This window comes from Chaetura pelagica, unplaced genomic scaffold, assembly GCF_000747805.2.
Source record: "Chaetura pelagica isolate M959 unplaced genomic scaffold, ChaPel_1.0 scaffold17, whole genome shotgun sequence".
NCBI classification, from domain to species: domain Eukaryota; kingdom Metazoa; phylum Chordata; class Aves; order Apodiformes; family Apodidae; genus Chaetura; species Chaetura pelagica.
Window position 1 is genome coordinate 983,095 of NW_009970726.1, and position 72,089 is coordinate 1,055,183.

A 72,089-nucleotide genomic window follows, 5' to 3' on the forward strand; every position below is an offset into this window, starting at 1 on the left:
TTGTGCCTGCATTAAAAAACAAAGTGAAACTGCAGTATCTCCTGTTACATATAAAACCACTTATCTGTATTACTTTCCAGCATTGTCCAATGAAAGATTTTTTGCTATTTATAAACCTACCTTCCAGTTTTGCCAAATAAAAAGATACTTGGGAAGCCTTTTCTTCCTCTCGCTTCCCACAATGGAATTGTATTACTGGCATTTAAAATTTCTGGAAAGCCTTTAGATTTTGATAAAAATATTTTATTCAACTATTCAACCTTTGTTCTTCTTAAACACTTAATTCCTTTATTTCAACCAAAGGAACATATTTTGCAGAGTGATGTTGTTTACCTGCTAAAAAAGGATTGGGAATGGGCTTTCCTACTGAAATAGAGAACATTTCTTTAATAGATGCTTTATGAAGGCTAGCACAGAATAACTGATACCTAATTATTACTGATTATTTATGCTTGGTATCTACTTTAAAGGGAAAACTGAAATATCTGTTACTCAAAACCAAATATTTTATGTACAGTTATGGGAAGTTCTCCCCTAGGAGATTGATTATAACTTCTGAGTTTCATCTTACACAGAAGGTCAGGTTTCTTCAGTGCTAGAGGCAATGGATATATAGCTCTGGATTTTAATAATGATGGATTTTAATATTACAGGCTGTCACGATCCTGTGTTCAGATACATGGCAAATTTTTATGATCTTGCCAGGACAAAACAAAGATAAAACAGTATCGGGTGCACAAGTAGACACTGGGACTGGTGTGAGGTCTTACAAGAGATGGGGCAGAACCCCCTTGCTTTCTAACCCTCCTCACCAATGGAAGCCTGGTGCAGTTGGAGTCTGCCTTCCCTCTCCTGGTGTGAGCCGCATGGCAGCTGCACCCTTTGCTCTCCTGCCGGACCTGTGAAAAGCTTTAAAGCTGATCCCAAATGGCGAAATTAAGATGCAAATGTGGTCAGATGTCACGTGCACAACAAACTTTACTGGACTAAGACAACAAGGTCCCTAGAGCGGATAGCACAGGGCGGAAAACAGAGAGAGAGAAGAAAGGAGAAAGCAGAGATATAGAGGACAGCAAGAGACAGAACAGTTACCACCACAGTCCAGCAACGTCATTGGTGGGGAAGTGCTTCACTGCACCCAGTGTGTCCCAGATTTTTATACAGCTCTTGCCCACTGCACCCCCACTTTTCTCCCTGTACAGGTGAGAAAATCCTTCTATCTTCTCTGTGCTCCTCCGAGATAAGAGGGTGGGTATGGTGCTGGGGCTTGTCTTTGTTTGGGTAATTAATGAGATCAGCCATTGAAAAACAGCAGGTTGAGACAACTGGCACCACAGGAATAGTTTATTGCAGTGGAGGTTTGGTCCTAGGAGGTGGCTTGAGACTGGCACTCTTTACTTCTTCCTGCTAAATTGGTGGTTTTCATGAAATCTCAAGGCCTGGTCATCACTGGATATTCTGCTCCCAGAGCCAACTGTAGAACTCCTTTGTCTCCAGTCTCAACATGTCCCACACTAAACTCCCCAGTTCTCAGGTACACATCGCAGGGGGTGGAGGAGGTAGCAAAACGGTTTGGCGGGTTGCTGAGACAATCTCTTTAGTCCATCAGCAAATCTTGTTTAACTCTTACATGTCTCAAGACAAACATCAGATATCCTGAATGCCTTAAGTACACCACTTATCTCTTGGATTGTTTGGGAGAAGCACTATACATTCTGAATGTCACATAGGCCTCCTGGATGTGACTGTTAGTTAAGGCCATTTATCTACAAAACACAAGACTGGGAAACTTGTAAGTTAAATGTCAACCATTGCACAAGGCCACTCAGAGTAAAACCTTAAAGCCATATTGTTCTGCCATATTCAAGTTGAAGGGGAGGCAACAAGCAATGTCAGCTCTTGAGCTGCCAAATCAGGCAGATGGCAGAGAACCCACACGCCCTAGCTTTCCAAAAGACCAAATCAAATAAACAAAGAAAGGTAGCCAAGCATACTGCTAGGGCACATTACTTAGGCATTTGAAAACTCACCTTCTAGTCTAAATTGTGGGCTGTGTTTTCTCCAACACATTTGAATTCCCTGTATTCATGAGAAATTTGAAGTGGATGAATAAAGAACTTAACAGTTTGACAGCAAGGGAATTGAAATGTTCCTCCCAGGCTTTTTGTGAGCAGCAAAGATCTCGAAAGTTTAAGAGGTCCTGGAAGCTACCTGCTTCAGTGAGATAAGTACTATACCTGTTGGCACAGTAGATGTAAACACATAAAAAGACTTAATACAAGTTTAATCCTTTTGTTTGTTTTTTTTTAAACTATTAAAAATTTAATTTTAGCATTTCATAATATGGCAAAACACAAAGGTGTCTTAAATTAATTCCCTTTGCCCATTAGTAGAGAAGGATTAGGGCATGTACCTACTAAGTTCCCATGTCAGATGATTTCAAAATGCACAAAAAACCTAATTTTGTGAGTAGATGACCAAACCCATGCCTGAAAGCAAAGGCTAGATACGAAAGGCATCATTTTTTGCTGTCTGAGAATGAAGGAAGTATTTCTTTCTATTAGCTGCCTAGGGCTGAGGCAAAGCTGGTGAGCAGGACTAGATGACCTTTAGAAGTGCCTTCCAACCCAAGACATTCTATGATTCTATTATTCTATTTTTTGTGCTTTTCAGACATAGAAAACAGAGTATTTAGGTTATCTGAGGAACAGAAAGCACTCTCTTTTTGGATATGTCCTAATGCTAATTCAGCTCTTTAGTAGAAGCACACAGTTTCTGTATTTTATTATCTCAATTCCTAAGTCCCCCAAGCCAGGTACCTAGCTTGCTATTCCAAGGCCAAGTTGCCAAAAATGTAAGATTTTCACTGAATCTTTTATAGACAATGAAATATTTTATTGTTCCCAGGAGTGTTATTTCCCTTAACAAAAACTGAAATAGTACATGGAGATTGACAAGCACTGCCAACAATATTTATTATATCCTTTGGTGGATCTCCTTCAGGAGCACAGATGCCTAAATTAATAGTGTCAAGAAAAAATTCATCACATGATATGGAAATATGTCTGTGCCCTTGGGTAGAATAGCAGCAACCTTGCTGTCTTAACTATGTGTAGCATTAGAATTATGGCAAATAATTGTAAAAAGTCTAGTTTCATATTACAATTCCTAATAATTTAGGAATTATTTCTGTAAATTTTCAGAAGCTTCCACACTAAATAAAACCTTGAGCTGCTCATCCCCAGTTAAAACATGAATTTTCCTTTCATTCATTGTGTTTGTATGACTATGATTTTATTAACCTAGATGTGTTTACTTTTGTTTTTTCCAAAGAGAAAAACATTCCTTTAGAAATAAAAGCACCGCTAAGCAAAATAATTTCGGCTGGGTCGATGCAAGCTTTGAATTATTTTATCTAACTGAAATTCTTCACAATTTTAGCTCCCTTAAGGCCATTTATTATCGGGATGTTTACACATCTGATAATCTTGATACTCTCAAGCAAAACCAGTGATAGGTGGAAATGCAGTCCTAACAGTTTACTAAAAGTACACCTTTAGTTTTCTTAGCACTACATTTAGCACTACATTAAGGCAGTGAATTAAAAAATGTAGTAATCCCATTAATCAAGCTAATTTAATTCCAAGCATTCCAAACACAGGGAATACTAAATAAATTTGAAAATTAAAAAAAAAAAAATGCGAGAAGTACCTAGGAAACCCGAACTACAACAAAGCTGTAAGAAAAGACCGGCAGTGCCTTCACAGGCATTTATATCTCCCTGGATGGTGGTGTAAGGTGTGAGGGCTGCAAGCCAAGCAGGTTCAACCACCTGTGAAGTGCAGTAATCTCTCTGAAAGCTCAGTCTTAAATTTCTTGCTATTACAGTAGAAATTAATTTCCTCTGTTTTTTCTGTTTCTTTTGGCTGAGGCACTGTAAGTGTCTGTAGAACAGAATTAGCCAAGAATCCAAAGATGGGGTGAAGTGATTAAGGTGAATCCTCCTCTGCCCCTCTTTTCCTCTTGGTACACTTACCCATCTCTTCTCACAAAAAAAAAAAAAAAAAAAAAAAAAAAAAAAAAAAAAAAGTATTCCTCCCTCTGCTTTTATCAATACTAAGGTTTGTTTATTTGGCTGTTGTTCAAAGTAGCTAAAACTATTTACAAAGCACTTAAACTGTTGTCAGTTAATGTATCTATTTTGCCCTCAACCTGGTGAATTGATTCTTCTCTGTTTCATTAGCTCCACGTGTTTCTCCTGTCCTTCTCCTGTCCATGAACATTTCACACATCTACGGTATGCCAAATTTCTACATTTTGTTTGGGCTTGTAGGCTGCCCAAGAAAATCAATGAGATTCAAGAAAGCATCAACACAGCAATTAAGTTGTTTTTCATGGTCTTCTGGGTAGGCTGTGTTTCAGCACATAGCCAAAAAAACCTCCTGCACAGAAGAGAACATATAAAGAACTATTACAGTAGCAGCAGATGTTTTTATTGTAGATCACTGCAAATAAATGAAACCTTTAAAATGCCACATAACTTCTGAAATTTCAGTATTTACCATACTTAATGCTAGAAGAAATATCTAAACCACCAGTTCATTTGAAGAGTTGTTTACAGACAACTGCATTTATCATTGCTACACTATATTTCTCAAATTAATTTACAAATTCCTACTGCAAATACCGGCTTTCCCATAATTGCTTACCTAGAAGGTGTGTCCATTCAGAGTTCATGTGGTCTGCTTTAGAAGAATGGGTGACTGGAACATTGTAACTGAGTTACAATGGGCAGTTGATAAATAATCACTGGTTTCTTTCTGTGTGCAGGTGTCACCAGGCAAAGACATCACAACAGGCATTAGTGGTCAACTGGCTGTCAGTCTTGGCAGAGGCTGTGGACTGGCAATTTTATTTACAGGCTCTCACTGATGGAGCAGGTCAAAATTGTTCATGACTGGGTCCATGATTGCTGGTGCATTGTCAGAATGCACCAAAAGCAGATCTGTTGCTCTGTTGGACAACTGAACTGCACAGGCACTGTTGAAGAGTACTGGTGAATATTTGACCCTACCCAAGCCCTGAAAGGAGCAGCTTTCTAGGAATTAGGGAGTGCATGAGATAGCAACTCTGTATCAGCAGAGGATAATCCCACACACACCAAGATAAAGTGGAAGCTGCCACTTTCCATCAGCACATTTTCTCCAAGAGAGAAAAAGGGTACAGAAAGTACCTATCAATGCTGAAAAAAAGATATTCCTAGGAGATCTGCTGTCCATGATGCACTTTTGATTCTAATTATTCATTTAATTGCATTGCTGGAGAGTAGTCCAAGTACATTTTGCGTCTTTCGTCTCTTGCACTATTGTTTTCAATTCCAATGTTAGAATCTTCTATATCTAAGGCAGATCCTGACATCAGCTACGTGGACGAAAGTAACAAAGACATTCACAAACATGATAACACAGTCCAAATTACATAGTTAATATAAATTAACATCACTAAAGTTTTTAAAGTAAAATACGTTATAAATCTGAATACAATGTAGTTGAGCTCATAAGACTCTGTAAAAGGTCCTACAAAAAAAAATAAATCAATTAATCAATTCATTATTTTACAAGTATAACAATACAAATTATGATAATAATAATCTGGAAGACAGGTGTTAGCTTACAGGAAACTAAAATTAGGTAACTTCTTTCTCATCAGTATGCAGTCCTATGTTGATAAAATAGCATGAGATTTCTCTCTGAGCTCTGAAAATTCACCGCAAACAGAAGTTTAATCTCAGCTAATACACTTAAAACAGATAGGCCAGTAGCAAGGCCAAATACACCAGATGGTGTTAGAAATGGGTTATCCAAAGCTTTTATTATCAAGCTATAGGGCAGACTCCCAGTAGAACACTTGTAGGACCATGACAATGTAAAGAAAACTCCCAGGTTTTCTTTGTTAAATTAAAGGTGAAGGCAGAAATTTCCACTTCTTTTTCTCTAGTTCTCCTCACTAAGTGAGCTTAATCTCATCCTCTGGGTTTGAGCAATGGTACCAAAAGATACCCTTGAGAATCTCCATTAACCTGATGTGTCTGTCAGGCTCTCTTTATCATCTATTCCCTTCTGTTTTTCTTTATTTCATGGCAAAGCTAAATTTAAATCTGAATCTGAACCATGGTTTAAAATCAGCTACTAAGGCATTGCTCTGCCCTCATCTTGCAGATAGCTCTGTGGATGAAACTCAGGAGCCATGTTGGGTCTGGCTGAGGAAGGAGCCCTGTTGACCTCCTCCCCTGAACTGGTCAATGAAAAGTCTATATGTCTTTGACATCCAGCTCACCATTCTAGGAGGCAAAGTTTACAAAGAGAATAAATAGAAAGCAAGCAATGATTCAAGGTAATTACATGATAAAAGTGAAGTTTTAAACTGCTCCTTCCTTGCTTTTGGCTGTCTGCTTCAGCAGGGTCTGTTGTCGAAAACCAGCTACTAAAGATCACTGGGGCAGCTGTAATAACTTGTGCTGTTTTGGCTTACACAGAAGCATAAACTGAGAGTGGCCTGGGGCATTGATACACCAGTGTCCTGAGCACCTGCATATGTTACTGAAAGGTTGGAAGAGACAGACTTTTATTACTTCCAAAAATTCATGTTCAGAAAAAGCCACCTATAAAACGTACACCAAGGAAGAAGAAAGGCTTTTCCAAACCTCTCCATTTCTGTTTACTGAGGAGAGATGTGGCATGTTCCTCAACCAAGGCAGTAGAGGATATTAGGAGGAACTCAGTTGTTTCTTTAAAATAAGTGGGTTTAAGCCAGCCTGAAGTCCTGCTGAGACAATTTAATGTCCTTAGTTAACTGTGAAAACAGTTATGTGCCCAGATTGTAGACCACTTCTATAATCAAGGACAAATGTGTAATTCTATCATATAACATCTTATTTGAGAAGACTACAAAAACACACTGTTGGAACATTCATTTAGACACAGAGGTTCACATACAAATAGCTTGAAACTTATCAATTGGACAGACAAATTGCATATTTTTAAACTCTAAAATGTTCTGTTCTTTCAATTACAATGTTCTATGTTGTGAGATAAACATAAAAACACCTAAATGCTACTCTAAGTTTGAGATCATATTTCAGATTTTCAATTTCTTTTATTCATGAAAACAGGAACATTGATGTATAAGGTTTCATTATAATGGAAAGGAAATGCAATTAATTAAAAAGAAATTTAACAAGAGAATTTTCTATTTCTCACTTTCAATTTGTGATAGTCACAATTTAAATATCATAGTAACTACCTTTTCATTTTTTTTGCTTAAAATTACCTCCTAGTTTCAGACTTGGATGTGGCAAAGAAGAAAATAACATCCTTACCCCATGAGTGGCCTCACTCTTTTGAAGGCTTTTTTGTAAAAGAAATGTATAACTGAGTAAGAGTGATGCTTTCAGAACCTGTGCTGCTCAGACAGTCTATTAACACTTATTTGGAGTCACTTTCAATCTGTAAATTGAAGTGATTATCATGGTTTAACTCAGGATCAGCAACTAAATGACTGAAAATGCTCTCTATCCCCTCCCCCTTCCACCCAATTAGGGAAAGGAGAGAGAGAATAAGGAGAGAGGCTTCGGGATTAAATACTGAACTAGATAGCTTTAATAAAATACTACTGGTAAAAGAAAATATATACATATATATACAAATATGTGCAGGAATATGTAAAACCCATATCACTTTCCCCCACCCCCAGCAACTCCCGTGGCACTCTCGTTAGCTGTGAGTAATTCCAGAAAGTCTTAAACCACTTCCAGATAACAGCAGAGCAAACAGGAGCTGAGGGTAGAGTTATGAGAGTCAGGAACACATGGGTCTATAGATAAAAGGAGATGGATAGACTGAATCTTCCCCAGATGACAGCCAGGGATGGAAAAGAAGGAAGAAGGGACTTGACTTCCATGATCCCTGAATTTATGTTGAGAGTATAGAACGGAATAATCTCTTTGGCCAATTTTGCCATCTGTCTAGTCTGCTCTTCCCTATGGGAGGGTTGTAGATATGATTCTTCTGCTCCTTTAGTGTCTGAAGCAGCAGATTCAACAAGCCAAGCCAATTGTCCTTGATCTCTCAGCAGTGACTATAAGCATTCAGGTGTTATCAGTCCACTAGCTGAAAAACTTTGTTAGTTTCAGCAAGTGTGTTTTGGTTAGTTCACTGAAGAAGGGAGAAAGGAGAGAAAAAGAACATTGGCTTCATCCTGGCTCAAACCAGGACAGTGATTCATTGCCTACCTATGAGGTGTTCATTTTTATTGCAGTCAACAGCTGAAACATCAGAAGCAAAAGAATTTATGTGAGCAGATTTATAAAATGATCCAAAAAGGAAAAGAGGGAAAGGTGAACATCACTTACTTGCATTTCTTTCATTAATTTCTCTTTCAGTTTTCTTGGAAAAAATATCAAATGTATAGAGCTTCTCTCCAAAGAGGATTAGCAGAGCAAAATATATAGCCACACGTGCACTGGATATCTTTAATTTCTAACACAACTCTGCCTATATCGTAATTGGATTACACTGATTAATGTTTAATATGTCTTGTGTGCCTAAATTTAAACAACCTGGACAAGTAACATTTACTTTATCAGAAGCATGTTATTCACTAAAAGAAACAACAAAGGGTAGAAAAACTGACATAACAGAAAACTAGTGTCCAAGAGAAAATATGACTGTGACTTATACTTGTATAGCCTGGACTGAATACATTCCAATCTGCCAAGTACTTTGTCATATTTGTATGTAGTTTCATAAGCATTAATATTCGCTTCACTGCTTTTATGGATTTTGAAACATCCTTTTTTACTGATGGGTCCTTACAATTTGTGAACAGATTCAGCGTGCCAAATCCATTTTGTAGTCTGTGAAATAATTCTTATTGCCGTCTTCTATATAAGCTTCTGTCTGGACTCTTAATCTTGACTTCAGTGGCACATGTGTCTAAACTTACTTTTTTCTGCCTACTTACTTCCTTTCATCAGTGTATGTTAACCATCTTCCTTCTTTATGGTAACTCAGTTACATTCATTTCTAGCTCTAGTTATCATAAGATCTGCATACTCAATTTCTGAAATGATAGGAATATATCTACAATTATAGGAACTGAATAAAAGTTTATACTACTTGCTCATTAAAATGCATAAGGACATAAACCTCAGGAAGTTATTAACTTATTTGGAAAGTTCAGATAAAAATCTAAAATTACAGTTTCCTGAGCTGCCTTAGTTTTCAGCACCTAGAGGAAATAAGCTCATATGATTAGTTTCTCCCATCCACACTCGCTGTGGTGAATCAGAAAGTATCTCGGTATTTGCTCATTTCTAAGTGTTAAATGAAGAAATGTGGTTGAAAAATACTTTGGATCACCACATTGAATTAATCAATGCAAGCCTAAAAATGAGCAGAGACTTTACATAAAAGTATACAGGAAGTTCATATGTTGCACAGAATACTTACTTATTTGGGATGAGTACCTTATCCCAAATTCCACTTATGTCTAATCACTGATCACTTTAAAAAAAATTTTCTTCCTACAATATATATTTCAAGTTATTTTTAAAAACATAGTTCAAAAACATAGTTCATGCCTTTGACATCCTATTTTGAATCAAGGACAAGTGAAAAATTTTACTGCATAGTGTTTTCTCCATTTAATCTCTTTTCAAATTGTCCAGCATTTTTATAATCTGTTATCACTGTAGTTAATTGTTTTAAGGCAAAGAGATTTAAAACTTTGTTTTAGTTAGGATTGAGACTGGTAAGCATTTTTTTAAAATACTGATTTGGTCATGTTCCTTTTTCATTGGTCAGTTATTAAAGGTGTGTTTAATTTGCAGGTATAGCTCATGCAGAGAAGGTGGTATTAATGTATCTTAACTTTGGACATCTAGAAACTCAGCACCTAATTTAATTAAGTTAAATTCACTATAGCTAGTAGCACAAGACATGCATTTCCAAAGGGTGATTCATCCTAATACAAAATAACCAGCTTATTAATTTTTGTGGTTTTCCATTTTGTTCAACAACAACACATGCTGCATTACTTATTGGCATGCCAAAGTGTTTTTCTTAATTGGGATTTCTACCACTCTGTGTTCTGGTGGAAACTAGAAGTATATTAAAAAATTACTAAAACAACATGTTTTTATTGATTTAGTAAAGACTTACAGAATTTTATTTTTTTTTTAAATAGCACATAAAAGTGTCTTATTAAGTAGAGACAGTATTACCTGTACCAAAAGAAAGGACAAAATGTAGTCATTATGAAACAGTTATTCAAAACTATTTAGATACTAAATATGTGCTTACTTACTTTCACAAAGTGAGTTACATGTCCACCATCTAGTGAAACTGCAAAGTATGTTGTGCCTAACTCATTTGATGCAGATAAACCACCCCGGTTGTCTCTTCACTCCAGTCTATGAAGTCTTCCATGTAATTAAACTTGTATTGTTAGTGCCCATCTTGCCAGTCCCAGGTATGACAGTTACACCTTGTGTGGGCGGAGCACCATGGCAGCCTTTTGTCTTCTTTGGGAAGCAGATAAGATGTGGCTGGCTAGCAGAAAGGACAGCCTCTGGTCAATAGGCTAGTCTTAATAGAGTTATATTTGGAAAAGTTCAGATTTATTTTTCAGATTTAAATAAGCATGATAACTACACAGCTTTTAGTCCCTGAACAATCTCCAAGTAACCTCATTGGCCTTTCAACCAATAGTTTGCATGTGATGACATAAAAACAAAGCAACTATTGAGACAAGAGACAAAACCCAGACAGATGTCTGGATTTTTTAAAAAATCATCATAGTTATTTAGTTCAGTTTTATAAACAATGATGCAAACTTTAGAGCCCACATCTCCAAAATCAGCACAGCTGATCAAATCATACTGTAAAAGTTCTCTAATATAATTAATGATAAATATTGGCAGAGGACAAAGATCTGGTCCACAGGTCTGACAGCCACTGGCAGCCAGTACTGGATTACCATCACTTTAAGAGCAGATGCAATCATGGGCATGTCACAGGCTCTGAGGGCAAAACCCAGGGAAGAATCTGTAACCACTTATTCATGCACAGATAAGATATAGACAAAAGACCACAACAACAGCCACACAGTGTATTCCTTGGCCTGGTAAAGTGTGTGTTTTGGAGAACCTTTTGTGAGGAATATTACTTCAAGAGCATGCTCAGGAAATCTGTGTGGAATAAGAGTTTTCGGGCAGGAGATGAAGAAGGAGGTCAGACAAAGGTTACAACCGGGGTCATAACATCAGTGGACAAGGAAAGAGCAACTGACATCATCTACCTGGACTTGTGCAAAGCATTTGACATTGTCCTGCATGACATCATGGTCTAAAAACTGGAATCGTAGAATCATGGAATCATAGAATCATTAAGGTTGGAAGGGACCTGAAAGATCACCAAGTTCCAACCCCCCTGCCATAAGCAGGGAACCCTACAACTAGATCAGGTTGCACAAAACCTCATCCAACTTGGCCTTAAAAACTTCAGGGGAAGGATATGGATTTGATGGATGGACTGCTCGGAGGATAAGGAATTGGCTGGATGGTCACACTCAGAGAGTGGTGATCAATGGCTCAATGTCCAGATGGAGGCCAGTGATGAGTGGCATTTCTCGAGGATTGGTATTGGGACTGCTGCTGTTTAAGATCTTTGTCAGCAACATGGACAGTGGGATCAAGTCCATCCTCAGCAAGTTTGCTGATGACACCAAGCTGTGTGCAGTGATTGACACACTGCAGGGAAGGGATGCCATCCAGAGGGACCTTGGCAGGCTTGACAAGTGGGTCCATGCCAACCTCACAAAGTTCAACAAGGCCAAGTGCAAGGTCCTGCACCTGGGTTGGGACAAACCTCAAGCACAAATACAGGTTAGGCCTAGAATGGATTGAGAACAGTCTTGAGGAGAAGCACCTGGGAGTGTGTGATGGTCAATGAAACACTCAGCACTGAGTCAGCAATGTACACTCACAGCACATAAATCCAACCACATCCTGGGCTGCATCAAAACAAGCATGGCCAGCATATCGAGGGAGGTGATCTTGCCTCTCTACTTCACATTCGTGTGACCCCACCTGGAGTACTGTGTTCAGTTCTGGAGCCCTCAACACAGGAAGGACATGGAGCTCCTGGAGAGAGTCCAGAGGAGGGCCACAAAGATGATCTGAAGTCCTGAAGCATCTCAGCTCTGGAGACAATCTGAGAAAGTTGTGTTGAGAAGAGAAGACTCTGAGAAGAACTTATAGTGGTCTTCCAATAGCTGAAGAGGGCCCAGAGGGAAACCAGGGACTTTTTACCATGGTGTGTAATGATAGGATGAGGGGTAATGGTTCTCAAATGGAAGAGGGTAGATTTAGGTTAGAAGTTAGGAAGAAATTATTTACTGTGAGGGTGGTGAGACACGGGAACAAGTTGCCTGGGGAGGCTGTGGATGCTCCCTCCCTGGACACGTTTAAGGCCAGGTTGGACAGGGCTTTGTGCACCCTGGCCTAGTGTGGGGTTTTCCCACCCTTGCAGGGGGGTTGGAAGTAGATGATCTAGGACCCTTCCAACATAAACCATTCTATGATTCTGTAATTCTAATTCTGAGGCCACAGAGGGAACTGTCATACTGAAATAAGAGACTAGAGATGAAGAAAGATATTAAAGCAACTGTTTGACTAGAATCCTGGTTTGTACATTGTTCAAACTTACCTTTAGTGAAGTTAACTGTGCTAAGGCAAATTAACTGGATTTTTGTTTTGGTCTTGGTCTTTCAAGGATCTCATCATAAGGCGCTCAATTTTGCAAAAACAAAGTACAAAGCTGGTTTGGACTTGTTTGTCCCTTCATACTACTACCAAAGCATGCCAAAATGGAACTTATTTGGCTAAGTGTTTGGTTCTTGTCTGTGCTCATAGTCATCAAAACAGAGCAACTGCAGATTTAAGAACAGTCATTATGCAAAATGCTTGTTGCAAAATTAGACTCTCCCTTCCATGTTACTTTTTATCTTATGTACCTAAATTTAATAGGAGAGAGTACACTGCTCAGAGAAAATTGTTTAACTCACTGCTGATGTTTTTCAGACCATTAACTGCACTGTCCCACAATATGTGCAACTCTTAATTCCTGCCTAACGGTCACAAAAGTTTCTGTTCAATGAAAAATCAAGCTTTGTGATTGATCAAAATGCAGTGTATTTGTAAGACCCCACATATATTGTCTGAATTCTAACACAGAAATATTATTCTTATTCTTGTAAATCCTGGTATAAACACAACTCTGATATACATATTGCAGTATAGCTATTTGACCTTTCCTCCTTTTCTCTTTATAGCCTTCCTAATGCAGGTTACAGTTTATGCATTCCAGAAAACCATTAATTATTAGTCTTAGAGATAGCTTATTTAACAAATTAATCTGAATTACACTTTCCAAATCAAGCAAGCAATAACATTTCAGTCGAATGTCCTAGATAACTAATTTAATTCCAAAATGCTCACCAATATAAAGACACTTTAAAACAAATATGGTTTTATAACACTGACCTGTCTTTAGCATAGGTGTGCATACTTTTTAATTATTTTAATTTTTTTTGCAGGATTTAGGTTAGAGTTTGCAGCAGCCTGACTGCACTGAGAAATGTTTCAGAATGTCCATGGTAATAATTACTACCAAAAAAAATGGATGATGACACCACCCTGCCACTCCCTTCATGGGAAGAACTATTATTGGACGCTGTTACCAGGAAGGGATCCAAGGCTGTGATTCTAAGTCCCTATCCAAAGCCACAACACTGAAAATGTCCAGGGAAAAAAGTCAGAGAACTCCCCATCCTTAGTATTCCCCATTGATTTGTACTAGATTGATCACTCCATTTGTCATTTTCGGTCCCATCCTAATTTCTTTAGTTTTCCTCTAAAACACAGGAGACACCTTCCCACCTAATCCATCCATGGTTCTGGAGAAGTCCCTAGGAAGTGAGTTAAGAAATACTCTCCGATATGGCAGCAAGTACAAGTTTTAAGAGAAGAGACTGGAGTAAAACATGGAGAGGAGCATGATTTTTGGTTGATGCTAAGTCTCACTGTTTCTAATTTAGTATCAACATTAAGACCAAGGAGACAAAGGATAGATTAGCATACATATTTTAGCAGCTAGCACAATAATACATGTTTAAATGACAAGGAACCAAACTGAAGAAAGGGATTATGAGAAAAGTACGTTGCTACAAATAAAAGATAAAAAATTGCTGGTTTCCACATATTCTGATGTTCCACCTGAAGGTGTCAAGATTTTGCCTAAGCCATCTGAAGAGATTTAAGAGGATATATAGTGGCATAAAAGTGTTTATTTAGAGTCTAAACTACTTACAGGTCAAATTCCCAAGCAAAGAGTAAATTGAAAGTTAAAAGGGGAAATGGCAACATTTCCATAGAAATGGGAAAAGCAAATGAAATCACCTTACCAGCATGATGAACACGTAAGTGTGTAGGACATAGCAAGAAAGGCTATTGCAGTGCTTTTTAGTCACTTCTGTGGAAACTTTCCTGGAACTTTAGAGACAGAAAAAGAATAATACATATTAATTTCATTTATGCTGAAAAAGATTTTAAGAATTTCTTTTTCTTTTGGCTGTAGTATGTGTGACCATACCACAGAAAGGAAAATTTTTATTAAAGAGAAAAGATTTTCTGAGTTGTGTTGGCAGAGTTTGCACATGGTATTATTAAAATAAAGTCAGTGCTCAAACAACATTTGATGAATAAAACACTGATTAAACTTGTGATGGATCTCATTTGAAAGTACTTCAGAGAGTAGTAGATCAGGGCATTGTTCACCAAGGAGTAATCCTGGTCTTCTTTTATAAACCTCACACCATTAACGTTTGCAAAATATGACAGAAATAACTTACCTGTTCAGACAATGAACCTTTGCTGTGGTTTCTTTCTCAGTTACAGCTGGTTTTGTAGAACTTAACCACCTTTCTTATTTGTCAGAAGTAAGTACTAATGTCTAAGGAAGAGAAGCTTGAAAAAGTTTGTAAAGGTGTCATCTAAAAAAGTCATCTCTCAAAATTCAGGTTAATATTTAGTCTCTGTTCCCCATATTCTTCTGGAAACTTTGAGAGAAACAGAAACAGACATGCCGTGTTCAAAATATTTTTATTTTTTTTTTGTCTTGTTATTTGCAGCTTAATTTAGAGACTGTTGCCTCTTGTTGCTTGTCAAAGCAGTTAGTGTTTTGTATTTTTTCCTTCTTCCCCACATTATTTGCACTAATGGTAGCAATGAAGCAGCCATATTTTTTTTTTTACATTTTTATTTTTAAGAGAATTTCTAGTCAAAGAATCCTTCTGTTCAAGCTTCATTTTTGGCATATTTCTATGTCAGCTGTATTTGAAATCAAGCAGAAAACTTGTTTATGGAAGAAGTATCAAGAGGGAGAGGTTTTGGCTTGGAGTTATGGAGTCCTTGGTACATAGACACTTGGCTAGAGCTGTGGAAAAGTAAAGGCATGACAAAGACATTCCTGGACCCCTTTCAAAAACAGTTGCTATTAGTCATCTGGGACAAGCAGCTGAGTAGATACAGGGCAGGGTTTTGGTCAGTTTGGGTTTGTTCAATAATTAACAAGCAGTCAGCAAATTCTGGGCCAGTTATTACATTACTAAGAGGTTTTGTGTTGAACTATGCACTCCTCATCACATCCTTTGGTGCTAAGCATCATGCATCTTATCCAGAATCCCAATTCCTTTCCTTGTCATCGGTGGTCTCATTTTGAGACACTGACATGGAAAGCCGAAGCATGATGTTGTCCAACACTGATTTTTCTATAGAGACTTTGCTGCAGAGGGAAGGAGCCTTGTTGAGGAAATGTAAAGGCCCAACAGATAGTAACTTTATCTAGGGCTTCTTGCCAGACTACTTTCTTCAATAAGCAAAGGCAGTCAGGCATACTAGCAGGTCATGTAGGATTTTTGTGTACTAACACAGTAGGATGGCAATCCATCCTTTCTTTTGGCAATTGTGAAGCTGGCAAAGGAACAAATCACTCCAACACTGACTGAAAAGCTCTCCTATACCATTACTTAAAGAAAGAAAACCTTGAATTTTGTGTGTGTCTGCTTTTAAACAGCACCAATAGAAAAGATTGCCTTTGATGTACATTTACAATGGCAGAAGGCACTTCCCATAAAAACGTGAATAAATCATTACTTGGTAATTGATTTGGGGAGTAATTACCATTCCCAATTAAAAATATATTTATTGCAGCCTAAATATGGGACAATCTTTCAGATTGTTACTAGCTTCACTTATAATGATGATGACTCTACCAAAAAAGCTGTTTGTAAATTGAGAGAGGAAATTGGGCAGAACATTGAAACAAAGATGAGACTAATACAACAGCTACTGAAGAAAAAGTATGCTTGATGCATTGACAGAAAGGAAACCAAGACTTCCACTAAGAAGTGGATATTAAAAACAAAGTGTGAATAATGTGGTGTGGTTAATCAAAATAAAATGAAGATCACAAATGAGGATTTTCAGAGAGAATTACTTAACTGGAAAGCAACTGCAAATAAAGTGAATCTAAAACCACTGGCTGAAGTTTTTCCAAACATGTATCTTCTACCTCAGAACATGTATGCAAAGATTCACGAATAGATGCATTTAACTGATTAGTGATAGGAAAAATTTATTAATGAAAAACATTGTTACAAAGTAAAATGTTTCAATTAAAATTTAAAGTCTAAGATTGGGGTGTAACTGAAGAGCATTAACTGTATTAATAGCAAAAATAAGCAAGTATATGGAAAGTAATGGTAGGATGTCCCAAGAATAAGAAAAGTGCCAAAGTTTCAAGTTGTAAAGATCCATCAGGTAGCAGACAAAGATAATATCGACAGGAAAGCTTTGCCAAACAAATAAGGAGAAGCCTGCAGTTTAATCAGGTAAATAACAATGTAGCACACAACAGTATCACACTGACAGAAATCTGCAATATGTTTGAATCTTTTGAGGGTATCTGTTGCTAGAATTTAAAAGAGGCTGCTTGCAAAATAGAATGGAGCAATACAAGAAGAGAAGTGTTTAAGAAAGGCCTCAATTGCTCTTGCTTATCTCCTTGGCTTGTTTTTTTAAGCTGTACATACTGAAATAGGTAAGAAATACTATTGGACAACTAAAGGAAAAGAAAAATTTCCAAACATTTTATAGGGATTGAAAATATGCAGGTTTACCTTGACATTAATTACCCAGCAAAAATTTTCTGAGCTTTGAGAGTTAGTATTTCATTTAACAGTGCCTTGTGATGCTGGAAGGAACTTCACAAGTGCAACAGGAAAGAGGAACACATTGTCCAACAGTGCAGATATAGACAGCTTTATACAGCAGTTCAAAAGAAGAGAATTATGATAAAGAAACAAAGAAAATAAAACGCATTTTTAAAGGAAATTGAGTAATTCTTAGGCTTACTTAAGGAGCTGCAATATACCACACAATTAGATCATAAGGCTAGGAGTGGTGACTTGATGAAAAGTGGATTTGAGAGAATCTGACAGGAGCAGCAGGAGAAAGTTAGCACTATATGAACTCTGACCTGAAGTGACTTTTTGTTGGCATGAAGTGCACAGAAGAAAAGATGAGATCAGTGAAGGATGTCGGGGAATACAATGACTAATGACAGGAAACTGTGAGAGATGGACTTACTGGATCAAAACCAAAACCGTCTGATAAATATACTACTTCTGACAATAAGTCATTAGGCAACAGGAAGATACCCAAGCGGAAAGAGATGAAAAAAATCCACATGGGGTATCTGTTATGAAATCTCATTTAATAAAATAGAAAATTACCAGTGACCTGACAAAGGAGGAAAGCATGCTCTGAAGTGCCCCATCTACACTTTTCTTCAATACTTCCAAGGACGGTGACTCAACCACCTCTCTGTGCAGGCTGTTCCAGTGCCTGACCACTTTTTCAGTATAGAAATCCTTCCTAATATTAACCTAAGCCTCCCTGCCACAACGTCTGGACATTTCCTATGGTCCTATCATTATTTACTTGGGAGAAGAGGCCAACATCAATCTCACCACAACCTCCTTTCAGGTAGTTGTAGAACGCTATGAGGTCTCCTCTCAGCCTCCTTTTTTTCAGACTAAACAATCCCAGTTCTCTCAGCTACTCCTTGTATGACTTGTTCTCTAGACCCTCCACCCGCTTGGTAGCTCTTCTCTAGACATGCTCCAGCACCTCAATGTCTTTCATATAGTGGGGGCCCAGAACTGGACACAGTACTTGAGGTGTGCCCTCACCAAGGGCGAGTACAGAGGCACGATCACTTCCCTGCTGCTGCTGGCCACACTATTCCTGATGCAGGCCAGGATGCTGTTGGCCTTCTTGGCCACCTGGGAACGTTGCTGGCTCATGTCAAGCTAGCTGTCAACCAACACCTCCAGGTCCATTTCTGCCAGGAAGCTCTCCAGCTATTCCTCCCCAAGCCTGTACCATTTCCTGGGGTTGTTGCAGCCATAATGCAGGACCTGGCACTTGTCTTTATTGAATCTCATACAACTGGCCTTGGCCCATTGATGGAGCCCATCGAGGTTCCACTGTAGAGCCTTCCTACCCTCAAGCAGATCAACATTCCCACCCAGTGCAGTGTTGTCTGCAAACTTACTGAAGGTGCACTCCACTCTCTTATTCAGATAAATGACAAAGATATTGAACAAAACTGGCCCCAAATCTGAGTCCAGAGGGACACCACTGATGACCAGTCACCAACTAGATTTCACTCAATTTACCACAGCTCTCTGGGAATGGCCATCCAGTCAATTTTTTACCCAGTGAAGAATACACTTGTCTATGCCATTATTTTCCAGCTTCTCCTGGAGAATGCTGTGGGAGACGGTGTCAAAGGCCTTACCAAAGTCTCTCCCTGGCTCTTTTTGTTAATTGTTGATGTATTTGTAAAAACTTTTTTTGTTGTCCCTTGTGTCAGTGGCCAAGTCGAGCTCTAGCTGGGTTTTTGCCATCCTACAGGTCATTTGCATAAGGCACTTTAACACAAGGAGAGAAGACAGATGATAAGGAAAATGTGAATTCAGTCTATAAAATGTGTGACTTGGCCTCATTAACTGTAAATCACCTTTCACTTTATGCATCTAACTGTCTGGAGACGAATATAAATTACCACATTAGAAAGCTGGCAGTTAAGTGCAGCAAGTAAGAAAGGAACGTTATCTTCATCAGACACAAAGATGTAGAAAATAAGAAATGAAAAAGCATTATCAAATTTTTCAAATGTTACTGATAATGGAATTGAAATACATTTGAGAAGACCAGATGTGGCAATAGCAATGAAAGGCAGAGATCCATATCACATTGAAAGTACAGAAAATACTGAGCAGCAACAATCAGCAATTATAAGAACTGAAGAAAACCTGTGGAATGGAAAGCAGAAATGGAACACCAGTCATTTGTAGTGTACTGAAGTTTTATCGTAAGGATAACACCTCCATACTATGTAAATTGGAAGTTGGCTCTATTGTAGAAAGATTTTTTGCAGTTGAGGTGCCTCACCCAATTGGCAACTGAAATGTTAGTATTAAGGGTACAATCTATCTTATGTCTGCTGGGTAAATGGCTGCTTTTTCCCGATGACAGGTTTTTGTTGTTGAATAGAAGAGAGCACACATGTGCGCACACACGCACACACATGCCCATATACTCCCTTGGGTTGTTTTTTTTTTATAAGAAAAAGCAAGGGGGGATCTCATTTTCTAAAAAACCCTTTTAAAATTCAGAATACATTTGGCAATACTGATAGAACTTATAAGAAACAGTGCCATTTTGCAGGCATTAACTCTCACCAACTGTGACATTACTTTTCTCTAGGGAAGGGGAAGGGAGTGATATGTTCAAGCACTTAATCTTCTGACAAAAGGTGGGCTACTTTTTAATGTATTTGGTACTCTATAAAACAGAAACTTATGACTGAGTGCAGACCCAGGTTTTCAGGGGCAAGAACTCAGGCAGTGGGCTCAAGTTTTAAGAATCCTAGAAACTGTTAGCTAGGGAGACCAAAGGAGCTGCAGGCTTTTTTTGGGAATCTGGTGGTAGACTCATGATTCCTCCCGAAGGCAACTCTGAAACACTACTGTAAGTTAATGAGGACAATGGTAATGTATTAAACATACTGATGTAAGGTATATTCATATTAGCAATTTTATTTATCCAAATATTTAAGACCCTCAGTCTTTCTGTATTAACATACATCAGGGATCAGGTTCTGTGTTTCATCTTTTAGAGCTGGCACTGTTCTAGCTGGATGAGTCAGAATAATGATGTAATAGTTCAGGGAGTCATAGATTTCTCCATTAAGCCAAGGACATTTAAGCTGTGACCTAATTTCCTTTATTGTACTGTAATAAGAAATCATATATGACATCAGAGCTCATGTAGGGCATTCCAGACTCTGACTCACTCTTTCTCCCAGTGGTTATAGCCAGGTACAGGTTAAGATGACAACACATTGCCCTTTTAAAGTTTTATTTATGGTTATTTATGGGGAAAAAAAATTCAAAATTGAAGGAAGATGAAAAGTGGGGAAGGAAACAAATCTTGGAAAGAGTATGCAGGCCAGGATGCTGTTGGCCTTCTTGGCCACCTGGGAACGTTGCTGGCTCATGTCAAGCTAGCTGTCAACCAACACCTCCAGGTCCATTTCTGCCAGGAAGCTCTCCAGCTATTCCTCCCCAAGCCTGTACCATTTCCTGGGGTTGTTGCAGCCATAATGCAGGACCTGGCACTTGTCTTTATTGAATCTCATACAACTGGCCTTGGCCCATTGATGGAGCCCATCGAGGTTCCACTGTAGAGCCTTCCTACCCTCAAGCAGATCAACATTCCCACCCAGTGCAGTGTTGTCTGCAAACTTACTGAAGGTGCACTCCACTCTCTTATTCAGATAAATGACAAAGATATTGAACAAAACTGGCCCCAAATCTGAGTCCAGAGGGACACCACTGATGACCAGTCACCAACTAGATTTCACTCAATTTACCACAGCTCTCTGGGAATGGCCATCCAGTCAATTTTTTACCCAGTGAAGAATACACTTGTCTATGCCATTATTTTCCAGCTTCTCCTGGAGAATGCTGTGGGAGACGGTGTCAAAGGCCTTACCAAAGTCTCTCCCTGGCTCTTTTTGTTAATTGTTGATGTATTTGTAAAAACTTTTTTTGTTGTCCCTTGTGTCAGTGGCCAAGTCGAGCTCTAGCTGGGTTTTTGCCATCCTACAGGTCATTTGCATAAGGCACTTTAACACAAGGAGAGAAGACAGATGATAAGGAAAATGTGAATTCAGTCTATAAAATGTGTGACTTGGCCTCATTAACTGTAAATCACCTTTCACTTTATGCATCTAACTGTCTGGAGACGAATATAAATTACCACATTAGAAAGCTGGCAGTTAAGTGCAGCAAGTAAGAAAGGAACGTTATCTTCATCAGACACAAAGATGTAGAAAATAAGAAATGAAAAAGCATTATCAAATTTTTCAAATGTTACTGATAATGGAATTGAAATACATTTGAGAAGACCAGATGTGGCAATAGCAATGAAAGGCAGAGATCCATATCACATTGAAAGTACAGAAAATACTGAGCAGCAACAATCAGCAATTATAAGAACTGAAGAAAACCTGTGGAATGGAAAGCAGAAATGGAACACCAGTCATTTGTAGTGTACTGAAGTTTTATCGTAAGGATAACACCTCCATACTATGTAAATTGGAAGTTGGCTCTATTGTAGAAAGATTTTTTGCAGTTGAGGTGCCTCACCCAATTGGCAACTGAAATGTTAGTATTAAGGGTACAATCTATCTTATGTCTGCTGGGTAAATGGCTGCTTTTTCCCGATGACAGGTTTTTGTTGTTGAATAGAAGAGAGCACACATGTGCGCACACACGCACACACATGCCCATATACTCCCTTGGGTTGTTTTTTTTTTATAAGAAAAAGCAAGGGGGGATCTCATTTTCTAAAAAACCCTTTTAAAATTCAGAATACATTTGGCAATACTGATAGAACTTATAAGAAACAGTGCCATTTTGCAGGCATTAACTCTCACCAACTGTGACATTACTTTTCTCTAGGGAAGGGGAAGGGAGTGATATGTTCAAGCACTTAATCTTCTGACAAAAGGTGGGCTACTTTTTAATGTATTTGGTACTCTATAAAACAGAAACTTATGACTGAGTGCAGACCCAGGTTTTCAGGGGCAAGAACTCAGGCAGTGGGCTCAAGTTTTAAGAATCCTAGAAACTGTTAGCTAGGGAGACCAAAGGAGCTGCAGGCTTTTTTTGGGAATCTGGTGGTAGACTCATGATTCCTCCCGAAGGCAACTCTGAAACACTACTGTAAGTTAATGAGGACAATGGTAATGTATTAAACATACTGATGTAAGGTATATTCATATTAGCAATTTTATTTATCCAAATATTTAAGACCCTCAGTCTTTCTGTATTAACATACATCAGGGATCAGGTTCTGTGTTTCATCTTTTAGAGCTGGCACTGTTCTAGCTGGATGAGTCAGAATAATGATGTAATAGTTCAGGGAGTCATAGATTTCTCCATTAAGCCAAGGACATTTAAGCTGTGACCTAATTTCCTTTATTGTACTGTAATAAGAAATCATATATGACATCAGAGCTCATGTAGGGCATTCCAGACTCTGACTCACTCTTTCTCCCAGTGGTTATAGCCAGGTACAGGTTAAGATGACAACACATTGCCCTTTTAAAGTTTTATTTATGGTTATTTATGGGGAAAAAAAATTCAAAATTGAAGGAAGATGAAAAGTGGGGAAGGAAACAAATAAAGAGTGAAATATACCCAAAGGGGTCAAATAAGAGAAAGACAGAAAGAGCACTAACTGAGTGAGTTGTAGGCAGGACTAAGGCTATTGGACTGAGCCCTGGTGAGGCTAAACATGAAAACCCACTGGATGAACTCTGTCACATTACTCATTCTTAGATCCCAGATGTAATTTTTGATACCAGTTACAGAGAAGAGAAGAGAAGAGAAGAGAAGAGAAGAGAAGAGAAGAGAAGAGAAGAGAAGAGAAGAGAAGAGAAGAGAAGAGAAGAGAAGAGAAGAGAAGAGAAGAGAAGAGAAGAGAAGAGAAGAGAAGAGGTCTGTATTTCACAGGTGGCTAAGGAAAAGTTATATGTGAAATGGCCAGACTTCACAGATAACTAGAGAGGAGCACTGGGAACATCCTGGGAAATCAAGTCTTGCGAGGTCAACCACGCCCAGATGACCAGATCAGTAATAACATACAAGGCTAATATTACTTAAATGGAAATACCAAATACGGGAATGAATGTCTCACAACTGGAACAAATGAGGAAAAAATAGTTAGGGATTGGTAGTTTATCTAGGAAAATATCGGAACAGAGAAATGTAGGTACAAGAGTAGAGAAAAGAAGGAAAAAAACAAGGAATTATTGCTCTGGCTGTGGTGATTAAGTAAAGGGCTGCTGGACAGGTATGTTTGGACAGCACTGGTTGTGATTGTTGCAATTTAAAATGGATAAACCTCAGCAAATCTCATGCTGCTTTATGTCAATCTAAGCATTCTTACTATTTTACATTTCCTTATATCTTCCCATTCTCCTTCTAATTTTCCAAGACCCAGGGCTTTACTACATTTCAGTAAGTTCTAAACTTCATCAAAGGCACCAGCCAGAAGGATTTTCCTCTCAAAATGGGGTTTTTGTTTTCTTGTTACTTTGTCTGCATTCCTCATTATTGTTTTTAAGGAAAATTTCTAGCAGTCATGGAAAAACAACAAACCAAAACTAGGACAGTGCTATCCTGACAGTGACTATTTCAACAAAGCAACTAAATTATCTCCTACACAACAGTCTTCTATCCCAAAAGATTTACACTTTTCTTCACTTTCTTTATGCTTAGAAGTTCCATCATTTCTCTTTGTTCATGCCCATTAAATATTGGATGACCCCTGTCATAGTTCCAGTTATCAATAATCGATTGTCCAAGCTAGCATATGTATGTGTGGCTCTTAATGTTGTCTAGGAACTCAGTCTCTTTTTCCGTCTCATCATTACAATTTATTTTCTCAGATCTCCCACCAATAATTAAGATAGAAACAAGGTGTTCAGAAATGAATGTAGTGTTACAGCACAACTGTTTTGAAAGGAAATGTTACCACTCCATTCTTTTGTGCAATGCTATGTCTTAAGCTCCTCAGATCCTGTTATTTATCCAGTGTAGACATCAATGAATGACCTTTAAGCAAACAAACTTCTAAAGATAATACACTTCAGCACATGTGGGCAGAATATTTTTTCAATTATTTCAAAAATAAATACAAAAAAAAAACCAACACTTTAGAAGATGTAGGACTGAATCAAGTAGCTTTCTTTATATTTTCAGTTTTATGTGACAAAACCATCATTATTTATACCGGCAAATAGGCCCATAATTGCAGAGATGACTTGCAATCACTTAACTTAGTTACACTGCCTTTTTCTTTCTCAATACCTATTGTTAAGTATTTTATTCAGATTTCCAAGCATGGCCAGAGACTTTGCTGAGCACCAGTGCAAGATTTTGAAAGAAGTGAAGCTCTGTACTTGCATATCTTGGTCAAAATTAGCCCCTAAACATTCACCTGGCATCTCTTAGATCTCCAGAGCTCTTAACTCTCCAGAATAACATGAAGAAGCAAAAAAACTGACGCTTGCTTGGTCATGCCATGGATTTGCCCTAATCTCTGTGGAAGATGAGAGTCTACCTACCAAACTGCAAAATTTAAACCATGCTTTTGTTGAGTAAATATGAGTTTGAAGATTCAAGCAGTAATCTGATGTGGAGCCAGAGTTTCCCTGCAGGAAGGGACAACAGCTGGGATATCTCTGCATCAGGACATCTCTCCGCTGGGAACATCTCTCCACCAGGAACATCTCTCTGCCTGGACAACTCTCTGCCAGAACATCTCTTTACTGGGACACAACGACAGCCCTGTGTAATCTGCCAATCCATGGAGATATGTCCCAGTGGCGAGTTAAGGGTGGAGAGTTGGCAGTGAAGAGTTGTCCTAGACCATCTCCCCATACTCTCTGTTGCATAGAGGTTGGTATTTAAAGTGGTTAATGTGACTGATACTCATTTTATATTTACAGCTACTCACTAATAGCTACCTCAGACTCATAGTGCCCAGGTCAGGATTTCTTATTGATTCTGCATAGAACTGGCAATAAAACACTACACAGACTGGAGCTAACAAGTTTCTCAGGTAGTAAAGAGAAGGTAACACCCAATCTGGATAGGAGTTTCTTTTATACTCTAAGTTTCTCCATCTGAGCATTTTGTTCCCCAGATATCACCAGCAGTTGCTGCTGGATGTCTTGGAAATGTTTGTGGATGGGAACCCTTTAGTATCCTCAGTGGGAAAAGATGGTACAATGATGTGGAGAACAGACTTACCTCCTCTCCTAGATTAAGTAGAATAAAGTAGATGAAGTTCATCACCCTGAACTTCAATGGTGACAATAATAAAATATTTGGCAAGATATCTCTAGAGTTCCATCACATCCCAGGAAGAATGAAAACACAGAAAGACGCAGAAGAAAAAAATAACTTTACTCAGTTAAGTTCTTTCCCTTAAGTTTCTAAAGATTTTTTTTTTTCTCTCCCAGTTTAGAAAATCAGTGTATTTAGAAGTTTCTGATACGACTGTTTTCTGGTACATCATCTCTGATGGTGTCAGGTTCATTCTAATGCAACAAACAATATTTTCTAACTACAGCCATAATAGAGATTTCCATTTAGAATATGAATCTTAATCAAATATAGCCTCTAAAAGTAGGAATTATAGTTTAATCTAGTAACCTACATCATCCCTGGGGAGACATATGCACCTTCAGACCAGTGATTCATCCCATCTGCTGGCAGGTATCTGAGACAGGAAACATTGAGTTTTTCTCTCTCTTAATTGAGAGAGATTCATTGGGAGATAATAAATGCCTACATTTTTAGAAGACTGTTACTGAGTGAGACGAATCCCACTTTTATTTACAAGTGTTAAATACTGAAGAGCTTTACCAGCCTCTTCACCACACTAAGGACAATGATGGGTATGTCCTTGTGTGTGTATGTACGTATGTGTATATATATACATACACATGCATTATAAGGTGCACTAGAAATCCCATTTTACACTGAAAGAACTAAGCCAGAGAGAGCTTACTGTATTTGTTAAAGAAATCTAAGAAATTACTGTACAGCTGAGACTAGCTTAAAGGTCTTCTAAAGTATCTTACTAAATTACCCAGCTTGTAGTTTGCTTCTGTGACTGACTGCTGCTCAGCTTGATATTTCAGATGTGGATCTATTCATGATAAGGTTTTGAAATCAGTAGGCGTATCCAGGGACTAAGAAAGATTCAGCTAAATTCTATGACTTTATCAACCCAGAAATCAGCAGCATGGTGGTTAAAAATCCCGAGAAAGCATTAAGAGGGCTGACAACTGTGCTGCCAAAGTTATATTTCTTTGCTAGCAGCTGTGCAGTATTAAAACTAGTCTTGGCCAAACGGTATTGAGCAGCAAAGATTCCTAGTCCAAGAGAAAGGGCATTAGAGAGCATACAAGAAAAAGATTTTAACACTCCTTAATTGTAAGGCATAATAATTTATAGGAGGGTCTTGTCCTGACCCTACAAGATAAAGAATTACTGTGATGTGGATGTGCTGTTTTCTTATGCAGTGCTTCTTAGGTCATATAAAGTAGAAGTTTTCAACCACAATAATTGCTATGACTTTTTTATACCTCCATGCATAGAATCAATATAGAGAGGAAGACACACAGAAGGAGGGAAAACAGGAGTATGGTAACATTATTTCCTTCTAAAGTATTGGTACATTAGAGAAGTCACACCTTGTAAAATTATTTCTATTTAATTATGTTTTTCACAATATAAGCTTTCAAAAGAGCTGACAAAGGTAGCATGACAATGCGAAGAAGAAAGAATGTAAAAAAATGGTAGGCAACAAATTGAATCCTAAAGTGGGAATTAAATATTTCTCACCAAGTCACTTCCAATATTAAAAAGTTTAGACAAAATTGATGAGGATAAGTACAAGGCTATCACCAAGACAGAGATAAAATAATGGTTAGTGTAATTGGATTCAGACAACACTTGCCCTTTATCTGCAAAAGAAAAGATGCTCTAGCTGGTTCCAAATTACAAAAGTGTAGCTTCAAAACACATTCCTCTCTCCAGTAAGCAGATTTAAAATTTAAATTAGTTTCTACGTGTTGCATGCTAGTCAATTATTTATTTTATTTTTTTCCACAGAAAGTACAGACTCTCATGCTTTCTATCAAAGCACAGGTCTCAGAAAACACAATTTACTTACAACGCGTTGTGACTGACCACTTAAAAGTAAAATAGGTTCTTCACTATCATGCAAACAGGGTGACACATCAAAAAGTGTAGAAACTCAGTGTTAAAAGAACACTCACCATTCTATCTCTGATTTACCAGAAATTAGTATATTTAGTATAACTTGTTTCCTGACATGTGATATACTATGTTGGCAATCCTGACCTAAACCACATGATCAGTCACTCACTACAGCAGGTTCTAAATTGTATTACCTAGCTCAAAAACAAAGTACGATGAAAATACCAATTTTTCCTAATTAAAAATAAATTAATGAGAAATTCTGATGTCCAGGAGAGGGGAAAACCAAACACTACATAATTTGTTCTTCAAATATTAAAACTTTTCTTCATACAGGTTGACAATGCTAACTCTTAGAAACCTCAACTTCCAGCTGACCCAGAAGTTGTGAATGGAAAGCCCTAGGAATTCTACCATATTTCTTTTCTATTTCATTCATAAGAATAGCAGGGGAGAGACAGAGAGAGAAATAGAATATACTGTAGAATTATGTCTTAATTACTCACTTCTAGTGTGAAATATAGTATTATATATGCGTTTATGCAATAAGCATTTCACCTAGGGTGGGGATGACAATTCCTGAGGAAACAGGTAAAGAATCATTAGAGATTCCTATAGTAGTACACTGTTACCTTAGACTACATAGCCATAATAAGAAGCAGATCTAAATAGGCATGATGCTGCACAGTTCACATTTTCAAACCTTCTCCATGTATGAAATCACACTGATTTATAGGCATGGTCCTGTTTCATATCCACAGTATACTAGTCCCACTGTGTCTACAGGAGCATTGTGATGCTCAGCAGCTTTACTTGCAGTGATGTGAAAAAGGGAAATTGAAAAGTAGATCAATACTAATGCAATCACAAGGAAAACAGATCTCAGTCTCATAACACTATGGAAGTTGGAGTTGAAGGAGAACTTATTGATACAGGCAAGAGAAGTAAAAGAATGCACACACAAACAACACCATTGCCAGTGAAGTGGAGAGGACCAGAGGAAATATTTCAAACTGTCAGGCAGAAAGATGAGAAGAATCCAGTGAAAAATGAACTAAGCATGACTGATTTCTGGAAAGAACAATGTGAATGGGAGGTATCATGTAACCTTTAGGCAAAGTAGACTGGAAAAAGAACACGGGAATGAAGTGATGTGATTAATCAAAGTGAAGTGCAGATCACAGAAGAAATTCAAGAAGACTGAGAAAATTACCTAATTAAAAAGCACCAGGAAAAAGGACAGAATCACTGATCATCATCTAGCAAGCTTTACGAATTAGTATCCTCAATTCAAAATATGAGAAGCTAGGAAAAGATGTGTTCAGCTTGATAATAGCAGAAAGGATTCAATTAATTAAAAAGATAGAAAATACATTACACTAGAACAGACTCACAGGCAGGTTTTATGCTCCTAAAGAATGTACAAAACACAAAGGTGTCAGAAGATATTGCCTATCCCTTTGGAATGGACCTGCATTAGCCCACGGAGTAAAAGGCTTTCTTAGCAACTAAAAGCAGGCCAGGCTATCCTAGTTATTGCAGAAACTTAATCATTTCTAGCCACCAGTGCTTGTATCAGAGAAATAGAGCCTGAGGAAGGATGGCAGGCCTGCCAGCAGGGCAAAATTGCCTTCTTCAACAAGACAAAACAAACAAAAAAAGAAATACATTTCAAGACCTCACCAGAGGGGATTCCTCCAAATGTTTTGTAGCAGTCTGTGGATGAAAATTCTCTGAGACTAGAGAAACAGAAATAGTATGATGGATCAATGGATCACTTTGAATAGGAGAAAACTGAAAGGCTATTTTTTCTACCTTATAAGACCAGCCAAAGCTGAGCTCATAACCCATCTGTGTCACAGTCGCCCATTATTGTTCTATTATTTCTTTCTTCTGTTCCCCTTTCTAGCTCAACTTTCTCTTCTTATGTGTATTTCAACTCATTCTCCTTTTCTGCTGCAAATAACTGTCACCATGTGGTCTAGTAATAATATTTCTCTGGTTCTGATTTAATAAACACCTATAAATGGAGATATTTGGATCAGATATATTTCTGATTTGAAAATACAGGGGTTTATGAAGCTCTGAGTGTACTGCCAGCAGAATTCAAATTCTGCAGGATCAAAACATTTCATTCAAATGTAGAAACCCAATACAAGTTTTCTAAATCTCATGTACTCTTAATTTTGTAAAATCTTTCAATTTTTCTCTTAAATGTGCCTGCTCAATTTGCTCCTCACATGTTATCAGAAAACACTGGGGGTGTTCCTGTTATTTACAGTCATGACATAAAATGCACATTTGTCAAATAATTTGTGGCTTTTGATTTAAACTTGAAAATTTTGGGTAGATTTTACTTTGTATTATTATGCTAGAAGCAAACTGAATAGACTTCTGGTATAATCTGAAAAAGGCAGTATGTCAAATGATTAATTGCAATGCTGAAAGTGCAGGGATAAAAACCAATGTGATTATTCATGTCGTCTTGAGCAAATCATTAATCATTCATTTGCAGCTGAGCAAACCAGAGATGACAGGTAGTTTGTGCTCTGTAGAGAGCAAGTGTTAGGAAGATCATAGAATCATAGAATCACTTAGGTTGCAAAAGACCTTTAAGATCATCGAGTCCAACCATTAACCCTACTCTATCAAGTCCAGCACTAAAAATCCAGGATATAAATGTTAAGTATCTTTTTTTTCACCATTGCTACCAGTTCACAGAGGTAATTTTGCAACAAGTGACAGTCTGCAGGGATGCTCAGTTCCACTGTAAAAAGTTCTGGGTGACCAACTATCTGAGAAATTGTTTGGTTTTCATAAAATGGCGGGAGAGGAAACAAACAAAGGCAACAGTTCAACCAACTCCAGTTAATAGGAATCCATTCAGGCTATCAGGTGGTCTTCAATTATATGAAAGTACCCAGCACCTGAGCTGATAGTATTCAAAGCATGTGCTCCTCAATACTTGCAAATGTGCAGAACAGATGTGAATAAATTTAAGCCTTTAAAATATTGCTGCTTTTTTCTGACTAGCAAAGGATTAACAAAAAGCAAGCAAAGGATAATGAAAATAGCTTGCAGTGCATTTTGTTAATAGACACTGGCAGTAGGCACAACTCAAATACCTCTTCACTTCTCCGCTCTGGAACCACTGATCACTGAAGTAGAGCAGTTTTGCTGCTTACACCTGGAGTTTGACAGCTTCATCTGTGCCTGCTCCACTCAGCAATAAGAAGTCACTGCCTGTCATAGATTGTCACGCACCAAAGGAAACGTGCATGAGCTTTGAAGATTCATTAAATCAGGATAATCCAATGCCTATTCTTCATTCAAAACTGCTCAGTATTAGAGAAGACCTTGTAGACCTAGTAGAAAGTCTGCAGCTTCACGCTGCCACTTCCCCATGAATTGGGCAACAGAGACATGAATTCACCTTTGAAGTTAGTTCAGACATCCACGTTCTGTTTTCATCCCAAAAGCACCACAAACTCTTCACAGAGATCTCTGTGCAGACTTGTTCTATATTAAACTAACATCTAACACATTCAGCATCTAACCCCTACTCCTTTACTGTCCCACTGGTGTTTTTCCAGCTGTGCTTCTCTTGCATTCAAATGCGAAGACACTCCAAATTGCTCCTCTGAACATATGTCTTGACATGCGCAAAGTCCCCGAAAACCCGTGTGTACAGACACTCACAAGGAAACCTCTGTCAATGGAGAAATAACCTAAGACATAATTTCTAAAACCTCAGGTACTGTCACCTTGGACCAGTGCCTGGAGAAACTCTGGACAGAGTTCTGGCCTTCCTGCCCCACTCTCGAGGCACAATGGCAAAACCTGTCACAATTCTGGCATCTCAGTCCTAAGGATGAAGGAGGTCTTGGCCTTGTTTTCTTTCCTATTTACACAGAACAATACCACCTTCTTCTCCATCTCATTTTAGGTATATTTAGTCTCCTCACCACCTACAACTGCCAACTAGCAGCATAATAATCAGGTCCCCATTGATTAAAGAGCAACAACCAGACCTATTACTGTACAAAAGCAAGAAGAACTGCTTACCCAGAAATGGGTCTTCAGATAGAGTCTGAAACATCAGGATCCTCCCAGCTGAGGTCAGAAAGACTTCTTTTCTGCTCACAGTACACAACACAACTGAAAAATTAACCAGAGTCCTCCTGCTAGTCCCGAGCAGAAGCCCAATGGAGTAACACTGTAAAAACATAAACTTATCTCAGAATATGTCCAAAACAATGTAATTCCTACATTTCTTCAGTTTCTTGCTTTCTGTGGCAGCTTCAGGTTGAAGATTTGCTAATCAGAATGTTTACTATCATTCACTTAACTATGATAACATTTATTGGAACATGCAAATTTAGAAAACAGGTTTATTTTTCATAAAATCTCATATTTCTCAAACTTTTATTTTAAATTATATGCTGTTCTTAGTGCTCTGAAAATAGCCCTTTGATTTTCAAGTCTTCTGAGAATATTGAAAATAAAGTTACTCCTAAAACTGAGTGTTCTGTAGTTTTAAAAGCTACTACAGAATTACACAAGCACAACAGAAAGCCAAATTTTACTCTCCATTTGTCATTAATTACTGAGTTTATGGATGGCCTGGCTGATGTGATCCATGATTTATGACACTAAATATTGCTGTACATAGCCAAATATTCAAAATGCTTTGCATTTATCACCGGGTTGAACAAATGGCAGGAACATTTTGGCCAAACCCTAATACAAAAATGAATCTGAATTCTCTGCCAAAGGAAAGAAAATAAATGCATTCTTTTCACCCCTTGGTAATAATATGTGCTACTCCATTGTCTTCAAGCCTGCAAGTTAGCTGTGGCTATGTGACTGAGTTCCTCTACGGACATTGCTTTTACATTATTTACTGCTCCCCACTCCTCCCCCCCACCTTTCAAATTGCATGCCTACTAAAAGAGCAGTGGTTCTGGATCAAACAAAAAATCTTTCTCAGTGTGCTCCCTTCATCTATATGGCCTATATGGCCAGCCTAACTTCTCAGCAGTTTTTTCCTGTGCCCTGGATGGTCTGGCAGTTTGTAGCAGTGAGAAGTCATGGAGCAAAATGTAAGAGTTTCCAGGCAGCTTTCAGCTGTAACGGTGTCATACTTCTAGGTACAGCACCCTTGAGCAGACTCAAGGTCTTCTGAAAGGTGCTTAAAATCATAGAATCATTGAACACTAGGTTGGAAGGGACCTCAAGGATCACCTGGTCAAATAATTTCAGGTAATACTACAGTTTATATGAGGTGGCTCAGCACCCTGTCAAGCTGAAACTTAAAACTGTCCAATGTAGGGGAATCTGCCACTTCCCTTGGGAGACTATTCCAATGTTTGAGTGTCTTTATGGTGCAAAATTTACCTCTTGCGCCCAATTGGAATCTCCCCAGGAGCAACTTGTGCCCATTACCACTTGTCTTTTCCATGTAATTCCTTGTAAATAGGGAGTCTCCATCTTTTTGGTAGCCACCCTTGAAGTACCTGGAACATTGTAATAAGGTCTCCCCAAAGCCTTCTTTTCTCAAGGCTGAACAAATGCAGTTTTCTCAGCCTCTCCTCATCTGTCAGGTGCTCCAGTCCTCTGATCATCCTTGTGGCCCTTCTCTGGACCTTTCCAGGGACTGAGCATCTGTGTTCTCTCATTCTGAACTTTTGATTTGGGTTGTGGAGATAATGTTATTAATTATTAATAATACATTGTTATTAGGGTTCTCTGCTAGTGATTTGATATCATAATTATGATATCTTAATTCTGGTGAGGGTTCACTCAGATTTTACTTACTCAACTAACAGGTATTTAAGGAGGATATATACAACACATGTCAGTCGTTCTTTGTTGTGCCCAGCTATATGTTGTATCTCTCTTGAAAAGGAAGAACATGTAAACAGCAAGTCTACAGACTTGGTTCCATTCTCTTTTGTCACTTTGTTCTGTCAGGTGTCAAAGAAAGGCTATTGGTACAAACCACTATAAATGTTTTAGCAGACATACGAAAATCCCTTCATTCCCATTACGCTGGGTCTTTCTGTGATCTTACACATTAGTTCCTTGTTACTCCTGCTAGACTGACTATTTGCTATGCAGAGCAGAACTGTTTTCCTTTGAAGTTGTAGTAATGGGCAGCTAGTAACAACCATGTTCTCTTGAGATCCTGATGGCTTTTTTTGTTATTGCAAAAAGCTTTCTGAGATCTGTGTTCCTAAAAAGTTTTAGGTTAAACCAAATATTTTTTAGTCACTCTTCTTTTTGTTATTACAAAGTAGCAAACAAGCAAAACAACACTCTGTAAATAAAACCGCTTTAAAAATTTAGCAGTTTTTCAAATCTCAAAATATAGTCTTTCATATGAATGCTATAAAGGAAAACAAATTAAATTTTAATTTGGCTGAACTCTATAAAGAAAGTCCAAACATTTCAAGTCTATTTACCAAGCAGGTCAAAACATGACGAATAATAAACTGAGAAATTAGAATCTTATTACCACAATCTAAGAAACAAGAATCCTCTCTTGCCTTGCTTTTTGCTCTTTTCTATGAAACAGAAAGAAAATGCATTTTCATACAGTTATCACTCTTCACTCCCCCAATCTCAGCTTAATAAAAGCTTATCAGTATTTCAGATAAATTGTTGAAAAATTGGGTGCTTGGAAAAGTAAGAGGAGATTTATGTCACAAAGAGTTAAGTTGCCCCCAGGTCTGTGCACCTCATTTCTACAGTTTTTTAGGAGAAAACCCACAAGGTAGTCTAACCATATCAGTCAAATGTCACAACCTTTAGATAATACCTTTCTTTTAAAAAAGCTTACCATGCTGTTAACTTCTCAGAAGTGAGGGTTTTGTGTTGGTATTTGGTTTGGGGTTGTTTGGGTTTTTTAATGACCTTCCATTTTCCTTCCCTATGTACAATCTCAAGGGGGATTGTTGGTGTGAAGCTGAGGAGCCACAGGTGTGTAGCTTTTGCATATGACCTTTTCTATGCTCCTCAGTCTGTGTGACTTTGTAGATGCATCTTTTTCTGTGCACACGTAGCTGACCGTGTGCATGAGATGGCTTTGCAGAAACCATGTGATCTAAAGGCTTCTGAAGGACTCACTGCAGCTTCTCTGTAGAAATCAGCACACGTTAGCCTATTTGAGCCACTCTCTGTAACAAAATTTATTTACTGCCCAAGAAACCTCTTTCCTGACAGCAAACTGCTCAGGGGATGTCCTTCTCACCTGTCTACAATATGCCAAGCCTGCTCTTCAGAGCTTTACAAAGTGAAATATCCACTTCTATCCTAACCCAAATTCCCTGTTCTCTGGAAAACAAGAGTTCTTAAGATTAATTGCATAGAGCTAGCAGGTTGGCTTCCTATTCTTCTAGAAATTAAATAATCTCTCCTTATCTTCTGCAGTAATAAGGTATACAAAGAAATCCGGGAGTCTCTGCTTTGTGTTTTCATGTGCTGTGACTTTTAGAATAACCATCTAAGTGCAACAGCCACCTGGCCTCCTAGAGACAAAAGTTTTATTCACTTTTTATTGAATCCATGTATACTGATTTTTTTTCCCTTTCTCTGTTGTCTGACTGATCAAAGAGCAGTAATTTTTCAGTTACCTCCTCACTGCAGGTCTATTTCTAGGCAAGCCAGAATTCAGAGAAATCAACACATTCCATTAGATATAGTTCAGTCTTGGAAAAAAAAATAAAATAAATTCACTGCGATGCAGCAGCAAGGAAGAAATCTGACAGTCCAGCTCAAGTATATATATTGTTTTGGTTTTTTTCCAAGGAAGAAAGACTTCAGTACAAAAGTTCATTAACCCAGAATGTCAGATTTCAGAGGGAGAGGAAGGTTCTAGCTTATTATATATTCTATGCTATATCTGCTATGTGTTCTTGCTTGGCATAGTCCTGATAAAGTAAATTACACTGGAAGTTTAGCACACCTGGGGGAATTCACCCAGGCTTGGAAGAACAACACACTGCTCCAGGGTTGTACTTTAAATGTATTAGATTCCTCTATACATGAAGATTATATTTTCTTTTATTAATTACCATACCATTATGTCCTTTACCAAAGTGAAAATTTTTCTATATGCTGTCACTCTTTTAAATCGATTTTGTTACATCCTCTGACAGCAGTCAGTGTGTCTTGCAGTAACTGCTAAATTTGTTATTCCAGAAGGCAGGACAACTGTGACACAATGAGTACTTGCTACCAGACAACCAAATTATTTTATTCAAAACATTACTTAACAGTGTAACATATCTTCTTTGCAAAACAAGTTTTTCATTAAATTTGCCAATATTTTTTTACTACAAGGAACTTTACTAAACTTTAACACTTCTGTATGCTGAAGGAGCAGTAATAATCATTGGAGCAGAGACCACAGCTTAAACCTTTCTCTTGCTAACTCGTTGCACATGCTGATAAAGCACCACAAGTCTTTCTTCTCCTTGTCCTGGCCCTTGCTCTCTGCCTCTCTCCTCTGTACTCCCAGTGCGCCCCTGGCATGGCACTGGCTCTCAGGAGGGCATAACACGGGCTGCAGGGCCATGGACGCTCAGATTTCACCTCTGAGTGCCAGCTATTAAATCAGTTTAGCTATAGAGGGAAACTGAAGCCTCCAACACTCTTCTGAGAGACGAGACAGGTAGGATTTGAACGACAGGAGGGAAATGAACCTTTCCTGAATTTTAGCCATATCACATGCCTGTTATTCCAAAAGTGAGTGGAAGCAGAACAACCACAACTGCACACAAGTTACCACACCTACTGGTGCATGCATTTACTAAACTACACCAAAAATGTTTTTAATTAGTAACAAGGAAAAAGGTGATACATTAGAAGCATGGAGGATTATTTAGATATTAGGTATAGCGAAGTCACCTGGGCTAGACAGTGTCATCCAGAGTAGTCCTAGCAGTAGCCAGAGCAGGTTCAGAACCACTAGCACTGATTTCTGAAGCAGCTTAGAAGACCATGAAAACTGAGGACTGGAAAAGAGCAAAGAGAAAATCCTTCGTACCCAAAGGACTGGAAAAGAGCAAAGAGAAAATCCTTCTTAAAGAGGAAAAAGTAGTATCTAAGGGATTAATGACTATTCAACCTTACTTCAAACCCCAAAATATGGTGGAATAAATTAAAAAGTAATCTATGCATTGGTTAACACCAAGAGGGTAGTACGAACCATTTAATGTGTACTTGTCAAAAATAAACTGTGCTCGTGCAATACAGTTTCCTTCTTTGACAAAATAATTGGCTACACTGATGAACAGGTAGCATGAAAGGTGACATATCTTGTTTTTATTACTGCTCTTGACACAGACCCACAAGACATAACTCATAACCAAACTGCAGAAATACGTTCCACATAAAACTGCTATACAGAAGGCTGAATAAAGAAAGTTCAAATTCTGTTTTCTACTGAGAGATTAAATGGATTTTCACACAGATATGTCTTGTGTGTCATGTTCTTCAATATTTTCATCAAGGTGAAAAATTATACAGAGAATATATTGGCAAAATTAACAGATTACACCAAATAGAAAGTTCTCTGGATAAAAGACTTAAAACTTATCTTACCTTTGAGAAAACATCTGGAAGAAAGAAGTTGGTACAGGATGTGCTACATATGAAGTACGTCATGTGAGAAGGAAAAAGGTTGAATGCATAAATGAAAAATACAGAGTAAAATCTTACAGGCCACTTTTGGAAAGGATTAGAAGTATATTGTAAAGCATAATGCTGCTTCATACAAGGCAGAACTCTTTCTAGCATATCCTAAATAAGCTTTTATAACTTAATCATGTTACTGTGGAACTAGGACTATGTATTTCATATGCACATTGCTCAACGCCTCTATTTTTAAACGCTACATATGAACAAGAATCTAGACAACATAGAAAATTCATAGGAAAGGAAGAAATGTAAAATATTTAAGGCATCCTGGGAAAACTGAAGCAGTGGAGGTTGTTAATTAATGAATAAGAACTGTGGATTTCATCTTCATACAGATAAAGAGTTGATATGAAACTGATAGTAATACATTATTTCCTACGGGACTGGAAAAGAAGAAATTACTATAGATTGAAAAACATTGATCTCTGAGTGTATTTGGAGGAATCTGTAGAACCAGTTAAATGCTCTTTATCAGAGGTTTCAGATCAAGAAGTATGGTTATCCTCATCTCAGGGACATGTCTTATTGCTTGCTGTGTAACCAAACTTTACTAAAAATGTATGTATGTTAAATTAAAAAAGAGACATTGGATGTCCACTAAATTGTCTGGAGAGCATGCCTTCACTGAACCTTTACAAACTGATGGAGCATCTCTAGCTCTGCAGTTACCCACTCTTTGATTCCCCACACCCAGTGGCTGAGCAGCGAGCAGTGTCACAGAGACTCCCAGCTGTGCTCAGCAATATTTTGGCCAGCACCCAGGTATTGAGGAAAATGAGATGCAGAAATTCCTGAGAAAGAAAATGTGAGCAAGAGTGGCATTAACAGATTTAGAGAAAGGAAAGCCTGTCTGAGGTCACAGGCTTTGCCTAGGCAGAAGTAAAACAATCTCACCTGTTACAGCAGCAAACGTTGCTCCATTTTCTACCAGTTCCAGTTTTTGGTCCTTCTTTTTCCATCCCCAACCTTCTTGTAGCAGGAGTTGATCTCCAAGATTTTTATCCTTGCTCTCCAGCACTGCCATACCTCCTTTACTCAGTTGCTAGAAGCCCTAATGTCTTCCCAGCCTCTTTTCCCTCTGTCTGAAAGCAGAGGAAGAATAATAGAGCTCTTTTGTACGTAACTACACACATAATTTTCCCAGTTTGTGTATTGTCTGGATAAAATATTTCCATACTGTAAAATGAGATAGCGCAGTATCTGATATTTAGAAATTGTAATAGTAAATAAACAATAATACACAATGAACAAGGCCTTCTGACAGCATACATTGTTGGGGAAATATTTTTCCATTTAGTTAATATTTCTTTTTCTATCATAGAAGTCATGATCCTGAGAGGAGCAAGGCCAACAGAATTTGTGCTTATTCTCTGGCTTCTCATTTAACTGTCTTCTGATAACATCCTAAACACAGTATCTGTTCTCCATGATATATTATTGTACCATTGCCTACAGCCGCATTACCCACTCTTCCTACTGATGAAAATGTATGCCCCCATACTTTAAAGATCATTTTATCTGGGTGACAGCTCATGTAATTTCTGGTCTTAAATATCTCTCCTTGGCAACGTGAAGACACCATTCACTGTCATACCTAAAATACAGCCCACAGAGAACGTGCTTCTGTGTGACAACACGCCTGGGATTAGCAGCATGAGAGATCAGGGGGAAATAGACTCAAGAAACTAGAGGTGCTTATCTGACAAACACATTTTCATACAGTTAGATATTTTATTTATTTATTCTCCAGTCTTTTGTATAATCATACTGTGGTGCTCCACCTCTTCTTACCAAGGGATATGAGTAAGGGTATTCAGATGACCTTCATGTTCTTTCCATCTCCTGCTTCTGTAAATACCAAGGTCTCTCTTAATGTATTTTTCTGCTGTAATTTCAGATGGTGTCTTGTCTAAATTGCAAAGGACAAAGTTGTGAAAACTATAATTTCCTAGCCAAGAATGATTATGCTGAAATACAGAGTTTAAAATAAGATATTTTATCTTTCATTAGCCCAATGATAAAGTTGGAAAAAAACAGCTGTGTTTTGGGGCTACCAAATTCTGAACGGTGCTAATCCTTCTACTGAAAGATTTTATCTTAAAACCTTGCACCTATAATACACTAAAGCATTGCTCCATTTAAAAATGTTTTTGCTGGAATAATTCTCCAGGATAATGTTCTGAGACAGAAGATATACCAGACAATTTATCAGCTGTCATCTATAATTCAAAGTAGTCTTTATTTTAAAGCTAGGGTTTATTTAAGGATATATTTCAGGTTGCCTAGCTTCACTGGAACCAAAATACCTCCTCTGTTGACTTCCTGAATGCAGTAAATGCTCTCCTAAATTGGATCCTCTGGATGTCTCTGCAGTCCTCTATAACTCAAAAGTTTTCATCCGATATACATACTGAAATACTGAAACAGCTGGAACACTTCAACATGTTATGAGAAACTTCTTTTAAAAAAGATATATAGGCAAGATTAAATTTGTGGTGCTTTAGAATTAGCACCACCAACATAGAACTCAGAAAAAAACCCTTCAACTTTATATCTTCATAATAAGGATTGGCTAAAAAACTCCAGGGGGGAGGGGGAAGAATGACCAAAAAAATAAATCTCACATTTTTCCTATTCCAGAGACCTCATCTCTGAAAAAAGACTGAGAGACAGATGGGTGAGCATTAACAGCCGGCTCTCTCTCAACTCAGAAGCAGGATGGCATCAGGTTAAAACAGAGGCAAAACATGTCTTGGGGGCATTTCAGTTTATATGGAGACTAATATTCTCGTTTCTTCAAACCAGAGGGAAGCTTCCATTATTGGTAAGACACCAATAGTAAAATATTAAAGATCTTTTGGGGTCCCAACACATTGTGTAGCATGAAGATGCAAAGCAAAGATGGGAAGTTAGTTGTGCTAGGACTGGGCAGCTGTGCAGAGTGCCTGGGAGCCTGGTTTGGCACTGTGTCATTCAGCCTACCTAGAGGCAGGGGTCCCTGCAACCATCCTGGGCTTTGCTGCAGAGGAAGCTAGGTTGTTTGTTGACTCCAGAATAAACCCATGTTTATACAGATGAATGAGAAATCTGCTTCAAGCTTCGCTTCAAAGGATTATTCTATCTGATGATTCCTAATGCCACCCCAACGAGATCAGCTGGTGATTCCTGAGCTCTTCCTAAGTAGAGGAAAGATGGGTTCTATATAAAGCAACTAGCAAAGCTGGAGCTTTTAGTACACATGGTTTCTATACTCTTTTGAATAATCAAATGTCTATACCAGTGGCCTTCTTCACATAATTTTTCAATGAAAATAGTTTTTGAAGAAAGTGCTGTTGTAATGTTTTACTTTTCATTATGTGTCTGATATAAGTTCTTCTAGGATATCTCACATTTTACAGCTGTCTTTACTGCTGAATGACACCACTCTTGTGGATTAGGACTATCAAAAAGTATCTAAATTAAATCTACTCACATGCAATTTGACAATAAATAGAGAGATTAAGATATGTATCTACATGATTCAAACTACAAGGAACTAAATAAGGAAAATTCTTTTCAAGGAGAAGTTTTGGCTACATTATTAAAGGAAAGTTACCAACATATGCCAAGGTATGTCACAGAATATGTTATTATATGAGGCCATTTCCTGCAAGCATCAATGGATTTGCTTCTCATTAGGATATTAACGACACCAAAATTGGAAATAGTTTTATTACATCAACATTATATACATTAATAACCATATGAATTATATATATGAATTATGAAATCAGACAACCAATGAGCATGTGCGTTAATTCCTGCTTAGAGGAAACTTAGCTCAGGACCAACTTCCAGCTCACTTAAGAATTAACACAGTAAGGGCTTTGCAAACATCATGAAATTTACCAGTGTGCTAAAACGCAGAAGAGAGAAAACTTTGTGTATATTTGAGCTAGTTGGTGATGCTCATCACAACAATATCTAAAAATAAAGACATTTACCAATGCTTTCTTAAACTCCCTACTTCATTACTGAAATAAAGCACTTTTTGATGGAGGAAACAGGTATTTTCTGAATAATATTTATCAGCTGCAGTGCACTTCTATTAATAATATTTCCCAGTACCCTCTTTATAGACTTACTTCTGCTCCTGCCCAGCCCTTCAGCAAGGAAGTTTTCATTTATTTAAAGGATCTTCTCTTGTCTGCTTTTTAAAATGCATCTTTGATCAAAAGTCACCCTCAGGTATGGATAACAATGAAGCACATGGAATGCTACAAACCTTTTCAGTAACCTCTCTTGGAGGAAATTAAAAAAAAAAAAAAAAAAAAAGGAATTCAAAGATCTCTTTGTAGAGCAATGAAATAAAGGTTTCCTATGCTTAAAGGCTGTAGAACAAGAATGAAATACAATTTTGAGCCCTATCTATCTCATTAGGTTTTTTCATTGCATAACAATTTTGGCTATTAAATTTGAAACTCCTATATCCTTGTGAAAAAACACAACTTTGATTTTCAAGTGGTTATTCTATAGAGCTGAAAAGGCTACTTAATGGAAGAAAGTAAGCATTGCAGCAATTAAAATACCTTTTAGCTACAGTAAGCTTGTATTTACCAAGCAAAGTATCTCACACAGAAAAGAGAAAAACGCAGGCCCAAGGAAGAATAAAGTCAAACTTCATGGTGCAAAAAATCTACTCAGTTATGAGTGCAACAGCATAGGAAGACTATGCCTGTTTGACTTTTTCCATGTCCTGAAGTTTTCTGCTTTGGATTTGTAACAGAGAGACATTGAGAGCAAGAGGAGTACACTTTCACAGCCAAGATCTGAGGAGCAGCTCAACTCCACACACTTTGGTGACATCTTGTAATTTTGCTAATAATTAAAACAGAAGTTTGGTTCCTCATAAGGAGAAAGAGAAAATTTCACACTTTTTCCTTGAAAACAGGGAAGCCTCTCCTGCTCTCATTTACCTCTGTTAAAAGTAAAAAAAACAAACTGTGCATCTAATATAGTGGAGATTAAAGAAAACCTTGCAGAGTCAGGAACCAGAGGCTTTTCAGATAAGTTATTTGGAGCTTGTAATAATGGAAATCCCCTTTGTAGCACATCATCATCTCAGCCATCATGCACCAATATTTAGAGCAATGCTGTGTACTGGAAGTGATAAAACACACTGTAGAAATAGCCATTTAAACATGACCAGATACAACAGCGTCAAATGTGGCACATTACATGTATTATATTATCACCAGAAGGCATGCATAACATACTCCTAATCTTAAGTCTCAGGTGACTTGAGAAACAATGCGAATTCCATGTTTAAGCATCTTTTTTTTCTAAGTAGACCTTGCTCTTAGTCAAAATCCATTGCATAACTGATATCCAGTCTAGATAGATTTCAGGTCCTTTAAAGATTTAGTCTCTTCCCTATGTACTCTTTGTCAGCAAGAAGATGTGCTGTTTTAGGTAAATGCTAATGCTGTTGCTGCAAGACTCAAGAGATGGCTCTTTTCCATCAACTTGCTGGGTAAATTTTACGTCTGGATTATCTGTGGCTTTGACACAGCAGTATTTCCCTGTTTCATTAGAGCATGTATTTAGGCTCAGTTCAGCCTGAAGACTTAATATATCATCATCTAGCATCCATACGCAAATAAAGATCAGAAACACTAAAAAAAAAAATAATATGAAAAAGTAAAAGATAATTATGGAGATGGATTAAGAAAGAGACTTACACAGACTCAGTGACTCTATAGCTTAAGACACGACCCTGTGATTGTGGAGCATTCCCTCTGCTCCCATCAGAGTTCATATGCAGCCTGAAAACCCACAAACCTGTCTGCTTCTGCCCTCCCTTTTCTTCAAGTGTCAAAATTCCTTGATAGTACACCAGTTCCCACAAGACGCTATTGACTGCAAAAAGGCTTTTGAGTGGTACAAATTTCGGTAAAGGCATTACCTTTTTTTAATATTGTTATATTTTATCATTATACATTTTATAGACATCGGTGGGTTTTTTGACCAAGTGTAAGGAAAAACTTCAATATGTGAGCACACAGGTGTGCATGTACTTACCTCTGACTTGCCTCCCTTTGAGTCCCACAAATCAGATAGAACATAATATAAAACAGCCAATAAAATAAATATACTCAGTAATGTTCCCTGGTGGCATCACTGTGACCTTCTTGTTTGTGGTTTATCAGAAATTTGGGAACAGTAGCAAGGTTTTATTATTGTGGTAATTACACAGGACATAATGGAGGTGTTTGGGTATTTTCATCCTGTGTTCAGTCACTCACATCTCATCTACCGTGGTAGTTACAAGACTGGTGCCTGCAGGGTTCACGTCTCCAAGCACAGCCAAGGCTCCTCTGGTCCACAGGCAGATGTCTGAATGAACACAGCATGTCTGCAAGCTGCAGACTGCCTATTCGTTCTCTAATACTATCAGGATACAATTTTTTGCAGTATTTCTGTTCTCCTTCTCTGTTGTCCATTGCCAGCATTCTCCTTCCACAGTCTCTCAGTGAAACCATGCCTTTTATATGATCATCTGAAACAAAATAAAATGAGAAATTTTCTCCTTTGGATTTTTATCCCTCAACAAGAAGCATAACATTTTCCTTAAACTGACATTCTGAACGTGGCATACTCACTTTCAGCCCATCTGTTTTTCTCCTTCGAGTACATCTGTGAATATAGAGCTACATATTGCCTAAGCACAGGAAAACCAGGGAGCTCCAGTGCTTGTACACAAAGGGTAAATTTAAGCAGCATGACTCAGTGTCAGGGAGAGATTCCAAAGCAAACTTGTAATAGATTACCATGAGTATTGAAAATCACATTGCCTGCATATTCCCTTCTGTATTATTCATAGCCAGCACTGTTGTACTGCCTTCAGGCCTCCAGCCAGGATCTGAGAGCTGCTATCTGCACATGCAACTGTGCTGAATTAACATGCCTGGCTCAGCTGCATTAATGGAGCCTAAAACTAATGCCATGGAGACAGTGACTTCAATGCCAGCTAATTATATGCAAAGATGAAGTTTCTCTGCATCCCTCATTTTCCCTGATTAATACTCCCTTCATGGAGCATTTTCTACTCTCTTCACTTCCTCAGTAGCTATAGAACAGACAGACTGTCCAGCATCCAGCATGTCCAGCATATAGAGCAGGGTTAATGGTTGGACTCAATGATCTTAAAGGTCTTTTCCAACCTAAGTGATTCTATGATTCTGTGATCCTGATGAGTGGCTCAGCAGATCCCTGTTAGCAGTCCACAGGACTCTAGAGAGGCAATTTGGACAAACAGTACTATTCCATGTTTCTTCAGCACAGCCATAATTTTCTCCATCATTTCATCCCAACAACTGCATTATCTCATCCTTCAAGAAAATGCTGTCCATCCTGTGGACATTGGTTTCCAGCCTGGAGCATAAGATTTTAGGGGGTTTGCGATGAGCTGTAGAAACCTCAAGGATTATCTATATCAAAGCATTCCAATTTTTTTTCCACAACAGATACAACTGTCCCTAGTAGTCTTTTCTGTATCTTAGCAATTGCAATAGGAAAAAGCACTGTGCATAACGCTGCTGGACTGCTTTATTTAGCATAAAAAAACTGCAGAATTAACTCTCTGTAAGTTTACTGACAAGGCAAAACTAGATCACCAATAACCAGCTCAAATAAGAATTTCCCCTGAATTGTAGAAAATCTTGGTAGATCTAGTCACATGGGAAAAGCAACCTAGAATCCTGGGATCACACTGATATTCTCAAGATACTAGGTAGATATTCTAATCCTCATTCATCCAGCAAACAGCTGTCATTCTAGACAGCCAAATCTATTGCATCTGGGTGACTTTTTGTTCACATTATGGCTTCAGCCTCATTTAACAAATGCACTTCTTGTCAGAATACATTCAAGATCACATCTTCATGTGATCTTGAAATGGAAAGATTTTTTTTCTGTAATTTCACTAATTTATTTTAGGATTAATTTGATCAGAATTAAGTAGTGTGATGTCTCTGCAACCCACTGGTACACAACTTCCAAATCTCACATGTTAAGACACAGTTGTTAGATTTCTTATGCTTATTGTATCCACCCAGGACTGGCTCTCAATGTGCACTTCCAGAGCCCATCCAAAGCAGAGGTTCCTATGTCTTTTCCAGCCATGTTTATGGAACATCTGGCATGCTCTGGGGCCTTCTCAAAGCAATATAACTGCTATAAACTGGGATTAACCAAATCTGGTTCTCCCATCTATGATTTGTTGGGTTTTTTCTGGACAGATTCTCACCATCATGTAACTGGAACTATTCTGGATGATATCTTTTAATTCTGCTTATAGATTTTGTTTAATTTTTGTATTGATGCCGTTGCTACTAATTCATGATGAAAAGATCAGGCTTTTAAACTATGAGGGTCTCAATGAAACAAGGTTTAGACCAAATGAAAGCTGGAGCTTAAAATCAGCCATAACCTTACCAGAACAGAATTAAGCACTGTTTGTGACAATCTTGACATTATTTTCTCAGTTCACAACTTTGTTTTGATTAGTAAGTTTTCATTGTGCCTGTGCAATCCTCTTTGTGGAAGAGGAAGAGTGAGAGAAGACTGTCGCTTATTTCAAATGTATTAGGTAAAGCTCACAAAGAGTTTTGAAGAGAAAAAGCAAAATAAAAAAGGAGAGTATTTCTATTATAGAAATATTTGTTACAGCATTGCAGTTCCTGCTGCATCAGCATTTTTACTGTAAATTACTGTCAAGGGTTTCTAATTCAGCTGCCACATTTCTTTTTGCCCACAGGCAACATTCTAGGAAAATGGCTTTTTGATTTACCTGAATATTTAAACAAAAAAAATCATTGCAAAATAAATACCATATTAAAAATGGATGTACTTAAAATCTATTCAACAGTTTCAAGACACATGCCTTAGTCATTTACACAAAGACAGAGGAACTCCATTATTTTAAGTCACTTTGAAGAGTAAGGCTTGCAGAAAAATATAATCTTTCTGAGTCCAGCATTTTTCAGAACACTTTGACTGTACCTAGGAGAAATACAATAGACTGGAAAAGTTAACAGCCTTGCTAGCTCTGGGTGAGCAGTCATCACGTGGCAGCTGTTCCAGCAGGTACTTCACCTGAGCCATGAGTGGTGCCTCACTTGGAGCAGCTCAGCGTCTCTGCCAGGCTGCGTCATTGGTGGCTGCGGTGTCCCGACTCGTACCCTGGCTAGACACAGGCAGTACTTTTAATTATGATCACTCACAACTTGTTTGTAAGTTGATATAATGTATTTCTGGCACACTACCCTCTGCCTTAGGCAATTTTACATTTGATGGACCGTGGTTTTCTGAAATTCCTTTTATGACGGTTGCTCAGACTTCCAAAAGCAATGACAATTGTAATTGCAAAATTGGAAAACTATGTTTGTACTCATTAGCCTTTGCTATTTCAGCTAGTAAATAAACTAAAAATTGACATTTGTACTTCGATTCAGAGGATTGCTAATTTTTTTCACTATTAGAAGACAAGTGTTTTCAGATTGGTTATTTTAAAAAAGTACATCCATCTCATACTGGACAGTATTCTTAGACTGTCTTTCTAAGGTTAGTTTGAACTTTGTCATATTGTCATAAATATCAAACCATTTTTTGAAAAAAATGTTTGAAGTGCATTACACTTTATTCTCCCTATAAAGTTAGGAGGACCTGTTGGATTTGTATCTTCTGACTCTTCGTTCTACAGTCATTAAATAAGACCTTCCCTATTCATAATCTCCATTTGGATAGTAATACTCAAGGTTAGAGTCAAAATGTTGAACAAAAGTTTAACGTGGGATAATCCATGTTGTCATTCACTCTGGACAAATGCTGCTCTGACCACAGCCAGAGTCAGCTGAATGCAAAGCCTCTCCAGTGAAAAAGCTGAGCCCAGCATCATGGCAGCATCACCTCCCATCTGCACAGCCAAACCTCCACCCCAGCAGTGCCTTTCACCCTGGCCCAGCTCTGAGGGAGATGCTGCATGTGGCCATGCCTTTCCCACAGCAGCCATCCCTCCAATCCCAATCCAGAGTATGTGTGGACATACTGTCCAGTGGGCATACAGTAAATCCAGGATGGCATGGAAACACACATGCTGATGTTATTTTTGCCATACTTTGATTTATTGTTCTCTGGTTCCTGACTGAATCTGGCTGACTTATTGCAGAAGCTCACCAGGAGAATTTGCTCAGATCACTCTGCTTGCCCTGCTGTGGGGACAATAGCTTCCAAGCAGCCGCACAAACCTTTTGAAATAACACAATTTCTGCTTTGGCCATCTGTCCATGGAATCAGATTAAAGCACTTCTAGAGAAAATAATTCTTTGCCTTCTCCTGAGCCAGAGACAACACAATAGGTCATATTTCTCATACAACGCGTATGGTTTCAAAACAAAAACAAACAAACAAAAAAAACCCTCTCTCCAAGCCATCAAAAAAAACTTTAATCCTTAAACTAACAGTGTAATTATAAATTCATACCCCACAGAAATTTTCCCTACTAGCTACCACTGTCAATAGTAAATAATTCACATGGAGAGGCTTTAATGGCAAACACTGCACTTAAAAGCTCTTCACAGCAGACAGCAGGATAACAGTGTAATTCAAGCCCAGAAGTGAGGAATGTTTGACTCTCACGCAATTTCCCCACTGACAAAGTGCAAACAAAATTCCATGAGTCTTCCTGCTAGAGGAAATGTGCTCAGTGGAATAAAGCTGTAGGAGCATGGGCAAGATGTTTAAATGCAAATATGTTACAGGCTGCTAAAACGAGCTCTGGCTAGTGCTGAGCTATATGATGCTTCCTGAAACAAAGCTGGGGAAAGTTTTATGAGTTTTCTCTCACATTAGGGACTACATATGAATATCTTGCATGGCCTTGCTGGGGAGAAGTGCTGCAAGGAACTGCGCCCCATTTCTCTCTGTATGTTTCGTACTGGCTAGTTATCTAGTCCTCTTGTAATGGCACCACCTTCCAGTAAATGGACTGACAACATTTGCTGTTCAGCTGTCCTCCCAGGGTGCCAACTTAGGTACAGAGAGCCAGGACAGGTATAGCACAAAATTATAGTGATTGTGTGGCAGAACTGTTATCCTTAAACCTTGAAATCAGAAGAAACCATTTTGTATTCAGCACTGGAAAACTCAAGACCTTAATTTGTCTGCCTCAGATGAAAACTTTGCTTCTAAACCCTTCTTTATTATAAAATTTTTTGCACCTTCACTATTTTCGGTTTGAAGGAACCAAAACACAGAAAGCATATCTGAGAAAGAAGTTGAGTGTAAGTTGAGAACACTGAACAAGCTTAAGGCAATAACAAACAAAAAATACTCTTTCAAAATCACAAAACTTGACCAACAAAGTTGCTTATTTCATTCCCTTAGTCTCACCAGACATATATTTCCCACCGCTGTTTCATTAATGTTCTCCAGATTAAGTTGTACAATCAGCAGAAAACCATTAAAGAGACAAAGTATTGCTACACTAAATAGCTTCCTTGCTCTTCCTGTTTGTCTTCAAGCTATAGATTTTTATCATTCTTTTTTCCATTCCTGAAGACTGATCCAATATGATCAGATTTCCTGTCAGTAAAATATATTAAAATGAGAGAAGAAAATCTTAGTTTTCTAATTTGTCATTCATAAAAAATATCATATTGGAAATAGGGATATTGAGTAGCATATATTATTTGCTTCATAGTTAAAGCTATGAAATCTAAATTATTTCCTGTTATTTAGTCTTTCATGTCCAAACCTAATATTAGTAAATTCATTGTTTTGCTGGGATATTTTTAAGGAAAAATAAAAAAAGCTCAGCTACTTTAGTCTGTCTCAATAGTAATCTAACACATCTAATTTGACAGGTAGAATATTTAAAATTACACTGATTTCATGCTGAACAACAAAAGAGAAGCAGGAGTGGAGCAGTCATCTACATATGCAATATTAGTGGAAAATTGTATATTTAAAATGAATTGAGCAAATTACACTGTGACTTGCTCTATATTTTCTAGAATAATTTAGCATATATTCAAAAGATGGATATCAAATAGAAGGATGGACAATATATACAGAAGCATACTTGCTTTAATTATCTCCTCAAGCTTCTTATAATGAAGAAATCAAGAAATGAAACATATGGCTTGACACAGCACGTTTGTGTTTGCATGCTGTGATCCAGTCTTCAGATACAATTCTGTCTTTAAATACAAGCTTCCACAGGAAAAAAAAAAAAAAAAAAAAAAAAAAAAAAAAAAAAAAAAAAAAGAAAGAAGAAAAGAAAAAAAAAGAAAAAAAAAGAAAAAGAAAAGAAAAGAAAAGAAAAGAAAAGAAAAGAAAAGAAAAGAAAAGAAAAGAAAAGAAAAGAAAAGAAAAGAAAAGAAAAGAAAAGAAAAGAAAAGAAAAGAAAAGAAAAGAAAAGAAAAGAAAAGAAAAGAAAAGAAAAGAAAAGAAAAGAAAAGAAAAGAAAAGAAAAGAAAAGAAAAGAAAAGAAAAGAAAAGAAAAGAAAAGAAAAGAAAAGAAAAGAAAAGAAAAGAAAAGAAAAGGCAGCTGACTAACATTGGACATTGTTTTCATCTTGCTTCTATGATGAAGAGATGCAGTTATTAAATAACTAGCTTTCTAGTACAGACGACAGGTTGAGAAATACTGACCTTTTGTCTTACGTGTGGCTAAAGTTTTTACTGAACATTTTAAATTTTGCATATTTAAGCAGTTTCACCTGGCACTAAAGAAACATTAACTATTTTTCCAGCTTTTACCTTGAAGGACACAAATAATAAATGCTTCTCATTTAAATACTTTTAATATGAGCAAATTGTATTTTCCATCTATCTTTTTTTTTTTTCTAAAATGGTTGGATGGCTTTTGATTAATCTTTCAGACTATAATGAAAACCTGACTATATGATCTATTGCTGGGTGTAGACTTACAGAAGAGCAACTGAAACTGAAAACAAAATCTTGCAATGGCAAGTGATATTGTGAATATCAACTTCAAGCTTTAAGCCTTATTGCATGTCTGGTTTAAATTACTAAGCAAATTGGTCTTCTAGCCCTTTACACATAATAAAACCAAAGTCTCATAGATTCACAAAGGCACGTGGCTTGAAGTCATAGCCAGGTGGTTTTATGAGTGTGGTACAGCACAGCCTTTGCTCTGCCTGTCTGATGGCTTGGGCTCCTCTCTGCCTTGCATCTCTCCCATCCTGATAGTCTCTATTCTGCAGGAAGGCATCTGAGTCCTGAACATGAGGGTTTAAGTATATAGCTGACTTGCATCAGCCTGCATATCTGTCTGCTCAGTACCAGGAAAAATATCTTCTATAAGAATACATGGCAACTTTAATCAGAAAATAAAAACATTGCAAGAAAAGCTCATATTTAATTTGCATCTGCTAAGATGTTTCAGGTATGCTCCTAAAACTCTTGATGGATAAAAGGCAAAGAGCTATGGCATCTAATACAATGATCACAGAAAACACATTCAAATGTGCTGAGATGAACAACTTTACTTACTGCTTTTTCTTACCTTTTTCTAATCAAGACTCTCTGGTAGATATGTCTCCCATGCAGATTTCCTCAGCTGTGGGGCTGGGGTAGCTATTTAGGTAGAGCAAAAGATAACACTGATGCACTCTTTTTGTATTCACACCTTTGAAGTTTGTGAATACTTTTCTCAGTATTGCTCCTTTCCATGATAGCACTCAGATCTAGTTCATGCAGAGCAGTTTTGAAAAAGAACTCATATAATACTAATAATCGTTAGGGAAACACTACACAAAGGTAGAGGCAATGCATGATGCTGAGGTGGAAGGGAGAGTATCCTGGGCATTGAACTTAATTGTGTTTTTTCACCCACCTGGCTTCTTCATGGAACAAAAGTTCTAGTTAAATTTCACTTATGGCTCTTTCCTTTGGTCTGCTTCAAATAGAATAAACTGTTTCCCCTAAAACCATGAAAGATAAAGTAAAACTTAATACAGCTTATATTTTTATGTTACTCTTCAAAATAGACCTATGGTTTTACGTTCAGTCCTTATGCTTCTGAACAGTGAGCAACAATTATGTTCTTAAAATAAGAAATTAGCATTCACAAGAAAAAAATTAATAAATATGAAGTTCAGAAAACCATGTTATTGGCAGCACAGCTGTTTAGTAGAAAAAAAAATTAAAAACAACAAAAACAAATAACAAAAAAACCCCACCACACACAAATAAAAAACCAGACCAATCCACATAGCTTCATCCATATTTAGTCAACATAAGAACGCAATAAGCACTTTGAGTAAAAGTTAAGTAGTCTCAAGTGGAAAGCAATTGTTGGCCTGTTCTATTTTGTAGGTTGAAAGACACTACATTTGGAAACACACCAACATGGAGATGGGAATTATTACGCTTGAGAAAGAACTTAATCAAGAAGGCTTGTGATATGGAGATGAAATAAAAAGATGTCTCCCAATTTGCCAAGGTAAAATGAGATGGGAAAGGGATTGCCTACCAAACAATAATAGCAGTTGAGCATTTAATCTCCACACTGAGATCTGGCAAGTGGTACTGTATTCAAGAAATATTAATATAAAAAATATTTAAAAAAAAAAAAAAATTACCATCTGTTCATCTCTCTTTGGTCATGCCCTTTTCCACACCTGAAATCTCCACAGTCTGAAGACTTGAGAGATTTGTTTAAAATCTCCAGACTTTCCAGAGCCCAGACATCTACATTGTTCTTGTACAGTTTTGAAGCCAACCTGAGTTTCGTCAGCCCTAGAGGTCAGTGAGAAAGTGGTGATTTACAGCCCCGATAGTTCGTATTTCCATCTGGGATTTCTGAGACAGAAATATGTGCACTAGAACTGTACAGCGGGTAGTCAGTAAGTTCATCATTGTGTGATGTCTGACTTACCATGTACGTGCTAAAGCAAAGGTTATCATCACTACGGCCATCACCCCGTGCAGTGCATGTGGAACAGGGCTGATGGGAGCCAGGCTTGTAAACCCCTGTTCATCCACAAACCAGACATGTATGTGGACAGCTGTGGGTATATTTCACTCCTTTGTTGCTTAATCCTTGAGGCAGGTGGGCTTGAGTTCAGTGTATGATGTGAATTACCTAGTACATTCTCACAGGTGGGTTTTGAAAGGAGCAATTGTTATCACACATAGTGTTAGTTCATTTTACTGCTCCACCACAATCACTGGCAGTTCAAAATTAAACTTGAGTATATTTTCCCTTGTAAAATTATCTTCGTTACTGTTTGAACTTCAGACAGACAGCTAGCAACCTTAGATATTCCCTAAACCAGGTGAGAAGCACATTGACTGAATTTAGAACACTCCAACCCTGCACCCGCCGTCAGCTGCTTGAAACTAGAACAGATTCCTTTGGCTGGATTAAAGACAATGTGGGAATACAGATCAGAAAAGTTATCAAGTTTCCCATTTTAATCATAGCACCTTGCAAACTAGGATGATGCTATGCATCTCTGTCTGTAATAAACTTTCATTCCCAGTACTTGATCCATTTCACATAAGAACATCATATTCAGTACCTATTATGAATACAAGAAAATAATTAGTCTTTTCATTCAGGCCCAGTTTCTAGATGCAATTTTTAAGTATTTTTATATATATATATTGGTGTAAACATCTGTAAATTAATTTCATAACACACAGACTTCAATAGCAAATTGGCTTAATGAACATTTAAGGAGTTTTTGCCTTTCATCCCCTAATATTTTTCTCTTCTGTTGACATTTATTTCAACCTCATGGATGGTCACTTTGCAGAGGTCACACAATAAAGAAGCTAGCTAAATTATCTTGGCTTAAAATAAACCACAGGGGGGAAAAAAAAACCAACTATCTCTTACAAGTTCTTCCCATTTCTACCTTTCCAGCCTTGAAAAGGTTTATAAATATGTAGCCCTTCACCAAGGAACAATTTTCTCAACAGGAATATCTTTGATGCACACAGTGTGATTTCTCCCTTCTCAAAATTGTGTCAGTCCCCAGATCCTTTTATTTTCATCTAGGACCTTTACTCAAGAGGTTGCACACCATGTCATTGCTTTCTTAGGTCATTCCAGTGTGGGCATCCCAGTCTGGATCACCACCTATATCACACTGCAGGTGCTCTAGGATGCCTCACAGCCAACCATGTACATCTGTTTATCACAGGAACAGGACATCCATGAACATGACAGGCTTTTACCTCTTTGTAATCAATTATTTCTGAAATATACACCACATTTTTTCTGCCCCAAACTCAACCCATAATGTCCCAGGATTGGTAAGAACAGTAATCCTATGTGCTTATGGTGAATGCAGTTCTACCTTAACAAGGTTGGCACCAGCTGGAACAACTGCAACAATGACTCCTGATGCAAGGGAAAAAAAGAGAAAAGGAGTGCACACACATAGATGACAGCCTTTCTCAGTGGACTAGTACATATAGCAGGACTGCTATCAGAATACATAAAGGACAGGTGTTCTTACAGCATTAAAGAAAGAGATAATCATCTACTGTATCCCAATTTACAAAAAAAAAACAAACAAAAAAACAAAAAAAAAACCAGCAAAGCAAAACAAAACAATTAAAAAATAATTTTAAAAAATGCTTTGGAACATATTTGACAGGCTTTTCTGGTATAAGCAGCCTCAGTGAAGATACCTTTTTTCTGCATTGCAGACTCATAACTAAACATGAAATTAAAAATATTCTTATAATAGCCACGGTCTATATATGTTCACTTCTAAATCTACCGTTGCTAAATGCAGCAGACTTTTATGTATGGCAGGGAAGATTAATGAATTAGCTTTCAATCTTTATGGACAGCCTAGCTCATTGTTTGTAAACGAGTTTCAGCAGTATCTAGTGCATACAAATGACACATGGGGGATTGTAAAAGCAACCCAGTCTTGAATTGCCTTTGAGACCCTGTTTACGCAGAGACAACCTGTGGGAAGCTGTGTAGATAGATTAGCCTTCAGTTATGTATAAGCCAGAGGCCAAAAAGTGTTGCATCACTCAAAGACCTAGAACTTGACTTGAGCCTTAAAATCCTTCATCAAATAATGTGCTCTGAGTGTCAACCCAAACCACTATTCAGCTACCTAAGAAAGTAAGATAAAGAGAAGTTGAGGGGTTTGATTCTGGCTTCAGTAGACAGCCTTGTGTACCCAGATGATCACAAGATCAGCAAAAGAGGGATAAAATGTAAAGCATACTGAAAAGAACCTCCCCCATAGATGAACAAAGAAAGATAAGGGGAAACTACACCACACCACCCAAAGATAACGGTATAATCTGCGCAGGCACAGTCCTTCCCACCATCACATAAATCAGGGGACAAAACCCCTACGATTCTGGTTGGAAACAGGGAGCTGCTTCAACTATGCAGCTTGCCCATGTAGACACCCTTCCCTCCTTCATCAGGAGGAGTGAGCAAATATCTTGTATGCTATAAGCTTATATCTGTGAATCTTTATATGTTGTTGTAGTGTGAAATTCCAAATTGTGAAAAATACGTCTTTTTAAAAAATACTTTAAAGGGTGGGCACAACTGAGTTGTTCCTTATTATGCTGATCATATGCTGTTTCTGTAAGGCTCAGTATGAGTACAGAATACAAATGCAGGTAGTTTCTTTTTAGAGGAAGTACAGAGACATTTTTACACCACTGATAGTTGTAATTTCTTGCACCTACCATTTGAAAAAAGAATTAAGAAATAATAAGGAAAATAAAATAGAATTGCTTTCTGTTTCTTTCCTTTCAGATTTACATATTTTCATCACCTATAAATGTAGTAAATAAATGGCATCAGACAATGTAAATTGTGGGCAACAGCAGAAAAGCTTTTCTCACTTTTGAGAAAAGATAGACACTTTTTGAAGTAGATCAGTTGGAATCAATTTACCTGTTAATTGCTTCATTTTCTCTTTCAGATCCTCAGATTGATTTTCTATTCCAGACACTGGGAGTTGGCTCAAGTCTGCTAGTAGCAAATGCTGTCAATCTCCGTTTCCTTATTTGAGTCTGAGTCTCAGTTATAGATAGCACAGTACCTAACAAAGGGTTTTCAAGCAAGAGATTTCTCCAAATACAACTTAAGTCACAGTAAAATAGAAAAATAAAAAAGAAAATGAAAAAAACAGTATCTCAAGCATTCATTGTTATCAGTAAACTCCCAAGAGCCATCTCTGAACTACATTTCCACAAGAAAAAAAAATCCTGTTTGAAGAGCACTGCAACTTACTGGACAGAAACCTATCAATTTGGGGGATCAGGTGTAACTGCTGTGTTATGTGTGGTCGCTTAATTTCCTTTAAGGTTCTAGGGTTTTTTTCTGCCCACCCTTTATATACTAGATAACTCATTTTCCAATAAGTTAACAAACAAGGAGGCTGTGCTTCTGTTGTGCATAGCTCAATAGGAACCTCATGAGCGTCTAGTTGGTACTCAAGTACAGAAGAGAATATGTACAAAGGTGCAGAAGATCTTGATTCCTTTAATTCAAAAGTGAAAATCCAATTGCCTGCCCTTCCCCAAGAGCAAAATACAGATAAAATTTCAGTCTTCCTATGGCTTAAAATATATCCTGTCCTGTCTAACCATATTGAAGTTGTAGGTGACTCTGTCATTCATTCTGCTGAAGATACAACTTTCTATTCTTTGCTTTCTTCTAAAATTCCTTCCCCTTATTCCATGGTGATGCTTTATGAAGAAGATGGGATTTATTAAGTGAAATACAGGCCACATGATAGCCAGGAGAATCTTTCCCATTGACTTTCAGAAAACTGAAAGCCTGAGTACCTCTAGGCTGAAGTACAGCTTGTACCATGAGAAAAGGCTTGCAGACATCAGGGGAATTTCCTACAGAGCAAACTTGTTTGAAGAACTGGGATCCAGGAAACATCAGTCAAACTCATGAACTTAAGGCTGCATGTCTCAGTCTACCCAACAAATGCAAAGCTTTCCCAGATTTTTTTTTTTCTTTTTGATGACTGTAGGCCTGCTGTTTAACAAGTGGATAGTAAATCCACAGTATGCAAAGGAAATTTTATATCTAGCTTTTTTGAGACTCGCATCCATAATTAATAGCATAATCCACAGGGGAAACTGATTTGATACAAATATATATTAATTTTTCTAAAAATACTTCATTTCCATAAAATTACATTCCCTTATTTTAATGATTAAAAAAAATAACCATACATACACAACATCTTAGTCTAGTTAAGAATTAGGTTGAACGGAATCTGGGCAACATATTTTTTAAATTATCTTTTTGAATGTATAAAATACTATTATCTTTTCTACTGTGATTTTTAATGCTTAGTAAGTCTTTCTTTTAGCAGATTAAATGCTTTCTTTTGAACATTAACAGCCAAAGTTTTATTATATATTCTAAGCTGCATTTAACAGGCTTAAGAACTAATAGAATTCATTAAGTTTTTATTGATTACTCCTCAGTTAAAGCATTTTTCTTCTAATGCTAGTCCTTAGCTAAGTTCCTTATTCATCCATATCTGGAGATTTGAAACTCCTCTAAGTACTATCATTTTCTTTACCATATGTAAAAGTTAAGTTTCTCTTTCAAAAAAACCCAAAACACCAAACCTTTGCATTCATGGTTTTGTATTCTTTTCCTACTAGTGTTATTCCTCCCACTAATGAAACACGAATCTTTGTTATTTTCTCAGTACTTCCGGCTACTTCTTTACCATTTCTGGTTCCATATGCAGAGTAATTTAAAGCTCCTTAAAGCCTGATGAGAAATGCCCTAAATTTCTGAATTATTTTGGGAGTTTATAGCCAGGTTCAGTCCTGCTTCAGGAGCACTGCAGTGCCTCAGCGCAGTATTCCAGGGCTGGGAGCACCAGGTCTCCCGCATGACACAGGCAGAGTGACTGAATCACATCACCAGTAGTGCCTTTAGATTCAGAGACGAGAATGTAAGTATTCTCCTTGACATCCCTATTATATGTAAACCCAACAGTTGCATGGTCTTCAGACCTTTCTGGGCTTTTCAGTCACTCCAAGAAATGTTGTCTAAAATTATCAGATTACATGGTCTGCAAGTCATAATAAACTAATTTCATTGTTTTATTTCTGTTAAGTTATCCCAGGAATAACTTAGTCCTTGAAAAGCACTTTTAGGTAATCATCTGTATTGTTTTATATTAGTTTCCCTTCTCACGTGCTTTAATTATAGGGCAACATGACTTGGATAATTACCTTTTGGCTAAATCCATCCAGCAGAGAGGAAAATAAATAAGTAAATAAATAAATTTATCAATAAAAAATGCAGCTTTTAAGAAATATTAAGCAATTTGCAGCAGGCCATGGATAAATATGCCAAATACAAAAAATATTGGTTGAAGAAGTCTAAAATTTCAATGGAATTGATTTTTTTCTTCACTTTCTATCTTCCTTTGTCAGTGCAATTTAACAACATCTTGTACTTCTGCTTTGAAAAGCAGCCACCTTAAATCTCATCAAAGTCTCATTAAATTTCCCACACCCTCCTTTAGAGAAATGCCCAATGATATGGTATTTCCCATTGTCTGTCTTTAGTGTTGTTTATCAGGGCTATTGAAATGATGCTAAGACAGCAGTACAGGTGGATGCAGAACATATTAAGAACAAAATAATTGGAACGTCAAAGCTCATGAATTAGCACTTCTCACAGTCCACTGCAATCAGCAGATTATGGGGTTTGTGCCTTATACAAACTATAAACACTGCAATTCATTATATGCACATCCAATTTCTTTTTTTCTGCAGGCTTCTTTGCCACTGAGTGCTAAATTAGGAAATTAATTCTTCAGAGGTCAATGAAAAAGGCTTTATTGCTATTCACAAAATCAAACACTCAGAACAACAAACAGTCTGGGCAGCTCCTCCAACCCACTGTATCAACACTCCATCTGTGCTTAGCATTCCTTCCCTAGACACTTGGAGAGAATTTTTCAGGCTGAGTTGAAAATTCAGACAGTTCTCAGCTATTGCTCCTCTCACCTCTACTCACCAAACACTCTAATTTCAGTACATCAGTCAAAATATTCGTTCTGTGGAAGGAGAATTTGGACACGATGAAGGCTTAAATCCTTCCTTGCTGAGTTAGACCCTCAGGACTGATCTCTTCCTTTAAACATACTGCTTTCTGCAGAACCCTCTTCTACTCCCACATGAAATAACATCTCCATTTCCTTGAACGCACACACAAATACCAAACATCTTTGTGACAATACAGTAGACAACAGCATGTACCCACGAGCTATTTTTTGGTATTATTTGTAGACAGGAAATATAAGCTGGGGGAAGGTGGGCAGTAAAACTCTCTTTTATTGCTCTACACAACTGTAAATACACAAAGTATTTAATAAACCACAAGTAGTCATTGTACCTTTTTGACCTAACATTCTGTCTGAGCCATTGGTTTATTACCTGCTGTTACACAAAACAGTTCAAAAGTTCAGTTCAGAAAAAAAGAAAAAAAAATCCTGATGGAAAGAGATCATTTTTGCTTTTATTATTTCCAGGACGATTATTTTTCGCACATAGAAAACCCCATGGAATTGTTCACTGACGAGTTACCAAAAATAAAATAAAATAAAATAAAATAAAATAAAATAAAATAAAATAAAATAAAATAAAATAAAATAAAATAAAATAAAATAAAATAAAATAAAATAAAATAAAATAAAATAAAATAAAATAAAATAAAATAAAATAAAATAAAATAAAATAAAATAAAATAAAATAAAATAAAATAAAATAAAATAAAATAAAATAAAATAAAATAAAATAAAATAAAATAAAATAAAATAAAATAAAATAAAATAAAATAAAATAAAATAAATTTTTAAAATTTAAAAATAATAGAAGTCCATCTAAGAGTGTCAAGCTCTCTTAAATAGTATCCACGGTTTGCAAAAACTCTTCTTCAGTGACTCTAGGGAGAGCTGCACTTCATTTGACATCCATCCAGTGCACAGTTCTTCAATAAATTTGATGGGCAATTATTTTTTTAACCCTGTGATCCTCTGTATAATTGACTCTCCTTCTCTGTAGAAATGCATATGCTGAAAGGGCATAGCCTCTGGGAGTACATAATGAGACATGTACTTAGCTTGTTGTCTTATCATATTGAAGATGCCAGTTTTTTCTGCTTAAAAATACCTCTTCAGCTATATACAAACACCATATATGTTGTTGCACAGCAAAATACAGAAAGGGTAACCTCTGTTCTGGTGGGGTTGTATTGCACAGAATCTCAAATTTCTAACTGCCCTGAACATTAAAAATCAAAGACACTAAAAAGATCCCACTTTTGTGTCAGACTGTGATTTTCTTTTTTCCCGTTTCAACTTCTAACTAATCACTGTGTTAATCAGTAAAGAACTCCCTCTTCTCTCCCTGTCAGCACCACCTGGGATCTCCCCTTGCTGTCATATTCCTTTGGAGCATCTTGCTCTGCTGATACTAACCAGCTTTTTTCTCAGAGACTGTAATCAAACATAAGCAAGTTAAATACTGAACAATTATTCTCCACTAGTACTTAGCTTTGAAGGTTGATTGATGCCTTATATTTCAAAAGTGTTGAAATGTTTTCATGCCTTTAAGCTTGTCTGTCTTTTCTAATTACATGAGCTGGTCTACTGAGAGTTTTAACTCTTCCCATAACCTTGCTTGACCTGCACTGCCAAGTATCACATTAATTTTTCAGGTTTTGAATGGACATTCTACTAAGACCTTTATGTTTGCAAATATCAAGCACCTTGCTGAATGTTTCAAAACTGATCTCTTACAGCTGCCAGTTAATTTGTTTAAATACCAAAAGTAATGCATTTTATATTAAAAAACTAGTGAGGGGATACAAGAGAAACCACTCTTTATTTCCCTAGCAACTTCCTCACCCTGCCTGTGGTCCACTCAATTTAGGGAATACATAATCTCTCTGTAAATTCCACCAGTGCTGCCTGGGTATTGTCACTGCATAATGTCCAGCAAGAGGAAGCAAAGCTTGCAGAGGGATGACAGAGTATTCACATAGCTTTGCATAAATATTGGATAATGGCTTCCCTCCGGGAGATTTATAGTGCTTCAATATTGTCCTGGTTTGAGCCAGGATGAAGCCAATTTTTCTTTTTACTGATTTTTTTTTTCCTTCAGTAAGCTCTCTTGTAACTAGCAACAGTGTGTTCTGCTAGGCTGATAAGACAGTGGAATGTTTTTCTCTCCTTCCCTACCTGGGTTGGGGGGAGGGGGGATCGAGAGCATTGTTGTCGGACCTGAGTCAAACTGTGACAAATATCAAAAGGCTTATGCACTAAAAATAACTAGAATGCCTTTTCACAATTCAGAATTATCCCGCTTAGAAAAGCAAAAACCTCATGTCAATGCAACTCTCATTTGATACTTTCTGGACCTCATGAGAAACAGCTTTTTTCCAAAATAAACATCCCAAATACTTCATTTAAAATGAAATTGTTAATCTCTTTTTGAATGTATTGTCAATTTTTAACTTATAAATAAAAACATTTAAATGAGAAGCTTAAAAATAAATCTGAGTAAGCAATTTATGGATCTGTGGAGTTTTCAGTCAAAAGACACGACCTCATACTACTCTGGGAATCTTTCTTGTACACAAAAGGTGGGGGCAGGCTAAAGAACACTTGCAAGTTTCGTTTCTGTACTTGCTTTCTTATACACATTTCATACACTAATGTCACAGACAAATAATTTGCCCAGTAGACAGTATTTCACTTCAATAGGAGACCGGAGAAACTTTTTTACATCTTCTTCATTGCAAGATTCATGCTTTCAGAAAGGTCTTGCTCAGCCTTGTGTAAAATGGGACAGCAATGGGACTGACTTAATTTCCTTGAAAAACACATTTCTCAGTTTAGTAGTATTCAGTGTTGCTGAAATTCCCCTGACAAACAGGATACACTTGGCTCTCTATCTATCCCATTTACAGATACTAAACTACTGATCCTGAAAGGCCCTGAGTGCCTCCAGATTCTAATGAAATGGAATATAACCTTGCAACAGGACAATTTGTACTACAGTGATTTGAATCTTTACTCTTGAGGAGTAAATTTCCTGTTAAATTAATGCATGTTAGGCTGTAGTTAGCTTTTAAACAGCAAAACTTTGCATAGGAGGATTCCATCCTGGGGAAATTGCCTACAAAGAGCAACAGCCTGCACAGAACTTTGAAGTCACAGAACTCCTCTGCTAAAATGCATTCAGGACAAAGTTGGCTTCACAAAGAGTGGAGTCCTTGAGCTGGAAAGAAAACAATTCCTCATTATCATATTTTCCTGATCAACCTGTACTTCAACTATGACCCAGGGATCACAGTACATGAGCTTGTTCACTGGGCAGCATTGGCCTCTGTCTCTACCACACATATCTCAGTTTAGTGACCTCTGCAGTAAACAGCAACAACTCAGTTCCTAAAATGCTGCTTTTCTGAATCCAGAAGCTCTTGCCAACCCTAAATCTGGTCTTAATCATTACAAAAGCACCATTATCTGAAGTTAAACAGGAGATTTCTGTTCATGAATTTCTGTAAGCATCACATTTTAGTTATGCAGGATTTTCCAGTCCCATCAGTACAGTACAATGAAATCTTAAGCTTCTGGCAGCAACAGCCCTTTTCCTGATGTCTTCAGATTTTAAGAACTCAGGAATTAATGATGTTCTACAGTCCTTTTCCTCCAAATACTTCTTCTGCCTCGCATCTTATACTCAGCTATCCTGACAGCTCACTGGTCTCCCTGGTGACACAAACAAGCATTAAAGTAAGCCAAATTGTGGTTACGCTTCCCCAAGCCCTACAATTAAGATAGGTCTAAGCTGAAGTATTACACCATCACTGTGACCCATGCCTAACTTTATATATTACTTTAACCTCTGGCAGAACATGCTTCTTGAACCTGACTAGAAATATCATTATACTAGTTTAGACAGCGAGGTCCACAGGGCTTCATAGTAAACTCTCAGGCAGGTTGGTTAACTGATTTGAACTGGGAAATTTAACACAGTGGTATGAATACTAATCAGAGAAAACATGGCTAGGATTAGGGTAATGTCATGGACAAAAGCGGCTGCAGAATTCAGTTTATTGCTAAATTCTGAAAGATGTGATGAGTTAATAGGACAGACAGCATTCTCAGTGGTAAATGTTTTACTTTTATCAAAGGATATGCCTGGAGCTGGTCAGGGCTAGGTTTGGGGTTTGAGCTTGAGTGAGAGTGAAAGTTTAGAGCTCCAGGCATTAAAGGGTACTTATTTCAGGATTCCAAACCATTAAATGCCGGTCAAACACACTTGTACAGGATCTGCTCAACTGCAAGACAGCTTCCTGAAAAAGTTGAATAGAAATTTTCTTGCCAAGCAGGAAAGAAGTGGTTAACAAAGCTATAAATCAGCCTGACCTATATAATCTGTCTACCTAATATTCTGTCATATACCAGTGATCAGGTTAAAACAGAGACAAGAGAACAAAAACTCACCATCAGGTGGTATTCAACTGAGGCTTTGGATTTCTCTTCCTTTGGTGCTCTACAGTAAACAAAACTGTGTCAAAGTAAACCTTCAGCCACCATCCTATCACCATACTCAGAATTTAATTTTAGCATAGTTATACTTTTAAACCTGTTATGCTTTTAGCTCAAATTAGCACTCTCAAAAGAACACCTAGACAAAAAATCCAAGTGAATAAAAAAAGAGGTGAGTTAAGGGAAAAATTATTTAGATCTGTAAGCTGTACCATAGAAGTCTGGAACCAAATGGTCTGCCATTTGGATGATTTTCCAGACTTCACCTTATTGACACAAAATCTTTGCTATGCCCTTTGCTAAAATTTCCCTGCTTCTCATATACAAATTACTGGTCAGCTCACAAAATAGCATGGATACAGGAAGTCCTGAAAACCATCTCTTACTTCTCTACTGGATTCCCTGGGTTGAAGCCACTGATGTTTCTTCCTGACACATGGCATGTACAAGGAAGTTTTTCAGGTCTGCTGCAAGAGCTAGGACTATTTCTTTTCTACCAATTTACAAATTGGTACAGCTAAGGCCTTTGCAGATTGACACTACAGGTCTAGATCAACAGCTTCAAAAACTGAGTAGTTAACTGTCCTTAATGAGCACTGGAAATGAACAACAATGAGCTAAGAGTGATTGTTCATAAGATAGCTACAAGAAAAGGCTCATTCCAGGTAAGTTTTGTCACAAAGTCTGATCTGGTTTATGCAGATACCTTAATGTGATGGGCAGGGGACAAGAAATTGTATTATTTGGTTACCAATCATTCTAGTATCTATCACTGAACTTTTTTCCAAGAGGTTTTTGCTACTTTTTCCAAAATATCTCCTGTACCACTTAAGGGACATGCTGAAAGCACAAGCACACAAAAATATGTAAATGCAGGAAAAAGAAAATCCATCACTATAATTCAAAGAACTGTCAGTCTAGAAAACCAGAGAGTATGAAATAGAACAAGGCATACCACAGAGAAATTTACAATTAATAAAGACACACCTTAGGTAAAGGCTGCAACACCCATGAAATAAAGTCTGGTTCTGCAGCTTCACTGTCATGTTATTCCCAATTCTCTTGTGCATGAATTAATAATGTCCATCCATATTATCAAGACAGCAAAGGAAACTATATAGAGCACTGATTCTGCACCTGCTCACAGTTGTGTTTGATTCTATGAGCATAAGCTGTCTCGTTAATGTCAAATGACACTTTTGTACAGTTTCACCTTGTTTTACCTTACATTTCATATGGTCAGTATCATTCAGGAACTTCTATGAGAATTATAGTGCTACAATAAACCTGAGACTGTACATGCAAAGAATTAAGTGGGCTAGCTTGTGTGTCTACATGGATATGTATGGGAATAAATAAATATTTTGTAAAGAGGCCATAAACAAATTTTATACATGTCTATTTTTTGGCCTAATCTAATCCTTCTTTTTTATCATATTTTATATAATACCCATGTTATTGATAAACTAGCTATGGTGTTATCTAGAATTTGTACCAGAGCTCCCTATGGTCCAATCACAAAGCTTACAGATTTCCTGTAATGAAAAAAAATTTTTTTTAAAAATAAAAAATAAAGGCCTTACACATAGATGTTCTCAAGATCCACAGAAGATACACCATCTAATATAGCTAATTGGTCATTACACTACTCATGGAGGAACTGAACAGTTCATTGTCTATGAAGATCCAAATGTACTTCTCTCCTGCAAGTATCCTAACATTTAACAGCACTTAACCCCAGGATTTTTCCTTATCATGATTAATGTTAGATAACAGTGTAAAAATCTGGATACCATTCTCTGAAATTAGTGCCATAAGCATTGGTCCAGAGGTCTGTATTTGTTTTCTCCTTCTCTTTTCCCCTCTATTAAAGCATCTTGAATTGTCTTCACCTGCCAAAAAAGCCTAGGAGAGTGCTGTGGGTTTCAATCATCATAGTCTGAAGCACTTTCAGAGCGACTGCTCTAACTTGAGGCTAGGCTAGAAGAATTATGCAGCTGTAGAAATAACTAACTTTCCTTCCTGTAAGCAGAGAAATCTTACATGGAAGAAAGATTACAGATACCTGTTTTCAAATGGAGGTCTGGCTTTTGCATTCAAAGGCACCAGAGGCATCCATATCACGGAAGCAGATGACACTGCAAAAACATGTCTGTGCTCCCCGTTTCCGTTTTGCTGGCTTGAAGTGCCTCTGCACAGATTTCAGCAGCTTCCCACCCAAATAGAGTGATGTGTTTACATCTTATTCTGAGATATGTATGTTCTCCTAACTGATGCAAAAAGGACCCTGAGAACAACATGCAGTTTTAACTTCCAGAGCTGTCGCCTTAAGAAGTAGCCTGAGTCTCGTCCCACACCACTCTCTGCAGAGCTAGTTCAAGTAGTTCACTGGATCTGGTCCCTACTTAAATATAAGAGCATTGTGCTCTTATATTTAAACTTCCTTTTAGCTTATCAAGGAAACAGGCAGATTGTCTTGTGCTTAGTAAAGCCTGCTAATTCATATGATTTTAAATAAAAATAATTTAAGTAAGCTGATGGAAGAACAGTTTGCTATTCTTTTTCATACTGAAAACAACCATCATTGCCTTTCATGAGAAATAAAGGCCTCTACTTTTTAATATCAGTCTCCAAATCCGTAAAAATTATTTTCATGCTTAGTTTTCATCTTTGCTTCATGGCAAATTAAAAATGCATTCTATTTAGATCTTCCATGGTAGCAGACTTTTGCAATAGAATCACTGGGGCAATAAATTCAGCTTTAACCCTTCTTGTATGCAGAATATTTCATATGAATGAAACTAAGACCCAAATGCAAAATCTATGAAATTCACTAAAATACATATGAAACAGGATAGAGATCAATGTTTGCATCTCAGCAAGGATGCTTGCTAAGGATTAACAAAATGGCACTTTTTTTGTAAAATGGAAGGAAGTAATCTTGCAATACAAATGAAAAGAGAAATTGTGTCACATGGTCTATTCTATTAAGATAGAACATTGTTTTATATACAGTATCAAAATTAGATTAAACTGGCTATTCTTTCCCATTATTCATTAGCATTTCAAATTTTCAAAGCCTTCACTTTTTCAGTTTCAGCATTGCTACTGAAGAAGACTAACGTGGCTGCTTATTTCAGCCTTTCTTTAATTTTCTCCTGATAGATTTTCAATGCAGCTCTATTTTTCTGCAAGTGAAAACAAATTACTCCATACATTCCTCATCCTTTCTCTGTACCACAACATCGATCATACTGAAGGCAATATATTTTTTTAATATTAATGTTGTAAAACCCATTGAGCAGCAATGACACCAATTCATTCATGTTTGTGGATCTAAAGAGCCTGAATAAGTAGTTAACCTTTTGGACAGTGCTAACTAGGTTCTGCATACCAGAAGAGCCTTAAATAATTTCAAATATTTAAGACTTAAATCAATTCTTTCCTCTAAAACATAAACAAGAAGATTTCATTATTGCATCATCTTGAATCTGACCTTCATAATCTAATTTCACATTCTAGAGATGTTTGGAGGGGGAAAAATGCAATAAAAAATAATTCTTTAGAATTTGTTCTTTTTTTGAAAACAGTGCATAAAAAAAAAATAAATCTATTTGGATAGTTTTTTATAAGGTTATTTGAAATTTGTACATTTTCCTACCAGCCCACCAACTTTGGCCCCTAAGTACCTACTGAGCCAAAGCCCTTAAACTGTGGAAATTATGGTCCTGACATCCTGCCCCTTCTATATCTTGTCAGCCCCAGAGATTAAACTTCCTTATACAGGTAGTCTCACCGAGTTAACTTGATGACAAGATTTTCATTGCTTTCAATACAAAATAGCCTTTCAGCTGCAGGATTCCCTCAACTCGTGGTTCATCTAGTATTTTCCAAAAAAATGAAGCTATTGAAGTAATTTTTTTAGGGCCAGAGTGGCTTTTCACTGTTGTGGCTTGTTTTTGTTTCTTAACTTTTAAGAAGTGACAGATCAATGACTAGAAAAAAAATTAAGTAAGAAAAATCTTTTTCCTGTCCTGAAGGAATTAATATTTCTGCAAAGTACACTACTATATTATCAGTTTACTGGCTGAAGCACAGAAATCCACTATTTATACCAATAAAAGCAAAATCACAGTCAACCTACACTGCATTAGGTTCAAGGGGAAAAAGAAAGGATTGATTTTCTTTAGATGAGCTATAGCAGGAATATATTCTTGTTCTTACTTCCCATGTACAGGTATGGAGGTAATGACAAATAATTAATTTAGATTCCTGTTTAGTTTTGGATATGGAGTTAGAGCACTTCAAAGACAATGTGGCAAAATAATGTACTTCCTCAGCCCTGCTGCTTGACACAGAGGTGTTTCTGGCTTAGGCAGACATCTGACATGGAATATATCTCCCAAATTGGTGAAGTTTTGGCAAAAAAAAAAAAAAAAAAAGTATTTGTTTACTGTCTTAAATTAGGGGATTGGACATCAGTTAAAGCAGCACTTCCATCTCTGCCATAAACACAGTAGAGTGCAAAGGAACTTTTTTCACTCTGTCCAAACTCTAGGAAAGAACCTGAAAGGAACATCTCTTAACAGTGAAAATGCAGTTCCTGCCATTTCTGTTTCTGATAATTTCCTGTCCTCAGCTTTTTTCAAACAGAAGTTAGGTAATTTGTATGCAGTGAGTGTTGTACAACCTTGCTGCTGCTCCCATTTCCGTTTATGAAAGAGTCCCCATTATCTCCAACATGCTGGAATGAAACTCTTGTGTGAGACTGCACTCTTTCTCATTTGGATTGACAAACAGATGGTCTCACTGCTAGGACTGAAGAGCCAGTATTTTGAAAAAGTCAGATGGGTCTTTTTCTGAATCTCTTAATTAAATAAGTGAACACTTTCTAACTATAGATCACAGGGTGGAGGGTGGGGGGGAAGGGGGCATGAAGCAGAAATTAAAAAAGCACCAACTCTGTTAAGAATCCAGATGGACTGCATGGCATTGGCACCTAAAAATAATGTAATTTCCATTTATGAATTGTAGTTGTTTGCTACAGACATAACAATACAGTTATGCCTTTCAAATACAAGCTTTCACGTCATATCATTCAAAATACAAAGCAAGGATGAATCAATGGGAAATAACATCAAAGAACCATGTCTGGGTAGATCTTTGAACACTAAATGTCCTTTTTTTTAGTTCAAATAGTATTAAATGTTAGAAATATATACACCATTTGTATGAACAATATATTCATTCAGGGTATGGAATTCCATTAATCTATGCAGCGATAACTATTATCAGTGCTAACGGAACCAGGAAAAAAAGTGCAAGCATGAAAAGGAATTATACTGTTATGCTGTCAGATGTAGTGATCAATGGAAAAGCATTTACAGTACTAAACTACATAGTTGCTCTCGTGGTAATGCTGGCCATGGATCTAGAAAAAACCAGATTATTAGGATAGTTTTATTGGTTTGTTTTTTTTCTTTTCCAGTAATGTGGCCATTATAGAAATTCAAAAACTACTTGGTGAAAACACATAACAGATCATCCATCTTCGTCAGGCCCCCAGAAGACCTGAGATGTATTACAGGAAGAAAAATCACCAGCAACTACATGTGAACATGGCAAATCCAAGGACTTTCCTGAAGTATTAACCTCCAAGGTAGAATGCATTTCTCTGCACCAAGGAGACACACTGTATTTCTACTCTCTCCTGGAAGCTCTGTGTGCCTCTGAATGGAAAACAATCACTCATCATGTATTTCAGCTATGCTGTGAAAAGCAGACAGAAGGTTTTCACTAGACTAGAGATCCAGTAAACCATATACACAATTTAATAAAAATTCCCCAAACATGCATTTGCTCATGTTTCATTACTTAATCATATTTTTGTCAAAAGAGATTAAACAATTAATATAACCTTCAGACACGGCAATCTCCATAGACAAAAAGTCTCCCTTCATCCAGGCAATGAAGGCTGTATCCTCCTCTTGTGCCTTAACCCTTCATGTAATACTCCCAACAGCTACTGGGATATGAGCTGTTTAGACTGGTATCTGTTTGTCAGAATGTGGTTCTTGATGATTCCCTGGTGCTTTTGCCTAAATAGATAGCATTTACTGGTAAATGATAACATTATATTATACACACACTGAACACTTCCAGCAAGACAGAATTGAGCCCATCACAAAAGTGGTAAGCAGTGATAAGACAGTTTGTTGCAGCAGATTTGCAAGGAAAATAGATTGTGCATGCCAGTCTCATAGAAAATGCACAAACCTTCATAAAACATTCAGAAAATGTTAATGGAAACATACCAGACATGAACCTGAAAAGGCACTCACCATGTATTCTCAGATGACATAATATTCCCTGAATATCATAGGTGGTTACAGTTGGAAGGGACCTTAAAGATCATCAGGTTCCAACCTCCCTGCTATGAGCAGGGACACCTTCCACTAGACCAGGCTGCACGAAGCCTCATGCAGCCTGGCCTTGAACACCTCCAGGGAGGGGGCTTCCACAACCTCCTAGGCAACCCATTTCAGCACCTTGCTGCCCTAACGTTGAAGAATTTCTTCCCAATGTCTAACCTACATCTCCCCTCTTTCATTTTAAAACCATTATCCCTTGTGCTATCACTACCCTCTCTGGTGAAAAGCCTCTCCTCAGCTTTCCTGTAGCCCCTTATTGATAATGAAACTTTTTTCAGCCATCACTTTCCATATTCCTGTTGGAGTACACATATCTGTGCAATTAATTTCTCAGAAATGTCAGAGCATTTTTAAATACAAAACAGAAAACTGGCAAAACTAGTTCACATATATATATATATATATATTTAAATATATTAAAGAAGCAGGGAGAAGCTGAGAAAAGTAACTTAATAGCAAATTCATTGTGCATCCCAATGAGATAATAAATTGTTCAAATAAGTGTCAGAAACAGCTTTTGATCTATCTCATGGGCAATTTTTTAGTTGCAAAAATATCATTCTGAGGGAACAAAGTTCAAGATTAAAAGGTAAGGTGATATGTTCTCAAGATCTTTGTGACTTTATGCTTTGGATCTCATGTTTTCAAAACTGGAAATAAATCATTTTGTCTTGTTCTCTGTCTTTCTAGCACATGGAAAGCAGGCTTATGTATCATACGTATTTTGAACTCTCCAAATTCCTTTCACAGTATTTTTCTTCTCTTTTCTTCCATAATTTCTGTACTTTCATAGCAAAAGAGATACATGAAGACATGAAAAAAAATTCAGAAGAATCTTTGATTCCCACAATTAAACTTCCTAGGAGACTAAGACATTTTATTTTAATTATAGCTGGACTTGGTGACATCTCTACATAAAACAAACATTTTGCAACTAGTAATAAATAACTAACAAAATATTTGCATTTCCTCATTTATCAAGGCTCTAGAAACTGTTTTAAAGTCTTTCTACAACAGGAAAGTAACAAAAAGAGATCAAAACATAAAGTAAAAAAAACAATTCTAATTTGCAGAATACACTCCATAGTGCTTTATTTCTTATTTTCAGAATAGGATCAGGACCATTTTGACACAATATTTTCATTTAAAGTCATTGTTACATTCAAGTTACTAGTTCCAAGCAAAGGAAAATCTCATGGACACTGTGTAATTTTTTGAACCAAAACATACTTCATGTTTCATTTACATCAGGAACTAAATTAGCAAGTGCCATCACTGTCATCTGGAATTTGAAAGCTGTATTCTGGGAGCCAAGTCTTCAAAATATTTTTAGCAAAGTTTTCTACTGTGGCTACTTTCTTTTTTTTAAGGGATGATGGGGAGGGGCAGGAAAAAGTAAAGCCAAATAAAAGCAGCATCTGACTATTAGAAAACTCCCAAATTCCTTTCATGTTCTTGGTGTGAACTTCCACCTGTCAGAGATTAACATTTCTAAGGAGATAGAGGAAATAACACTGAATTCTGCTTAGTAGTATGGTACAGAAAATAGTAACTGACAGTAGTATAAAAGCTAACAGCAAAAATGGCACGTTTCTGTTTATTTACTGGAAAATTTACCCAAAAAAAGTACTTTCACTTATATGAGCACTGGAGATCTCTTTAGAAAAAAAAATAAAAAAAAATAGTGTCTAAACATTCACATACTGATTTTTCCTGCAGCTGCCTGAAGGCTCAGTTAGATTTAAAAAAAGTATTTGGAGTCCTGTTCTCATAAGATCATTGGATAGTTCAAGCTGGAAGAGATTTCAGAAGGTGTCTAGTTTAACCTCCTCTTCAAAATAGGATCAGCTACAAGGTCTGTCCAGGTTGTTCATCTCTTCCCTCTACAAATTGAGTCTTCCTCCTGATTCTCTCACCAGCAGGTCATCAAAGTGTTAAAGGTAAGATCATTTAAAGCATTTTCCACTTGGGCAAAACAACATGAAACTTCTGTGGCAGCTCCACCTTGCCACCCCACGATGCAGAGTGGGGGATTATCATCTGGACACCTGCACTGCAAGCAAACATTGACACAACAAATCCCCTGGCAATACCCTGAAACAGAGCACTGTGTGTCTCACTTAGATGTGATACCTTCTCTTCAGGGAGAAGGGCTGGAAGACAATTTCAAGATTGCAAGCAGTAGAACCAAGAGGAAATTGCAGGATTTTGGAAACAACAAGGCTCATTGTAAATCAGAAATTCAGTGTATACAGGAACAAATGAGACTGGACTAACAAGGAGATCACAGCTTACCAAAGCCAGCTTCCCTTGCTCACAAGGCAGCAGTGCATTTTGAAAAGAGAAAGCCTTTCTGCATAAAAGTTTCCTCATTTTGGCTCTCTGTCCTCTTGAATGGTGGTCCTTCCCTGGCACCTTAGCTTGTTCATGCATGCTCCATCAACAGAGGTGGGCAGATATGCAGATACTCCTTTTCTGTAGGCTACCTGCAGGCAGCAACATGTTACCTATAGATAACCTTTCTGAGATACTTGACTCTTCCTCTGTTGTGCAACATGTGCCCGGTGTCATACTAGGATCCAGTTATCACAACATCACATTTAAATATTCTATCACTAACATTACGAAGTGATTTAGTTTTGAGTGGCTGTGACTCCTGAAACAGGGCACCCTTCAGAAAGCTTTAAAACAAGAGAAGCTAGTTTAAATGTACAATAACATATTCAGGCAACAGGACAGAAAACTAGGGCTTGGGCAAAGCTGTCAGATGGAAGCACCTTCAAATTAG